Source organism: Ailuropoda melanoleuca, chromosome 5 (assembly GCF_002007445.2).
Source record: "Ailuropoda melanoleuca isolate Jingjing chromosome 5, ASM200744v2, whole genome shotgun sequence".
NCBI lineage: Eukaryota > Metazoa > Chordata > Mammalia > Carnivora > Ursidae > Ailuropoda > Ailuropoda melanoleuca.
The window spans coordinates 105,819,764-105,891,852 of NC_048222.1; the positions used below are offsets into that span (position 1 = coordinate 105,819,764).

Genomic DNA, 72,089 nt, shown 5'->3' on the forward strand with positions numbered 1-72,089 from the left:
TGACCAACTCAACCTAGTGTTAGAAAGCAGAAGATCAATTTTCCCCAGAAAAAATTTTCAGGAGTAAAGGAGGTTCTACCGCAATAACGGTTATTTGATTCATTAAACAGGTATTTAATATGCATTAAAGCATGCATGTTACCCATTTTGGTTTCACAGAGCTCTCTCCTCAGTTAGGGCTAAATTATACCCTGACTGTAGCAACCACTATGTCTCCTGTTCTTAAAGCTAATCAATAGCATCATCTTTGAGGAAGGGAGGGACAAGCCCTGACATCCGTTTCACAATTGCCCTGATATTCTGGGGAAATTTTTATTCACGGCAGTAGTGGACAAAGGGCTTGGGGGGGGATAGGGAAATATGGTGCTTCACAAGCTCTTGCAAATTAAAAATATCTGGTATCATTTTGGCACAATTTTGAAACATTTGTGATTCTGAAAATCTGAATACATTAGAATGTGGATTTAAAGCATTTATGCTATAGATTCTCTGCGATTAAGCTTAAAAAACAGTGTGGCAGGTTATACTTAAAAAAAAATCTAACTTGGGGTCATCTGGCTGGCTCAGTCAGTTAAGCGTCTACCTTCGGCTCAGCTCATGATCCCAGGGTTCTGGGATGAAGCCCCATGTCAGGCTCCCTGCTCAGTGGGGAGTCTGCTTCTCCCTCTTCCTCTGTCCCTCGCCCTGCTCATGCTCTTGGTCTCTCTCTAAAATAAAAAAATAAAATCTTTAAAAAAAATCAGAATTGAATTTGATACACTTTATATGCAATAAGAATATTTGAGGGCTAGATAAGAAATCCTGTTTATCTTTTCATTAAGTCCAGGTTCTCCATATTAACCATTTGTTGGCCTTCTGGGATTATTATTATTTTTTTTTAATGATTTTTTATTATTTTATGTTAGTCACCATACAGTACATCCCCGGATTCCGATGTAAAGTTCGATGCTCCATTTAGCTGCGTATAACACCCAGTGTACCATGCAATACGTGCCCTCCTTACCACCCATCATCAGTCTATCCCATTCCCCCACCCCCCTCCCCTCTGAAGTCCTCAGTTTGTTTCTCATAGTCCATAGTCTCTCATGTCTCATTCCCCCTTCTGATTACCCCCCTTTCTTTATCCCTTTCTTCCCCTACCGATCATCCTAGTTCTTATGTTCCACAGATGAGAGAAATCATATGATAATTGTCTTTCTCTGCTTATTTCACTTAGCATTATCTCCTCCAGTGCCGTCCATGTTGCAGCAAATGTTGAGAATTCGTTCTTTCTTATAGCTGAGTAATATTCCATTGTATATATGGACCACAGCTTCTTAATCCAGTCATCTGTTGAAGGGCATCTCGGTTCCTTCCACGATTTAGCTATCGTGGACAATGCTGCTATGAACATTGGGGTGCAGATGGCCTTCTCTTCACTATGTCTGTATCTTTGGGGTAAACACCCAATAGTGCAATGGCTGGGTCATAGGGTAGCTCAATTTTTAACTTTTTAAGGGACCTCCACACTGTTTTCCAGAGTGGCTGTACCAACTTGCATCATTCCCACCAACAATGTAGGAGGGATCCCCTTTCTCCACATCCTCTCCAACAATTGTTGTTTCTTGCCTTGTCTATTTTTGCCATTCTAACTGGTGTAAGGTGGTATCTCAGTGTGGTTTTGATTTGAATTTCCCTGATTGGCCTTCTGGGATTATTACACATATTTGAAAGTACTAACGTTTCATTAGGAATATCTATTTCTCTATTCCAGAGTAGACTTTCTAGCTGGCAGCCTGTCCAGGTTTCATTCCATTCTCAGCTGCAATAAGCTGAGGCACAGTTCGTCATGTTTGTCTGCCTACTTAATTCACATTTGGAGACTGAAGGAAGAAATGTGTCTTTCCTATGCTGTTGGGAAAATTTTATTCCCTTTGAACCATACTTTTATAATTTTTAGCCCTTGTTATTTTTAGCTTTTTGCCAAGTCCCTGCATGTTTTTCTTCTTCTTTTTTTTTCTTTGCTTAATGCTCTTTAAGCTCAGAAAGGGTAAAGGGGATTTTATTACTCAGTGAATCATTTACAAATATGCTACATGCATAGAGTCTCCACCTCAAGTGTAAGAACATGCAAGGTGTTATGTAGGTGAATGTGTAAGTACCTGTACATGTGTGTATGGGCAAGCATCTCTTCACTTCCTATGTAGAACAGGAGCCAGAAAAAATAGAACCTGGGTGTTCTGTTTGAGGTAGGTGCTACTTATAACTGAGAGACTGTATGTACAGTGATGACATCCATACTTACATATAAACAATGACCTAATAATGGACATTTTATAGTGACATTTAATTGGGGAACATTTGAAAATGTCATAAACACATGTATTAATCTCTAGAGTTGTCATTTTCAAAAATTCCAAGTGTTTTCTTGTTTTGAATGCCTTAGAACTCTTGCTTTTGATGTGATATTTGGCTGGTTCTGGAACAGATGAAGTGCCTCCAAATCTAACATGTACTTCAGGACCATGTTTAACTTGGAGGAGTCTTTAGAAATGGCTTTGTGTGCACATTTGTATCAATAGCTTATTCAGCTACTAGAGTTATGCCTCAAGAAATGGTTGCTGATGCTGAAGGCCCAATACTGCACTCTAATTGGCACTTTCTGGCTAAAACAGCTGTTGCTGAATGAATGAATGAGTGAATTAATGAGACTATAATCTTTAAAATGGTCTGTATGTTTTCATTGGAAGGAGAGTGTAAGATGAAGAAGTCCCCATTAATCCATCACTGAAATGAAGTTTTTGGCATGAGGATTGGATATTGCTGAAATATAAACAGGTGAAAGCAGTGATAGACAAGAAAATTCTTGCATGCTAAATAATGTTCTAGATTGCTAAGAGTCATGTAAGAGGGGTCCAGTAAACCCATTGTCTCTGGAACCTGTGGACGTTTTGGCATTGTTATCTACTCTGCGCCTATGCACATGCCTTTAGCCCTCCTTCTCTTGTCAGCCACCCACCTGCTCTGGCTGGTTGGTGCCTTTACTTTCATCGATTTTGTCCGCCTATCATCCATTCCTACTTCTTCTAATAGCTTAGTTTTTCTTTTGGGGAATGGTCCCTTCCCTGTTGAGTGCAGTTTCAGTGAGACTGTCAGGCAAGGTACCCATTTCAACTCCTGACTGATCAGGTCCTTTAGCCTTGATTTGAATTTTATCCTGAGTGGCACAGGGACAAGTGAATAGGACTAGAACACATTCCTCATCATAGTGGTGTGATTGTGGTGGTCAAGAAGGAATTGTCTGTTTAACTAAATTCCTAGAGCTGCTGGGATTCTAGCATTTTCTCAAAAAATCTTTTTTGCCCCCCTGCTTTTTCTTCAAATCTATGAGCAACCTCCTATTATGGTAAAACATTCCTTTCCCCTTAAGCTAGCTAGAATCAGTTTCTGTTGTTTGCATCTGACAAAATCTAAGTGATATAGGCTCTTTTTTCCTGAGTCCTGTACCCAGCATGGGCAGTTCTTCCTCAGGGGGGAAAGGGGAAGAAGACTTTTGGGGCTTCCTTGGTGGTGTCACTATTTTCTGTTCTACTTGAAGATGAAATTTAGTCTTGTTTTTTGACTCTTCAGGTTACAGAAGATAGATGAAATCCCATACTCACAGCATTGTCCTGTTTTCGTGTATTTTTAGTCTATGGCATCAGGATGCTCAGTGCCAACCCAATCTCAGTCTCTCCATAGCAATTCGAATGTATGTGTGCAGTGGTGACCTGCACTAGTTCTTTTAAGAGAGGAAGGGTTGGATCACACAGAGAGAGGCACCACCACCCCTTGTGCGCACACATATCCCTCTCCACTTTTCTCCTCTTTGCCACTCCACCCTAGGAGGGGAAGAGTTGAGTCCATTTGTCAGATAAAAGAGAGACACTAGAGAATACAGAAACACCAGCAATTACCGCATTGAATACACACATATTATTTATTCTGGGAATGCTCACGCTTCCAGCATGCGAACTCCTCAGAACTACATATGTGTTTTTGTTCAGTGTAATTTCAACAACTGTGTGATATTATAAACATCGATTAAGTATCTGTGCTTTCATGAAAGAAAGGTCCTGCTTCTATGCAAATATTAACAAAGTAGTTAAGAAAACACAAGGAAGTAACAAAGAAAATATGACTTGTGGGCAGATGGTTTCTGAAATTATATATTTTTTCTGTAAAGCATTAGTTGTTTTAAAAGCATTAATGCTGATCTTTCTTTTAGAATGTGGGTGTATAATTTAAGGTAAAACACCACTGCACAATGCACAGTTTACTTTGCTGAGTACTTATTTTATAATAACTTTTTTCTCTTGAAATATTTCCTCAAATAATTTTTAGTAATTTTTCATGGGGTGTGGGGGGTGCTATTTCTAGGAAGATTCTTATTTGAGGACTGAGAGCAATCTTGACGGTATTTTCCAAGGCAGAATAGAATACACGTTATTGAAGAATAACGTCCTTAAAAGGAAATTCTACAATTTCTCATATGGACTCTTTCTAAAGTTTATCAGCTGGTCTCTATCAGAAAGTTGTTTTTAATTGTGACCTAAATATCTCAGGCTGTAATCTAAATCCTTATTTTCTTTTTTCCTAAAATGAAGAACAGCCAGGAACAACATTCTGAGTAAGCCTAAATGTGACTAGCTAAAATTCTCTGATAATATGAATTTTAAAATAATTTTTCTCATTGGCATACTTGCTGATTTTCAAGAATCTCCTTGCCCATTTTATACCTTCATATTTCCTTTAAGTGGTGGAGACAGAAGTGGACACACTATGGAACAAAAGTGGAGAATAACTGGACTCACCCTCAGGGCAGGGCTCCTATTTCTGTATCCCATTATTAGAATTGATTTTTAGATCTCAGTGACATGTTGATGTTTATAAGTCAATTTGATGTCCAAGCTGACCTCTGAATTGATTTCTACTCTCAACTGATCAGTCCCAGCATGTGAGACCATCTGGTTGTTCGCCCACACGATTGGTCAGTAGCGTGGATTTGCCTCATCAGACAGCATGAAGACACAGCTGTGGGGAAGCCAGTCCCTCCCTTGCTATCCTGTGTCTCTCATCAAATTAATTGCTTGATGGAAAATCACCACTTTCCTTGCCAAAGTTGATTTTCATGTAAAGGACTGTGAACTGTGCTTCCTAGTTAGAGCTTCAGTTATTTTTTCATATTTTATATACAGAATGTTAATTTCTCTTCCTAAGATGTATTTTTTGGTATCCTCTCTTAAAACGTTAGATTGGTCTTGACCACTTTCTTAATTTAATAAATACATCTCCGTATGAAAGAACTCTCCTCACTCCCTCTTAGATAGATGTTAACTACACATTTAAGGCCTGTATGGTCTTTATTTTACCACTGAAGCCAAGAGACACATGAACTTAGGATTGCCTCTAGTTTTGCTCCCAAAGGTTGACAATGGTCTTTAAGGAAGAAAAATCATCCATCTTCTTGTGTGCTGTGTAATTTTATTCTATTGACTGGAGTCTAGCTCTAGACTATGCTATTCCCACTTTCTATATAAATTTTCTCTCTCCCCCTTTTTTGATGAGAATTCCATATGGCACAAGATAAGAATTCTTGCTAAAGTTGGGACATTGCATTAACCGCTTCCTCTTGACCCACCAGATCTATTATTCTGCCTTGTTACAAAATTAGGTGAGTCTGATGAGATCTGTTCCTTACAGGTCATATATTTTGATGCCTTCAAGGTGTTTGTGAATTTATTGTGTAATGATTTCTTCTAGCAATTTTTTAGCATGGTTCATAGATTTGAAATATCCAGCAGTATTTCCTTTTTCAAATATAACTACTTTATTTACCCTCTCTCTGCCTGTTTTTAAAAATAGAAATAATGCAAATATACAAAAAAAACCCCACACAAATATGGCAAAAATATTATTCTAGTTTAACCACACAACACTTTTTAAAGTCTATTCTTCTATTGGTTGACGTATGGGCTATTTTCACCATCTTGCTATCACAGGTAGCAGTACAAAGAAAATTGCATGCGAGTATCTTCCGCTACCTTGTAAGAGTTTCTTTAGGATATAAACCTAGGAGTGGAACTGCAGAAACAGAAATGTATGCTTATCTTCAATCCTTTTAGATATTGTCAAATTTTTCTCAAAGGGCATACCAATTGATAACTACCTCCACTGGTAGTTTATGAGAGTTCATTTCTCCATGCTCTTGCCACCACCTGGTACTTTCAAGTTATTGTTAACCTGATGGGTATGAAATAGTCGTACACTGTGGTTTTATTTATTTATTTAAAAAATATTTATTTTTCTACTTGAGAAAGGGAGAGGAGGGGCAGAGGGAGAAAAAGAGAAACCCAAGCAGACTCCACACTGAGCGTGGAGCCCCATGACCCTGAGATCACGACTTGAGCTGAAACCAAGAATCAGAGGCTCAACCAACTGCGCCACTAGGAACCCCCCCACACTCTGGTCTTAATTTGCGTTTTCCAGATTGCTGGTTAGGATGAGTATCGTTTCATTTCTTCCTTAGTCATTCATATTTCTTCCTCTTTGAAAAGCTTGCCTCTTTATATCCTTTGGCTATTTTTCTATTGAGCTTTTTTTTCCTTCTTATTTTTCAGAGTTCTTGGTAAATTCTGGATACCATCCATTGGTAGTTATTTTTGTTGTAAGTATCTTCTCCTGGTCTGTAGTTTGTCTTTTCTTTTTAAGTTGTCTTTTGCTGCGTCAAGTTTTTATTTTTAAAATGTAGTTGGTAGTATAAGTACTTTCTTTGTTTTTACTTTGGCATCTTGTTTCAGAAATCATTTTCTAAGACATAAAGATTATTGCCCCTTCTTATAAATGTTTTACTTTTTTGTTTTTCAATTGAGTTTATCTTTTAAACTACAAACAACCTTTGTAAATGGTAGCCCAATTTATTTATTTTCTGTTGGGCTAAGTTGCCAAGAACCCATTATCTTAACTATTAGTTTTGTAATGAGGGTTGATTACTTAATGGCTTTGTCAAGTTACCTCAGCTTGTTCTTTGTTTCCAAAATTGCCTCAGCTTTATTGTTCCATTGCTTTTCTAAACTTTAGGGTCAGTTTTTCAAGTTCTACAGAAATCTCTGTTGGTGTTTCTATTGGAATTATGTTAATTTATGTATGACTTTGAGCAAGATGAAATCTTTATAGTTTGATTCTTTCTATCTGTAGACATCACCTATTTCTTCTTTTATATTTGCCAGCCTTTTGTACTTCCAATAAGGTTTTGGAAATTTTCACCATATAAATGCTACCCAATTAAAAAAATTTATTCCTATGTATTTTGCAGTTTTTGTTTGTTGTTGTAGATGGGGTATTTTAAAAATTAATCTCTAACTGTTTCTGGTATGTGGGGATGCTATAGATTATATATAGTCCTTTTTCTCACCTTACAATTCTGAACTCTCTTATAATTTGTCTATAGATTCTTTTAGAGTTTTCTAGGCTGAAAATCCTATTATCTGTAAAGTAATGACACGTATGCTTATTTCTTTCCAAATCCTTAAATCTTTGTTTTATTTTCTTTACTGATTGGTTAGGACTTCCAGAACATAGCTAAGCAGAACCAGTGATAGAAATATCACTGTCCCATGTTTGACTTTAAAGGGAAAGCTTCAGCTTCCCGTTAGTGAGTGCAATGGTCATTCCAAGTTTTTGGTTTGTATCCTTTTTGGGTTAGCGAAGTTTCATTTTGTTTTGTTTTTTTTAAATAGCACTGTTTTGCTGAGGTTGGCTTTTTATTTTTTAATTTTTTTTTAACATGGGTAGGATGAATATTATCTAATGCTTCTTCCCTCTCTACCTATTGAGATGATCACATACCTTCTGTTTTTTAAAAAATTTTTTTATTTACTCTTTTTAAGTAGGCTCCACACCCGATATGGGGTTCAAACTCATGACCCCAAGATCAAGACTTGCATGCTTTACCAACTGAGCTGGCCAGGTGCCCCCACATAACTTCTTTTTTAGTTTAATAAAGTAGTCAATTACATAAATGCATTTTTATCACATTTAATCATCCTTACATTGCGTTGTCATCCTTGCATGACAATTATATTTTTTTAAAAATACACTGCTAGATTTGGATTGATATTTTGTTTAGGATTTTGTGTCCCTGCTTATAAGTGAAATTAATCTATAATTTTAGTTTTTTAAAATTTCTTGATTTTTGTATCAAAGTTACTGTTATCTTCATTAAATGAGTTAAGTACCAGCACCACCACTCCCCTCATCAATTAGCAAAACAATCTGTATAAAATTAGAATATCTGTTCTATGAATGTTTGGTGGTAACTTACCTCTCCCTTGTAAAGGCATCTGAGCCCAAGGTTGTATTTTTTTTGTGATTGAACATAACCTTTTAATAACAATTGTTATATTTACTAATGTCCTTTCATTTAAATTTATATGTATTACAGAGAATTATTTGTGTGATTATGAAAATGTACCAATCTCTTCAGGAAACAACTCTAACTTATATAAAAAAAATGTAATGCCGTACATATTATTTATGACAATTATCTAACCAGGGGCATAATTTTAAATTCTATGCACCTATGTAAATCTTGAACCCCTTAACTTTTGGAATACTTTATTATCGAAACATGTCAGATTTAGTATGTTGGTGGCATGATAACAACAACTAATATTTATTGGTACTTATTCTGTGTCAGAAAGCGCCTATAATAATCCTGTGAGAGTTGGCTAATCCCATTACACTTGAATAAAGCCTAGGGGCTAGATAACTTGTATAAAATCTTGTGAGTAGTGAGTGGCAGATTTGAGATTTAAACTGTCTGAGGGAAAGGTGGTAGTTTTTTCTTTTTTACCATCTTACTGGGAAATGTATAATAAGGACTGAGAATCTGTTTTGATAATAAGTAGTAAATTTTATTGATGTTATTTTTTGAAATTGAGATTCATGATACAAGCTCCTAAGAAAATTGACTATGGTAAATATAAATACTGCTAGAACTTTCACGTACTGTCTGATAGCCTAGCCTATACACTGCACAACTCCAGGGGGCACCATTTACATGGGCTCCAAAGTGAATGGTGCTTCTCTGGATTTATGTAGTATGATGGTGTTTAATGCTGCAAACGGGTATCTGCATTGTAACGTTCCGAGGAAAGAAAGAAGTCATTCCAGTGAAGATATGCTTTCTTTAAAATTAGTAAAACATTAATTGAATTATTGGGCTAAGTTTTGGGATTCCTGTTAGTACATATAGTAGGGCTTGTTAAGATTGTATTTTACAAAACTTGTACTTGATATTTGTTGTTCTCAGTATACTTTATAAAAAAGGAGAAACATGTTTCAGATGGGGGTAGCTAATTAACTTTTAAATTTTTCTTTGGACATCAGCTATAATATTAAAGAAGTTTAAAAAGGAAACTCATAAGGTTTGATGATTTGCTCATGAAATTATTCTTGCAGTGCAATGGAAAAAGGAAGCAAGTATGTTTTCTTAAAGAAGTCCAGACTTTGTTTCCTATTTAATTATTTTCCCTTAATGAAATGCAGCGTGGAGCTTTTAGTAACTAAGGATGAGTGATAAATACAGCAAATGTGACAATTCATTTAGCCATGATTCTAGATTTGGAAATATTTGGTACATTGATAAAACAGAATTTCATAATATGAACATATTTTATAGGCACTAGAAGTAATATAAGTTTTGGTGGAGTTTTTTTGAGACTTTATTTCTGGCCAATATTGTGCCCATTATATTTTACATTTTGAATGCAAAACTTTTGTAGTATTTCTGATTTCCCCTGACCCATCCATTCTTTTGTGCTTGTTTCTCCATTTTCCACTAGACTTTGACTCCTTTACTCAAGATATATTTTTTCCTTCCAACTCCTTTTTTCACAGCGGTATCCATTCTCCCTGCTGGCTGTTAGTTCTTTTTCTCCTCTCAAAGTCATTTCAGTCATTGTTCTTTATGCCTCTCAGAGGAATAAAAAAGGGCTGGTCTCTGAATTATTATTTCTCTTTGAAGCAAGGAGAATGCAGAGTGTGCTAAAAATCACTTTAATTTAATAGGCTCCCAAAAGTGAATTCAGTTTTTTCTCTGTTGCCATTAAAAAAATTTATTTACCCTGTCGTTTAAACTTTATAATAGATTACAAAAACTTTTAACATTTAAAATGACATGAACAGTTGGCACTTTTTATTTTGGACTCACCTTAAGGCAATGTATAAAGACCATGTTTCTCTGACTGTGGTAAAATCTTTGACTTCTCAAAACAAATGTGTTAATGCAATGTTTCTGAGTGAAGAAAAACTAAATATGTTAATGTTTTTCCCCTTTAAGTTTTTTAAAAGCTCTGCATATATTCCCTGGGAAAATTTTGGTCTTTCCTACATATTACACACATATGGCCATATGCATGCAGTCCCCAACTTGCACCTTTCAGAAGTTAAAATGTTGGCTCACTGACTAGGATATAGAATGCATTCTCCATAATAACAATAAAGTGGGTGGTAGTTATGTTCCATTAAAGCCTATTCAGTCCTAATGTCAGTGCTATATCACTGTGTCTAACAGCCACTGATAATGTTGCTTATATGAGCACTACATTTTGAGGTCTGGTAATAATGATGGTTATGTGGTAGGGTGGGCAAGACCTATCAGTGACATCTCCCTACTGAATGACCTTGGACTCCAATGTGAAGGGAGAGTGGTGAAGACCACCTAGAGTCAGAATCTGAATTAGTCATAACTAGCTACATATAACCTTGAGATGATTGTACTTGTTTTTCATATGGAGTGCAAAACATCACATGTCTTGGGGAAACAGAATAATCTTTGGAAAAAAACCAAAGCCACATGGAAAACTTCAGTTGTGAAAATTAGAAGAGAGAATAATATAGGTCAAGGATTCTTAGATATACAGTAAATATATAAGTGCCTTAACATAATTTAACAATGTAGTTAGGGTTTCCCGAGTAACGTGTTTCTATTTTCAACATTGACCATAAAAGCCCCTTTAATTTCTCTTTATAGCCAAATCCATTATAACATTGGGCTAAAGACCACAAACTTTTACTGATTATTCACAAAGAAGTCCGAGAGGCTAAAGATGAATGAAACAGTCTTCTCCTTTCTTCAGCCTGCCTTTTCTCTAGGTCTAACTAGAGTTTTCCTTGTGGAGCCTAAAATGTACTTGTAAATAGATTTTGGACCATAAATTTTAACCTATAGAATTTCTTCTTTCCATTGCTCTTTCTCCTCCTTCTCTCTCCTCTCTTGGCATTTGTGCTACATTTAGTTATCTTATTTATTTCTCAAATTTGGTAATTCAGATATTGTGCCTATATCCAATTTCATTAGATTTCTCTATTTTCATTTTGTATACTGGAATTAGGGATTTGTGAACTTAACATACAACTATGTATGAAACGATGCAAAATTATTTCTTCTTTTTCTGGGAATCTAAGACCAATGGTACCTGAATTTTTCAAAACAGTTTTAATAATAGTACCTGGCATTCCTCCCTTTGTGGAGTTGGCTTTGGTCTACATGGAGAGTTTAACCTTGATTCTCAGTCTACATTCTGTATTTCTGGATTCAATATGCCCTTCACAGAGAGTCTACATGCTACTTAAAATGAAATTCCCAAAAAACAGTAATAAAAACAAATGTTATTACTATTACTATACTAATCTTCTATGGAGGAAAGATCAATAGGTACTCTCAATAGATAAATTACAATCAGAGTATTATTCAAGGCAATTAAGAATGCCAAGGAAACAGTTGACAGTTTAATCTTTTTATTTTTGCATACTGATTTGATTGAAAAGATTTGAAAATCAATTTATATCAGGTAATTTGAGATGAGGTTAGGACACAAGCAAGATACGAGAATCAAAAATTTGGTTGGGTGCACCTGCCTTACCTTGCAGTGAGGTGGTGATACAGAAAAGGGCCTTCTCACAGAGTGTCATTGTCTCTGATGGCACTGTGTGTCTGTGGGTTCATCTTTCTTCCATGTTTACCTGGGTCTAGCTACTGAGGCTAGAGCCCACAGCAGAGTATAGGTGCCCTCCAGACCAGGGTACATGGTTCAGCACAGTCTCCTTTTGTCTCCTAATGATAGAGATCTACTTTTAAAGGGAATTATTCCCCAAAAGAAATTTGTTTTACCATGGTCCCTTAAAAAAAACCAAAGAATTAAAAAGAAACCAAAACTAGATGCAGCTTGGAATCCCAGGCAGTTTCAAGGATTTGGACAACAGAACTCTATGGATTTTGAGTCAAGGGTTCTACTATCAATGAGATTCAGTTATTTTTCATGTCTGCTCACTCTCTTGACTATATTCTTCACCCTCTATTCTCTGTATATATTTTCTCTACCTTCTGCCTTCTGCTTACTCATGATTTTCGTTTACTCATAAATTGGACTGTCAGTTTCCTACACCCTATATTTTTCCATGAGTCTTCACTGGCTTTCTCTGACAGCTATAATATATATTTTTTTACAAGTTTAAATTCCCTAAGATAGAGGCTGATTTTTTCATGTCAAAACACATAATAGATTGCTGGCTAGACTGTGGATTGGCTTCTTATGGATCAAATAAATGATCACTTTGGTTCAATGAGCAGGTGTTGCCTTAACTTTGAAACATAGGCTGCCTTAGGAAGAAGTCAAACTTTCACTATTTGCAGATGATATGATACTCTATGTAGAAAACCTGAAGAGTCCACCAAAATATTGCTACAACTCAAACATGAATCCAGCAAAGATGCAGAATATAATATCAATGTGCAGAAATCTGTTGCATTTCTATACACCAGTGATGAAGCAGCAGAAAAATAAGTTAAACAATCAATCCCATTTGCAATTGCATCAAAAAACAGTAAGATACCTAGGAATAAGTCTAGCTAAAGAAGTAAAAGATTTGTCCTCTGAAAACTACAGAACACTTATGAAAGAAATTGAAGAGAACACAAAGAAATGAAAAAGCATTCTATGCTCATGGACTGGAAGAACAAACATTGTTAAAATGTCTATACTACCCAAAGCAATCTACACATTTAATGCAATCCCTATCAAAATACCACTAGCGTTTTTCAAGGAGCTAGATAAACAATCCCAAAATTTGTATGGAACCACAAAAGACCCCAAATAGCCAAAGCAATTCTGAAAAAGGAAAACAAAACTGGAGGCATCACAATTCCAGATTTCAACTTATATTACAAAGCTGTGGCCATCAAGACAGTATGGTACTGGCATAACAACAGACACATAGATCAATGAAACAGAATAGAGAACCCAGAAATGGACCCACAACTCTATGGTCAACTAATCTTCGACAAAGCAGGAAAGAATATACAACGGAAAAAAGATAGGCTCTTCAACAAATTTTGTTGAGAAAACTGGACAGCAACAAACAGAATAATGAAATTGGACCACTTTCTTACGTCATACACAAAAATAAATTCAAAATGGATGAAAGACCTAAATGTGAGACAGGAATCCATCAAAATCCTAGTGCAGAACACAGGCAGAAATCTCTTTGATCTCGGCTGTAGCAACTTCTTATTAGACATATAGCTGGAGGCAAGGGAAACAAAAGCAAAAATGAACTACTGGACTTCATTAAGATAAAAAGCTTCTGCACAGCAAAGGAAATAATCAACAAAACTAAAAGGCAGTCTATGGAATGGAAGAAGATATTTGAAATGACGTATCTGATAAAGGGTTAGTATCTAAAATCTATAAAAAAACCTTGCCAAACTCAACACCCTAGTGAAGAAATGAGCAGAAGACATTAGACACTTTTCCAAAGAAGACATCCAGATGGCTAACAGACACATGAAAAGATGCTCAACATCATTCATCATCAGGGAAATACAAATCAAAACCGTGATGAGATACCACCTCCCACCTGTCAGAACAGCTAAAACTAACAACACAAGAAACAACAGGTATTGGCGAGGATGTGGAGAAAGGGGAACCCTCTTGCACTGTTGGTGCGAATGCAAACTGGTGCAGCCACTCTGGAGAAAAGTTTGGAGGTTCCTCAAAAAGTTAAAAATAGAACTTACCTACAGTCCAGCAATTGCACTACTAGGTATTTACCCAAAGGATACAACAATAAAGATTCAAAGGGGTACATGCACCCTGATGTATATAGCATTAGCATTATCAACAACAGCCAAAGTATGGTTGTCCATTGACTGAATAAAGATGTGGTATATATATATGTATATATATAAACACACACAATGAAATATTACAAATCCATCAAAAAGAATGAAATCTTGCCATTTGCAACGATGTGGATGGAGCTAGAGTGTATTATGCTAAGTGAAATAAGTCAGTCAGAGAAAGAAAAATACTATATGATCTCACTCATGTGGAATTTAAGAAAGAAAACAGACGAACATATGGGAAGGGGAAAAGAAAAAAAGGAGAGAGGTAAACAAGCCATTAGTGACTCTTAACGATAGAGAACAAACTGAGGGTTGATGGAGGGAGGTGGGTGGGGACGGGCTAGACGAGTGATGGGTATTAAGGAGGGCACTTGTTGTCATGAGCCCCGGGTGTTGTATATGAGTGATGAATCACTGAATTCTACTCCAGAAACCAATATTGCCCTATATGTAAACCATATGTTTAATTTAAATTAAAAAAAAAAGAAACATATCTGCCTTAGGCTGCCATTGTGCAGAGGCTGTGGGCATGGGCACTTTCCCTTTGAAGGGGCTGCTGGCATGGCAGGCACCATGATTAACAAATTGAATTACTATGGAATCTCTAATCCCTCTTTTATGTATAATCTAATGATTACTGCTTTCATAACAATGTCCGAGAAGCACAAGATCTAAAGCTCCTCAACATCCAGAAAAAAATTATGTTCAGTAGAGTTTTGGTGTTAAGTGTATTTTACTGTATTCTAATAGTTTAAAAGTTGGTAATTTCTCTATGTCATTATATGGTAAGTCTTAATTATCCCAAACTATTTCTATTAATTAGGGCACATCAATTCCCAACAAAAAATGATTATTGCTGTACTGAGAAATCTTGGAGGTTTGGAGACAAGTTTCCCCCCTCCACGCTCCCTTACTGTGAAATAATGGATGGCAAAAGCTGCTTCATATTGTCTTATGAATCTTTACTGTGCATGTATGTTTTTTTTCCCCTTTGAATTGCTGGTAATAGCCAGTAACAATTTCTGTTGATCTGTAAGCAATTGTCAAAATGTGTTCATCATTACATATTAGGAGGTAAAAGCTTCTCAGCAGAATGTTTGATCTATTAAGCAATGAGGAACTTCCCTTTAGAAATAAAGTCATATAAGGAAGGCTGCTCTCATAGGAAGAATATCTGGAATATTCTTACATCTTGATTCAGTAATGATTCATTACTGTGTAAATAATTTGATCATAATGCAAGTAAAGTCTAGAAGTAAATATTTTTCAATTCTTACTATAGTAAGACACACTTTCTTCACTTTATTTTATTTTTAAAAAGATTTTATTTATTTGAAAGAGAGAGTGAGAGAGAGAACATGAACAGAAGGAGAGGGAGAAGCAGACTCCCCACTGAGTAGGGAGTCTGACATGGGGCTTGATCCCAGGACCCTGGGATCATGACCCAAGCCGAAAGTAGTGTCTCAACCGACTGAGCCACCCAGGCGCCCCACCTTCTTCACTTTAACTAATATTTACTGACTATGGTCACCTGTAACATCACCATAAATCTAAATTGCACAGTAACTGGTCGCTGAAAGAGCAATGGAAACTATAGGACTGGAAACTATAGGACTTAGGACTGAACACTGACGAATTCAGATAATAATACAAAAACATTTTTTGAGTGGTTTAGGTACTTTGAGATGGTCAAAATGAATTTCTTAAGTCTGTTTGGGAAATACAGCTATTTTTTCTGATCTTTATTTTCATAATTTGAAAGATAAACTCTATGACAGAGATGTCCTTAAACACCAACAAATTATATCCGGTTGGAGGACCGGACTAGTGTGCTGGAGGGTGGTTAGAAGGGAATCACTATTAATCACCTACTGTGTACCATGCAGTGTGCTGTATGTGTGAAACATTTAGTATGTTCATTTTCAATGAGGAGGTTGCCTTAAATACTTATGCTTAATGTCACCCAATTCCTAAATGAAAGACCTAGAATTCAAAACCAGGCATGATCCTTTGATTCATGTCCAAAATTCATAATCTTTTGATGACATGATGCAGCTTTACTTTGACTCTTCTCTGATATTCTTCCCCTCCTCTATGTTTCTCAATTAATGATGATTTCTTCAGGTTTTTAAAGATAGTTTCAGTATTCCAGCAGGTGCAGTCAGTGTGGGCTGGTGAGGAAGGATGAGATGGAAAAGTAACTTAGCTATAGCCTTTTGGGCTGTTAAAGGACTCTCAAAGGTCTTGGCTTTGAATGTAAAAGAAGGAGCATAAGTACTTGCTATTGTAGGCCTTCCTGCCATGATTGGTGACTGTAGAACAGGGAGTAAATTAGTAGAACAGCTGAGTAAATCCGTGAACTTGAAATGAAAGTATTTTTCCAGTGGGATACCCAGATTAATTTTTGTATTATCTCAGAGAAGCCCACTAATTTCTAATCCTATTTACAATCTAGATTTTATGGCATATACTACGCAAGAAACTATAGCATAAATAAGGAAAGTAAAGATCAGTAGGCTTTAGGAAAATGAAGCAAAGCAACATAATAATCCACTGGTTTGGAGGCAAAGGCTCTTTAATTTTTTTTCATGGAACTTAGGTTAATTAGAATGAAGCCCATAAGGCTAAATGCACTGACCACTATATAAATTCAATTTTATTCTACTTTAATTATAGTTAAATTAGAATTATAGATACTTCTTATAAAATTACAACTAATTAAAATTATAAATAATTAAAAATTATAAAGTTAAAAATAATTCTTAGTTTTACCTTTTAGTTTTATTAATCTTGTATTTTATAACAAATTTCCAGTGTCATTCAATAAAGATATCTAATCCACATTTTCTAGTGTTAAGCTTAATCATAAAATTTCAGAACGATAAGGGACATTAGGAAATCATGTAGTCTCTAGCTTTCAAACTGATTTATTGCCTTAGGCAATGATATTTAGCTCTGATATGCTAACATTCCAGGATGAGTCCAGCAAACTAAAGATTATGAAAACAAAATTGAAAAAGTAAATATATCCTTGAGTATTGGGTTGGTTGTTATAAAAAATAAGTAAACCAACTTGACCTAAATGTCATTAACAGAATTCTTTAAACAATGGGAGAATGGATATGCCTTCTTTTCAAGTGCACATGGAACATCCTCTAAGAGAACATATGCTGGGCTATAAGACAATTTTCAACTGCTTTTAAAGGATTAAAATTATGTAGTTTGTTCTATGATGACAACTGAATTAAGTAAGTTATCAATAACAGAAATATCTGAAGAATCCTAAAATATTTGAAAATTAAGCCATATACTCTAAAAATCCCATGGGTCCAAGAAAAAAAAAAAGCAAGGGAAATCAGCAAAGACAACTGAAATGTTAATAAAAATACAATATATTAAAATTTGTGAAATGCAGCAAAAGCAGGGCTTAGACACATATTTACCTTTAAACACTAATATTTAAAGAGGTTTAAATTCAGTGATCTCTCTTTCCACCATTAGAAGCTAGAAAAAGAAAAACCGAAAGTAAGTAGAAGGAAGAAAACAATAAGGAGAAGAAATTAATAAAATAAAAATCAGACAAGCATTAGATAAAATGAATAAAACCTTAGTCTAAGTTTATGAAAAGACCAATACAATCAATAAACCTCTGACAGACTATAAAAAAGTGAGATAAATCACCAATAACAAGATTGAAAGAGAGGATATTACAACAGATTATATAGACTTTGAGAAGATAATAGAGGATACTTCTGAGCAATTTTAGCCAATAGATGTGACAACTTAGATGCAATGGCTGAATCCTTGAAAGATACGAATTACTAAAATGAACTAAAGAAGAAACAGAAAATCAGAATATATCTATATCTAAATCTATCAAAAAACTTGAATTCATAAATGGTTTAGAAACCTTGCTTCAGAAAAAACTTCAGACCCAGATAATTTCACTGGTGAATCCGATAAAACCTATGAAGGAAATATTCCAAACCTTGCAAAAACTCTTTCGGAAAACAGAAGAGGAGGCTAAACTTTTATGAGGCTAATGTTACTCTGATATCAAACCCAGACAACATTACAAGGAAAGAAAACTGATCAATATCCTTTCATGAACACAGATGCAAAAATCTTTAATAAAATATTAATAAATATGTAATTTGCTAGAGTCACTCAGGGGGGTTCATACTGGAAATGCTAATCCTGTTTACACCCATCCTAGCTAAATGAGACATTTAAGTTTGCACAAAACTTAAAAAAAAAATACCCTGCTAAATGAGAGTTTGTTAAATATAAAATTATCCACTTTTAAATATAAGTTTACCAACTTATAAAATATAACACAATTCTTGTTTAGTTATTTCAAAATTTATATATTTCCTGTCCCTTGTTTTTCTAGAACCTTTCCATCACATTGGAATTGTGCATTATTTGACAAAGTTTTCATAACTGAGAAGTGAAGGAAAGTAAAAGAGAAAAAAAATTTTTTAGTTATCACCTGCTTTCCTGGCTTAGAATAATTTTTCTATTTAAGGTCAGACACTGAAAAAAACCACAAAACTTTTAAAATTGAAAGCACAATGTTTGCTCATGGTACAAAATTTATGTCATATAAATTAAGCCAATCTCATGCTTGGAGAAGACCATTATTAAGGTCTTGATAAAACATCTCCACTCTGATTTAATGATAGATATGTCTATGCAAAGAGAACCAGAGAGAATCAATAATTTGTGAGTTCTAATTTGTGGAAATTGGTTGTAAGACTTCCTACTTTTGGGGCACAGTTCTCATCTGTAAAATGTGGGGACTCAATTAGATATTTTTTACGGTCTCTTTATAGTAAACTTTAAGTATATATGAACCTAAGGTAAATTTCACTACTCTAAGGCAGAGAAATAGAAGTAAAGTACACACTAAACAGAAGGTGGCAGTATTGTTGAAGAAAAGGGGTAGATTTTAATCCTAGTAAATGCAGGTGGATTGCTATACAAGGTGCTTGTACTTTGATAAAATTAGTGCTGTAGCAAATTAGTGACAAACCACTAATTTAGCAGGATTAAGATATCCTGTTACAATAGTTACGTTTTTCTGAGGTTGATAACATCATTATACGTGACACTGCTTTACTGTGAAATGCGACAGAATCAAATGTGATCACCTAACGCTCACACAAATATAGAAGTCATGCTAAGCTCAGAGCTTTCAAGTGAATAATAATTATTGTTATATTGGTTTCTGGTATTTTGAAAGCATTTTGCCTGGCTATTATTAAGTGACAACTTCCCCTTACATATTTGCAATTTGGCATGGATATTTTTAGTGAAGCAAAGTTTTTCATTTTTCTTGTTTTCCAACTTTTTGAAATGAAGGAGCATTCAAGCATATATATTTTAATGGGCTTTAGACAGATTATCTTTAACACTTGGTAATGGAATTTACTAATTCAGTCTTTGTTCTATCCTAAAATATTTAATAAGAGTTAAATGCTTATACTGGGCTTTAGATATGCAGTTAAATTTGTGATCTATTGTTTATTTATCAATATACTACACAAGAGTATTGTTCAAGAAATCGACCGATTGTAAGGGCATTTGTAAAGTCAAGATTTTGTTCACACTGTTTTAATATATTTCACTTGGGTCAGGTACAGTCTTCCCCCAGAGTCCCTCAGGTTCATGGATTAGGTATACTACCTTTTTCTGGCGGCCGGGGGGAAGGTACTCCTCTCCTGTCAGCATTTTTCGGAATATCTTCTATGTGGAACACACAATCTTCCAACTCAAATTGTTTTTCTGTCCTTCTGAAAGTTTTTGAAGAAGATTAAACTAAGAGAAAAAGGAACCAGCCATGCCAAAGATGAAACATGCAGATTACATGTTAATGCTAACACTCTTATAAAACCCCTTCCTCAGAGGGGTGTGTGCATGTGTGATTTCCACGAAGCTCACACGCAAAAGGTAGACCAGCGTGGGAGAGTAGGAAGGCCTCTCCAGGGGTGGAAGTCAAAGCCTCAGTCCTTGTACTGCTGAGCTGCTGCCCTCTATGCTTTTCAACCTGCTCCCCAATAACTGTGTCTTGTAGCAGGAAGGCTGTAATTTCAGTTTAGGTAACACTCTCCTCCTTCATGAGGCCAACTCCTCTCTTGGGTTATTATTTTATAGAAAGAGTCACTGCATACCATTATACCTTGGTTTTTCCATCCCCAATCCCATCAGTCTAAACTGTATATTTCTCTATCTGTGGTATCTTCCTATATTGTACCAGGAGCACCCCTTACTGCCTCAAATCCCCCGTAGCAGCAATAGTCATGGTGACCTTCTTGTCTTTCCTCCATTATCTGCTTCTGTCTCAGGATTTTTTAAAATTTGGGTATAACTGAGATAATATTAATTTCAGGTATACAACGTGATGATGCAGTATTTATATATATTACAAAATGATCACCATAACAAATCCAGTAACACCCATTCCCATTCATAGTTACAATTTTTTTCTTGTGATGAGAACTTTCAAGATACACTTTCTTAGCTACTTTCAAAAATGCAATATATACAGTATTAACTATGTCACCATGCTGTATATTACATCCTTATGACTTATTCATTTCATAACTGGATATGTTGGGATTTTTATAATTGTTGTTCCCTCTGTCTGGAATTTTTGCCCTCTGATAATCACATGCCTAATTTGCTTAGTGCTCCCTAATCTTTTCTGTTCTAATGTTACTCTCTCTGTGAGAACTTCCCTTGTCATCCTATTTGGAGTTGCTATTCCCTCCTCTTATTCCATTTTATTCTTCTCCATAGTGCTAACCACCTTTTAATAACTGCATAACTTACCTACTATTTTCTTTATTGCTTGTCTCTCTATACTAGAATGGAAACTCTATCAGGGCAGGAATTTTTGTCTGTTTTATTAATTGCTGTATTTTCAGTGCCTAGAAAAGAAGTTCCTGACGCAACGAAAGTATGCAATAAATATTTGTTGAATAAAGATATGATCGAATTTCCTCAATGGAATTTTCCAAACAGAACATTTTTCTTCTTTCTTTTTATTTGAAATGATAGAAGTAACACAAATGCAGTGAGGTAGCATACATGCTTCTAAAACGCGGTGGATGTTTTTAAAACTATTTCATGAAGACTCTTTGTGTTTCTAATGCAACCAAAGACAATTTACAGAAAAATATGTGGCAATATAAGACATGAGTTACTAACCTGCTGTACAGGCTTAGTAATTGAATCTCCAGATGCAGATTAAGGCCAGCCTCGATCTTTTTGCCTCTTCTCATTGATGAGTTTATTACTCTTTGTTCACTGTTTCTTCTAGTAGACTGCAAGGACTGTTTGTCTGGCAAGTCACTAGACAATGTTGCCAGAACGTGCTGACTATTCTCACTCCCTTCCTTTCCTTCTCCAGGCCAATCTTGAAAAGTGCGAGAGGCACAACATATTCTACACATCACTAGTCAAAGTGCTTCATCTGAGGTGTTTGTCTAGGTTATGTGTTTAAAAGCAATGCAAGTTAAAATTTTATACTTAAAAGTATTCTGATAGCACTTTATTTGGTGAACTAGAAAGCAAATTTTCATATACTCAGAGCTTTAACCAAATTGGACAACTCTCTTTTCTTTATAAGTATCACTAATAATTTAGCTTTATTTCAATATTCCTCCCCACCCCCACGGCCCTTCTCTTGAACAGACCTTTTCAGTCTTCATACATTCCAATTGTCCTCTTTCTTTAAAGATCAATTCAAAGGCTACCCCTTCTTTATTTTTGTCTCTGACTTCTCCAGATAGAAAGCATATCTATCTTCTTTCCACCACCAAAGCATTTCAACTCTATCTGCATTAAATGTTAGTCTTGCATTTCAAGGAGCTTAGGGGCCAGCAAAAAGATAAGACATATATGCTATAACTATGACACTAAGTAATGGTTGATTGGTGTATCCTTTAAATAATCACATAAAGTCCTGTGAGCATTTAGAGACAGAGCAGTGGCTTCTGACTGCTTCACAGTGGAAATGGTAGTGGGCCCTTTAGGAATGGGTACAGTTTGGTGGGGTGGTGGGTGGCAGAGAGGAGGAGGAAAGAAAGGCTCACAGGGTAAGGGATAGACTGAGGCATGTGAGCAGAAATTCCTGTAAGAAACAGAAATTGGCTCAATGAATACAGTGTAACAAAGTTTATCAAAGGGAAGTGAATGGGAGCTAGGACTGGAAAGACAGGCCTGGGCCACATCATGAAGGGTTCCAAGGGCCAGGCCATGGAATTTAGTTTGCTGTTGTAAACATTTCATCAGAGGAGTAACACCCAGAGAGATGCACTTAAGGAAGATTAAATAAAGATAAACTAAACCAGTATGTATGTAGGATGGTTAAGAGGGGAAGAGACTGTAAATGGGGAGATCAGTGCATCAGTTGAGCAAAGACATGATCACAAGAGTAGCAAGTGAGAAAAAAAGAGTGGGATGGTTAATTGACATGGCTGAGCTAGAACTGACAGGACCAGACAACTGACTGGTTGAGAAAAGGGCAGAGGTGTTGTTGTGTCTAGGATGGTGTTTATGAGCCAAAATACATACATACATATGCAGGTTTTTACGTATGCAGAAAGAGGAACTTTTACTGGAGAAGGGAGGAAATGTTGAGTCTGAGGTGGTTTTAGGAGTTTATCAAAGTCACTTTCTAGTAGGTTATATTGGTTGCCAACTTGTTTAATTCATGAATATTATTATGTGAGCAACTTAAAGTGAGAATACTGTCTGAAATCTTGCATTTTCACCTTTCATCTCTCCAGAGCGCTAGCACAGTGCTGAACACACTGTAGGTAGTCAAGATATATATATTGATTGATGCCACACTTTACTTTAGAAGCCAAGTTTAGGGGAAGAAGGTACTAGCCTAACTAACCTTTCTGATTAAAAAGCCTCCAAGCCTCTAACGTGTGGAGGGGATTATGCTAAGTGAAATGTGTCAAGCAGAGAAAGACAATTATCATATGGTTTCATTTATATGTGGAACATAAGGAATAGCATGGAGGACTTTAGGAGAAGGAAGGGAAAACTGAAGGGGGGGATATCAGAAGGGGAGAGGAACCATGAGAGACTATGGACTCCAGAAAACAAACTGAGGGTTTCAGAGGGGAGGGGGGTGGGGGGATGGGTTAGCTCCGTGATGAGTATTAAGGAGGGCACGTATTGCAAGGAGCACTGGGTTTTAGATGCAAATAATGAATCATGGAACACTACATTAAAAACTAATGAAGTACTGCATGGTGACTAACTTAACATAATAAAATAATAGTAATTAATAATAATAATAATAATAATAATAAAGTGACCTTCATTGGCTAGCCTGAGGCTTGAAATTCCCTACACTTGAATCCCTTGAGCTACTACAATGTAGCTGGATATTAACATGTAAGTGATGGCTGGGTGGTTACAATACATTAAAACATTAAGCCTTTATTAGTTAACATATTCCTTAAAGGAATGTATCAGTTCCTAAGAAGACACCTGGTCCTCAGGGAATAAGAGAAAGAACAAATAGTTTGAAAGGGGAGAAAATGAGAATGGAAACTCTCAAGTAAGGGTCAGTGAGTGGTCCAGTACAAAGGCGAATTTGGGGCAGACATGAAGCAGGGGCTGGAGAGAAGGTGGGAGAAGTAGGGTTGGGCAGGCAAAACCCAACAGATGTTCACATGCTGTATGAATTTAATTTACAGTGTCATTTGTTCTCATTTAAAAAAATGGAAATTGCAGTATTACACTGACTATGAGGCAGGGAGTCAGCAGACCTGACTGCCCTCCCTTAACTGGTTATATTGCCCAAGATGATCTTTTAATCTTTTAGTACCTCCATGTGGAAAGATGCTTTGGATCCAGAAAAATCTGAAATCTTGGCTCTTTTATTTACTAGCTGTGTGCCCTTAGAAAATGTACTTAACCTTGCTGATTCTGAATTTCCATCTTTGTAAAATGGAAATGTCATTATTTCATACTTTTTTAAAAGGATGAATGAAATGACAAATATATAAAATAATTGGCTAATACTGGGATTGCAGAAAATGTTATCCTCTTTCCATTTTCCTTTTCTTCATTGTCTGAATCTATGAAATGATAGAACTGGACCAGATGCAGTGTACATACCCCTCCTCATGCTTCTTTTTTCTTTTTTTAATGATTCTGTGAATTCTTTTTTTTAAAAAAGATTTTATTTATTTATTCGACAGAGATAGAGACAGCCAGCGAGAGAGGGAACACAAGCAGGGGGAGTGGGAGAGGAAGAAGCAGGCTCATAGTGGAAGAGCCTGATGTGGGGCTTGATCCCAGAATGCCGGGATCACGCCCTGAGCCGAAGGCAGACGCTTAACCGCTGTGCCACCCAGGCGCCCCTGATTCTGTGAATTCTTGAAATCCTTCCTCCCACTTTCCTGCCTAAAGTTTCCAAGAATCATAAATTAATGCTGCCAGGAAAGAGTCAAATAAATGACTTCCTTCTTTTCTCTCTCTCTGGCATGGTGGTGGTCCCTCTGTTAACCTTCCTTTCCTTTTCCTCTTTCTGTGGAAGGCTGTGTCTTAGGCCTTCTAAAGGGAGACTGCAACTGGGCCTTTTAAAATGGTACTAAATAATTATGTGTGAAAACAAGGCTACTTTTTTTTTTTAATTGGCCAATATGCTAACACAGATATTGGTAGGAGGAAATAAAACTGAAATTCCTTAGTTTTGGCGGTGGTGATTCAGGATTCATGTACTACTTGCTGGAAAGAAAAATACCCTTGATATCCCCTGAGGAGGCAAGGAAATGGGTCCTTATGGTAATCCACACAAATACCAATGGCCAGGAACTGCTAAGACCACTTGTGGGGATAGTGATTGAGCAGAGGTGTTCAGAGATTGCCTGGTACAGTGAATATGAGACAAGTGCTTCATGAAGTTTCCAAGGCCATACTTGATTCTTTTAGGCTACCTATCTGAAACAGGGATGGGGTCTTCCACTGCCTGATTCTGACTCTTGAATTCCAGCTGTTGAAATTTGGGTTGAAGTGCCCCAGCTCCCCCCTTGGAATTTTTTTCTATTGCTTACAACAGGTTTGCTTCTGCTTTGTCCCTGAAGTATTCTGTGGTGGGTGCTTGTTCTCTTTATTATTCCTCGTGCTTACTCCTTGGCTTTTTCTGTTCTTATTTGAACAGAATCACAAACATACTAACACTCTTTGACTTTTGGTTCACCTCAAGTAAGTCTCCAACCTGAATCCCCTCTCTGAGTAGAAAAGTTCTTTTCTGTGTTTTGCTATAAGACTTGCCCATTGACAATATTCAGGACCCTCACCTGGAACCCAGGTTGGCCTACTGCTGGGTAAAACTGTAATGGATGTTAATAAGATACCACCCACATAAAAGAAAGGAAGCCAGTCCTCTTTCTCTGTAAGTTAATTTGCTATTCAAATAATAATGTTTTTTATGTTCATACCAGAGAACCAAAAGAAGAATGTAACTTTCTGCTATTATTTAGTCACTCTCAGTTTTAATCAATTAGTCAGAAACTCATCTGAAAAGTTCTGTAAATATGATTTGATCTAATGAGACTTCCATATAGACTGGCTGGAAAGAAAGCCATAGGATGATGCTCAACTCACCTAAAATCCTGACTCTGGGCTAAAACTTTTCATTAAGACAAAGTTTCTCCTGGACAAAGAAATCATCTGTGCTTTTTTCCCCACCAAAAAGCTCAAACTCTTGTGGCAGCATCAGAGAATATTCTGAGTATCATCCATTTCATTAATTTCTCATGCAGTAGAATGACACCTATTGCTATTATAAGCTATTTCCATAAAATTTAATGGACTTATTTCTGAGGACAGAGCTGATGAAGGTGATTACCCCTAGAGAATAAGAGCAAAGAATTCATATATCTGGATTAATCCAGAGTTGGGTTTTATAGAATAAATAAGAAGACCAGGAGGGCAAGAGAGATGAGGAAATATTGAAGATCTAACTGCAGGCATATAGGGATGAGCTTTTAGCTCAAAAGGCAGCTAACAGATTGGAAATAAATGGGGAGGGGGTATCATGGAGGGACAAGATGTTTCAGTGATGTAAAGAATTAGATACACTATGCTAAAGTAGTGAATAATTTGGACAGTTAGGAGGTGTTGGTCATTTAGTGAAGGAATTTATTTAAGATTTCAGAGGGAGTAAATGAGAAGGCCTACGTGACTACCTGTAGATACTTTGCGAGAGAAGCATCAGCAGTTAAGACCAGAAAAGTAGGGGCGCCTGGGTGGCACAGCGGTTAAGCGTCTGCCTTTGGCTCAGGGCGTGATCCCAGTGTTATGGGATCGAGCCCCACGTCAGGCTCCTCCGCTGCGAGCCTGCTTCTTCCTCTCCCACTCCCCCTGCTTGTGTTCCCTCTCTCGCTGGCTGTCTCTATCTCTGTCTAAAAAAAAAAAAAAAAAAAAAAAAAAAGACCAGAAAAGTAGGTTGAGGCCATCTTGAGGGTCTTGTATGCCCCTTTAAGGAGTGTGAACTACATCTGAAGGAAGCTGAGATGCAGCAGTGAGGATCTTTATACTGGGGGGTGACAGGACCAATAGCTGCTTTTAGGATCAGGTATGTGAATGTTGGAGGATGGGGAGAAATTGCAGGCAGAAGACCAATTAAGAGGTTATTTCATCAATCCATTTGACAGACAAGGAGTGGTTGGTTTAAGGCACAGGCAGCGCTACAGGAGAGATTTGATTTGTGAAGCTTTTCTGTGATAGAACTAATGAGTTTTGGTGACTCATTAGTGTGTTAGGGGTGAGAGAAAGGGAGGAAGCACAGAATAGTCCCAGGATTTTATATTTGGAGTATCACCATTAATTGAGATAAAGAAAAACAGAATAGGTTTTGAAGAGGGGTGGGGTGGGACAAAACTAAAATAACTTTTAGTTACAGTATGTGAGAAGAACCTGTGAAACATAAAGCTGCACCTGTGTGTCTGGATCTTGAGAGAGACGGGGGCTGGAGATGAAGATTTGAAACTCACACCCTGTATAGACTGTAGCTGAGATCATAAAGGGAGAGGAGGTGGTGTGAATGGAGAAGAGGACTCAATATGTAAACATGAGAACTGCTAAGAGTAGAGGTAGAGGCCAATTAGGAGAGAAAATGATCAGAGTGGGAGGAGGAGAAGCAGGAGTAAATGGGGTTCTGGAGAGTAATAAAAGAGACAATCAACATCATAAATGCTGCAGAAGAGCAGGAAAGGCAAAGACAAATAGAATTGGTTTTAGCAATTGGAAGGTGACTGGTTATTTTAATTAGAGCAGTTTCAGGGGGGTGGTGAGGCAATGAATTGAGGAATATACTTATACTGAGAAAAAGTAGATAGTGAAGATAGAACTTGCCTCTGAGAAGTTTGATGATAAAATAGGTACACAGCAATAGAAAAGGAGGACCTCTAGTGAAAGGAGTTGGTGGACTCCAATACCAAAAGCCTTAACCTTGCAAAGGTTACGAGAGAGTCTGGAAGATGTGGTCATAGTGAAAACCCACCTCATAGCTGTGTCTTCCTGGGCTTGAACTAATCTAACAGTTATGACTTGGGGGACAGGAATTTGATCTTCGGAATGTCTAAATCTGTTTGCCAGCAAGCTGTGTTATAGGCAACTCTGCTGGATATTATTTTAAAGAATTTAAAGCTGTTCCTTTTGTTTTCCTTATCCAACTGCAAATATTTCTTCTTTTAAATGCAGAGTCAGTTTGTGAGGACAGTTCACAGCCTGTGGCAGGCACAGGCTCTGAGACTGGGGTTCTCTGTGCACGAAGAGAGACATCTTTAGTCCCTCTGGCTGTTCATTTCCTTGACACAGATGGACCCACAGCCTTCTGTGGAATTCCTGCCCTAATCTCTTTGATGAGTGACACGTTAACTATGGAGACTATTTTCAAGTTATTGTTTTAATAGACCTTTTCCATCAGGCTCAAATAAACCACTGGTTGGAAGACAGATTTAGAGTTAATGGGAGAGCACTACTAAATCAGAGTATAATACATGGAAAATTTACCTCCTTTCTAAATGGCTCTGATGAGTGGTTTTTTAGAAGGCTCATGAAAGTAGCAGAGTATTTAAAAAAAGTTAAGACTTTATGACAGGTTTCAAAAATATCTGAAAGTCAGTATATATGTTCAAACTTAATAGTTCCATATCATAATACCCATAATAGATTTTAAAAACTTTTCTTGGCAATTAAAAAATTAACTATTGCTAAAGAGATATAAAAAAAACCCCTAAAACCAAATGAAATGTGTCAAGATTATTAGATAGAAACTGAAAATGAGTATGTGGGTTGGAGAATACGGGTAGACTTTTTATTTAAAGCTATCTAGAATTTAGACAATGTGAAATCACTAATCAGTGTTATTCTCTCCTTTGGCAACCAGGGGAAAGAATTCTCCCAGTGGTTAGGAATCTGTGTCTTTGTGCTTATGACAATGTGACCTCTAAAACCATGGAAGACAGGGATAGCCCTAAATACAATTTTGGACGAGGTAGAATTTGTTTTCATCAGTACCTTTAGGTCTTCCTTTCTGTCCTCTCTCTCAGGGCTCTCAGATTCTTCCTGGCTCCTTGCCCTGCCCAAACCTTCTCTTAGAGAAAGGTCAGCAAAGGTGATGTTCAGCTTAAATTGAAATTTTCCCATGTTTTACCTTTTATAAAGGAATTTATAAATTTTGTTTCTAATTAATATATGAAAGAAAGGCTTTGTGTTCTATCAGATTCTTAGGCATTAGTCAATGGATGAAAAGGTCTTTGCAGGGGAAAAGGGGCTTCTTGGCATACCACATAGATAGCAGCTTACCATAAACATCTATGCAAGACCAGCATGGTTTTAACAAGTAGGCTGAAAGTGTGACTGTGTATTTGTCATGTGCATAAGATAAGCCACATGTGTGTTCATCTAGAGAGAGCTGGGTCTGCCTACTCTTTTTGCTCACATCCTACTTAATCCTCAACCCACACAACCCAGCTTCTCTACCTCCTCACTCCCCTTAAAGTCACTAATGGCTCCTTAGTTATTCAATCCAGTAGACTTTTCTTTTTCCTGTGCTTTTTCATGTCCCAGCAGGAACATTTGGTAGCAACCACCAATTGCTACCCCTCTGTGTGGTCTCCATGACTTCCAGTCTCTCCTTTGGAATTCTGCTGACTTAGCTCACCTCTCATATGACAGACTTCTGGGTCCTTTCTTCTCTCATCTACCCTCTAGCTGGGCAAACTCATTCATGTCTATCACTTAAACTGCGCATTCTGTCCTCTTCATATCCAAATCTCTATCTTTAGCCCAAGTCTCTCTTCTGACCTCCAGATCCAACATCTGCACCTACAAATTTCACAGACACCTCATGTGTCCTAATCCGAAGTCAAACCTCCTCTTTCTGCCCTGACATTTCATCTGTTTTAATCAAGATAGATACTTTGGCATTATTCTTGTTTCCTGACTCTTTCTCATGCTTTATCCTATCAATTACCAAATTCTGTAAGTCTGTGCTCCTAAATATGTATTCGAGCACACTCGCAATTCTATTTATTGTGACTACTGATTTATGTTAGGCACTTACCATCTCCAGCCTGAGGTTCTTACTCTGCTTTTCCTCTGCTCCAGGCTTTGTTTTGTGCCTAGAGTGACCTTTCCAAACTTGAAATTAGTATTGGTCCCTTTATCCTGGTTGTGTATCAACTATAGAATAAAGACTGAATTCTGTAGCCAGACATGACCGATCTGTTTCCCCACCAACTGCCCCAGTTTTCTCTCCGAGCTCTCTGACTCTCCACTCACATTTCACCCGTTAGCAACACCAATCTCTTTGAAGCACATCAAGCAGGCATTTTCATGCTTCTGGATTTGGGCAGATGCCATTCCATTTGCCCAGAATGCCCTCTCATCCTTCCCAGGCTAAGAAAAATCTCTTTTCCATTTATTTTTTTCCTTTGTGAATTTTTGTCTAACATCTCCAGGCAGACATTAAGTCCTGTTTCTTTTATGTTTCCATTGTATCTTGTACATGCTTTTAATACTTCTGTTGTCATATTTTACTGTAATTGTTGGTTTACCAGACTGTCTTTCCACTAAACTATAAGATCCTTAAGGGCAGGGATTGCATATTTATACATGTACCTGTGGTTTCTAGAATAGTGTGTAGCATTTTCAAAAGATATTTACTCAATTAATGAATGTGTGGATTAATTTGAAATGGATGAAAATGTTTCTCTCTCTCTTTTTTTTCCCCCTACAAATGTTGGGGCCTTTAAAAGAGGATAATCTGCTAGGTTCTTTACCCTACTTCTATGCAAGTACTCAAGAAGAGTAATCATTTATAGGATGTTCCCATATTATACTCTTGAATCACTCTAGTAGTTCCAATTATGGAAACTCAGAAAAGAGATACAAACCACAAAAGGTAGTGATAAGGGAGAAAGGTAAACTCCAAATATGGTTCTACTTTTTCTTCTAATGGAAATAACACTTGAGCTTATTTTAAGAATACAATTGCGTTGAAAGAGACTATGGACTATGAGAAACAAACTGAAGACTTCAGAGGGGAGGGGGGTGGGGGAATGGGATAGACTGGTGATGGGTAGTAAGGAGGGCACGTATTGCATGGTGCACTGGGTGTTATACGCAACTAATGAAGCATCGAACTTTGCATCGGAATCCGGGGATGTACTGTATGGTGACTAACATAATATAATAAAAAAAATCATTAAAAAAAAAAAAGAATGGGGCTGAGTCCTCGAAATTCCAAAAAAAAAAAAAAAAAAAAAAAAAAGAATACAATTGCGATCACAAGGCTCTGATTTAAAAATACCAGATAAATATTCTAGTTTATTTGCTCTTTCCAATAGGTTGGCACTAAGTATTTAGAAAGTGGTATTTCATCAGAATGATTTCCTTTTTGGCCCTAATATTTAATTCTTCAGTAAAGGCAACACAACACATTGGCACACATTTCATGCAATTACAGGTCTGGGAGCTGGGAGCTGCTCTATAGTATTCTCTTGATCAACACAGAACACGTTACAGAGAACAGTTATTGAGCAGTTACTACCAGACAGGTACTGCTTTAATTGCTTTCATATTTTAATTCATTCCATGAGGTACACACTATTGCTATTCCTCATTTTACAGATGAGGAAACTGAGGCATAGAAAAATTAAGTAATTTTTTTAAAAGCATAGAAAATTTTTTAAAAGTATAGAAATTACGTGGTAGAACCAGACTTTGAACCTATCTAGTTCAGTCTGCTCATATGATATATGAGAAAGGCCTTAATTACAAGGGACCCAGTCCTACATTTTTGGCTTCTGGTAGTACATCAGCACTTCTTGATTTATTCAGGGTATGTGTTGCAAACCGGTAGACCATTGGAAATAGTCCTTTCCCATAGCCAGAATTAGCCTTACTCAGTGGCTGTTCATATCAGGAGAAATTTTCTCTTGAAAATTCTTTTTAATTCAGAATCAGAAAAAAAAATCTCAAATAAAACACACATACCCACACATAACCACACACACACACACACACACACGCAATGACCATTCTCAATCAAAGTGAGTCCCTTTGATCATTGTGGGGATATAGAACAGGCCAGAAAATCTAACTACACCCATATAAACAGTATAACAAAATGCAAGAATATACATGATTACTTGAGATTTGCTTTTAGAATTTCTAAAATTTCACTTCAATACAAAACCATTTAATGTCCAGTTTTTCTCTAGTTCTGATGTAAAAGTTTGAATTCCCTAGTTCTTGGCCTCATTTTGGGAAGCAGTGGACCCATATGGGACTGCACATGTTAAGTTGCTACGGTGGTGATTTGCAAGGCTCATGAAGAAAGCTATTTCACTGTTTTCTGTGGAGATTACAGAAATAATTGTCAAACTGGTTTTTGTATCTTTAAATTAGAAGTTCTCAGTGGTGGTGGGCTATTCTTTTAGCAGCATGTTTCTGCTTATTGAAAAGCTTTGCTGAACACAATATACCCACTTTGCTATGTAAATAAAGACATTCTTGTTGGAATAATGAAGTTCATGGGATGCCTCTTCTGGTAGGCCTATCTGTCAATCTGTGTTTGGTTGACTTTCTCAGCCCACCCATTCTAATTATTGCTTTTCAGTCTCCTGGAATGGGGATCTAGCAAGGGGATTTGTTACAATTGGGTTATTTAAAAGGAATTTTCCAAATATACAGTATCTCCTCCTCATATCACAAATTCACTCCCCCATTCCTTCCTACTTGCTTTAGAAGCTCTTGGCAGGCTATTATTAAGAACTGAAGGGCAGGTTTCATGCACCCTCTATTTATGAAATGGTGAGGGCCAGTCGGTAAACTGCATGTGTTGCACTTTATTCTATTTTCTTATTCACTTTATTATTTTATTACACTTTATTCTAATTTCATTTGACTGCTGCTGAGTTTAAGAGTGTGAATTCTTTTTTTGGAGATAACCTCATGAATGCTGAATGGCAGGTATGCTGTCAGTCATCTGGCCATGTTGGTGACTAAAGTTTGGCTGACTTTTGATTTAATATAGGTCATATTCTAAATCTTTTGTATCATCCAATAACTTCATATAGAATCTATTTTTTTGAGAAACATGTTAAAATGTTAAATTGAAAGTGTGGAAGAAAATATTACCTTGAAAGGTAGCAGACCTGTGACATTACTTGTGTTGTTTAGTAAGGCCATAGATATCTTTGCAATATCCCTGCCCTTGCCCTCTTGGCCAGTGACTCAAAGAGGGCTTTTCAAAAGCTAAGAATATGGTCTATGTCACGTTAGTGCAGAGATCTCTACATATCTTCTTGGATATAAAAGCCTGCTGTCTTCTGTTGTGACTTAATTATAAAGGAAACACTGGAGGCAAAATTTCTTGCTTTGTAAAATGAATGGTTCTTTTCTATTCTCTCTTCTAAATGGTTGCAAACTTTACATGGCTCATAATCCCTTTAAGCAGTCATTTTATCCTAATATTTTCCTTTCCCAATCTTCCTTTCACTGCTGTCTTTTATTTTCTTTTTTTTTTTAAAGATTTTATTTATTTGTTTGACAGAGATAGAGACAGCCAGCGAGAGAGGGAACACAAGCAGGGGGAGTGGGAGAGGAAGAAGCAGGCTCATAGCAGAGGAGCCTGATGTGGGGCTCGATCCCATAACGCCGGGATCACGCCCTGAGTCGAAGGCAGATGCTTAACCGCTGTGCCACCCAGGCTCCCCTCACTGCCGTCTTTCTTGAATCTATTACTGCCTGCATTTCTCATCACCCACTCATGTCAGTTCCTGGTAGACTGGCTTCCATTCCTACTCCCCTCTCTGGGGTCACTGATGGTCTCCTCATTAGCAAATCTAGTACACATCTCTCTGTATTCATGTCTTTCTAATGTCTCCATCATTTCATGTTATTGATTATTTTCCCATGGCCCTTGTGTTTCTTTGTACGAATAATAGTAATAATTATTAAAATTATTATTGATGATAAACATAATTACAAATTATATAATATATACTTTTAACAATACTTACTGCTATTTTAATTCTTAGCACTGTGAAATTCTGGTTCTCCTTCTATTTTCAAGTCAATTTCCTGTATCTTCTTTAATGACTCTACTTTCTTCTGTAATCTACTCTCTGTAGGCATTTTCCAATTTACTTAATCTAGAAATTTTAGAGTGACTCTGCCTCCTTGTTCTCTCTCTTCCCCTAATAATTACTCAGTAAACAAATCTTTTGGATCTTCCTATGTGGTATCTTTCACACTCAGCCCTTCCTTCTCATTTCTACCCTCTGATCTAAGACTTCAGCACCTCAGGTCTGGACTGCTGCCTCCCAGGACAGCCTATGTATCACTGCTGAAGTGAATTCTCTATTCCACTAATACACACAGAAATAATCTGGACCTGAAGTAAAGGAGTGGTGGTAGGATTGAAGTAGAGCAAGAGATATTTAGGATCCATAGGACTTTCTAACTGGTACTGGGGATAATGAATTGGGATAGTGATCTGGGCATCATCGTATAAAGGACAGTTGAAGTTATTGGAGGACATGGGATCACCCTGGAAAGAGAAAGCCTGGGACAGATTTTCACTTCTGAAGGACAGAGCTGATCTTCTTTTTCTCCTAGTAGTGCAATCAGAACCCTTTATTCAAACAAACTCTTAACTGGATGTTAGTATGTGAAGCAGATAAAAACAAAACTGCTTATGCCAAAGGCCACCCTTCTTGACCTCTCCTGATCTTTCTCTGTCACTGGCTGGGGCTCCTGAAGCACCACAGGGAAACCACTGCATAGCAGGTGGTATGGAAGGAATAGGGGTGAAGGAAAGGGGGAAAACATATTTATTGAGTATCTCTTTTGGCCTAGGCACTGTTCCAGGTACTTTCCATGTGAATTGCTTATGATTACGATGATCCTGGGGAAGGTAAGTGGAATCAGTAATTAAGCTTTTCCAAGATGTTAAAATTATCGCCAGGCAAACTCTAACAAAAGCATTAAAAAAATCCTCCATTCCACTTGGAACAGGACTGTGTGCTTTTCAAATCACAAACAAACATGGAGAGGTTAAACCTGTTATACAAAATTGGTTGCTAGAAGCTGTTTGACTCCGGAAATGTAATGTATTCACGTTTGTTTTTCAGAAAATCTCTCCTGAAAATACAGATGTTTCAGGTAACTATTGGGGATAACCCCTATGAATTATTATTAGGATAATTAGTATTATCGTACCAGATTCTTTTAGCACAACTGGCAAATTCATTCTATACTCTCTTTTATTTTTAAGGGCCATAACTGACACATCACAAATGGTTCTTAGCTGTGTGTTGTGTTTAATTTTAAAAGATTTTCTCTGCTTGATGTCTCTAGAGGTTTTTGAAAACTAACACTATAGAGAAATTTGTTTGGCAGCTTTCACAAGTAAGCTGTTATCATCCTGGTATATATTTAAAAAGTTTTTCTTAACTTTTGTCAGTGTATACTGGTAAAAATTTGTGTTATGTTCATAGTGATACTGTAATTTCTTTGGCTTTGTATTATTTTATTTCATCAGAATGTAGTAGCAAAGTTTTAAAATGAAATTTCTCAAAAGAATTAGTTTTCCATGTGTTAAATTTTAAATAATGATTTAAAGTCCTCCCTTTAAATGTATTAATTCACTTTAATTTTGTCTCTCCTTTGTGAATACTTGATCAGACTTTTATAGATTTCCTTAAGAAAACTGTGTTTGTAACTTTTAACAGAATAATATGTCTTTTAACTTCTTATGATATAAAATAAGTCATGAACCAAACTCTTTTGTATATATACTTCATGCTTAGAGACTATAAGCATGTAAGTTGATGTCCATGTACATACTTAAAGATTTAGGTCTTAAGTTTCTAAATCAATATTTTAAAACAGGGCTTTCAGAATTTCCATATCTGAGGAAATGTCCCCTCTATTATGATAGGCAACAAAAACTATTTTCAAATGAATTTTTCAGGTGGAAATTTAATTATTCACATTTTTATGGGTTGTTTTGGAAGTAGAATCTTTTCCATAGTAAGAAGTAAAAATTGTAAACCCACAATAATATTCTAAGGGCTTTAGAGCTATCTCATCAAAGCAGCCAAGGACCTAAGGTTTGGCTTTTTTTTTTTTTCTGGTAAAATAGTTAATGGACTGCCATTGCTCTTTTCATTGCTGGGATTATTGTCACCTGAATTAGGAAGGCTTTTGTGCTTTCACCCTTTAATTTAATTAGATAATGATTTTGTAGTCAGGAGTTCCCTGGAGATAACAAATTTACTGACACTGTAAATCAACCTCTGGATGCAATTTCATGCTGCTCATTTCACTGCTGGTGGACAGAGAGTCCACACGGAGTATGGGAGAAATGTTAATTCTGCCAAAGATTAAGTCCTTAGTGATCTAGGCCTATCTGGAAACAAAATGGTGGAAAGACCGGGATAGGAGGCTAAATGCATGAAGTCCTGCAGAGATGCCCTGCATTTCATATAATTAAATATGTTAAGATATTGGGTAGCTGGAATATTGCAATAAAGTGAGTCAAATGAATTTTCTGTTTTCTTAGTGCATAAGTAAGTTATGTTTACACTATACGGTAGTCTATTAAGTGTGTAATAGCATTATGTTTTACAAAAAACAATGTACATTCCTTAATTAAAAATACTTAATTGCTAAAAATGCTAACCATCATCTGAGCTTTCAGTGAGTCATAATCTCTTCACTGGTGGAGGGTCTGGCCTCAAGGTTGATGGCTGCTGATTGATTGGGGTGGTGGCTACTGAAGGTCAAGGTGGCTGTGGCAATTTCTTAAAATAAGACAACAATGAGGTCTGCCACATCAGTTGACTTCCGTTCATGAACAATATCTTTGGAACACGTGATACTATTTCATAGCATTTTACTCACAGGAGAACTTCCACAATTGGAGTTGAAGCTTTCAAACGCTACTACTGCTTTATCAGCTAAATCCGTATAATATTCTGAATCTTTAGTTGTCATTTAAACAATCCTCAAAGCATCCTCACCAGGGGTAGATTCCATCTCAACAACCACTTTCTTTGCTCAACCAAATAAGAAAATCCTCATCTGTTAAAGTTTTTTACCATGAGATTGCCGCAGTTCAGTCCCATCTTCAGGCTCCACTTCTAATTCTAGTTCTCTTGCTATTCCCACCACATCTGCAATTACTTCCTCCACTGAAGTCTTGAGCTTTTCAAAGTCATCCATGGGGGTTTGGGACCAGCTTCTACCAAACTACTGTTAATGTTGGTATTCTGACTGCTTCCCACGAATCACGAATGTTCATAATGGGATCTAGAATGGTGAATCTTTTCCAAAAGGTTTTACTTTGCCCAGATCCATGAGAAGAATCACTATCTGTGGCAGCTATAACTTTATGAAATGTATTTCTTTTCTTTTTTTTTTTTAAAGATTTTATTTATTTATTCGGCAGAGATAGAGACAGCTAGCCAGAGAGGGAACACAAAGCAGGGGGAGTGGGAGAGGAAGAAGCAGGCTCATAGCGGAGGAGCCTGATGCGAGGCTCAATCCCATAACACTGGGATCACACCCTGAGCCGAAGGCAGATGCTTAACCGCTGTGCCACCCAGGCACCCCATGAAATGTATTTCTTAATTAATAAGATTTGAAAGTCAGAATTACTCTTTGATCCATGGGCTGCTGAATGGATGTTATATTAGTAGACCTGGAAACAACATCATCTCATTGTCCATCTCCATTAGAGCTCTTGGTGCATTGTCAACAAGCAGTCATATTTTGAAAGGAATCTTTATTTCTGAGCAGCAGGTCTCAACAGTGGGCTTAAAATATTCAGTAAACCATGTTGTATATGAATGTGCTGTCATCCAAGATTCATTGCTTCATTTACAGAGCACAGGCAGACTAGATTTTGCATAATTCTTTGCATAAGTTTCAAGAGCCCTAACAATGGTAAATGAGCATTGGCTTCAACTTAAAATCACCAGCTTCACTAGCTCCTTACAAGAAACTCAGCCTGACCTTTGAAATGTTGAAGCCAGGCATTGATTTCTCTTCTCTAGCTACGAAAGTACTAGGTGGCATCTTCTTTCTGGTAGAAGGCTGTTTCATCGACATTGAAAATCTGTCGTTCATTGTAGCTACCGTCCTCATTATCTTAGCTGGATCTTCTGGAGAACTTGCTGCAGCTTCTACATCAGCACTTGTTGCTTCATCTTCTTTTATGTGACGGAGATACCTTCTTTCCTTAAACCCCATGAGTAAACCTCTGATAGCTTCCTCACCTCTCTTAGCCCTCAAAGAATTGAAGAGAGTTGGGGCCTTAGTCTGGATTAGGCTTTGGCTTAAGAGAATGTTGTGGCTGGTTTGATCTTCTATGCAGACCACTCAAACTTTCTCCCTATCAGCAATAAGTCTGTTTTTCTTTTTTGTCATTTGTGTGTTCATTGGAGTAGCACTTTCAATCTCCTTCAAGAACTTTTCCTTTGCACTCACAACTTGGCTAACTGGTGGAAGAGGCCTAGCTTTTCACCTGTGTTGGCTTTTGACATGCCTTCCTCACTATGCTTAATCATTTCTAGCTTTTGATTGACAATGAGAGATGTGTGACTCCTTCTTTCACTTGAATGCTTAGATGCCATTGCAGAGTTATTAATTGGCCTAATTTCAGTATTGCTGTGTCTCAGGGAATAGGGAGGCTTGAGGAGAGGGAAAGAGATAAGGAGGAATGGTTGGTTGCTAGAGCAGTCAGAACACAAACAACATTTATCAATTAAGTTCACCATCTTACATGGGTGTGATTTATGGTGCCCCAAAACAACTACAATAGTAACATCAGAGATCACTGCTCACAGATCACTGTAACGAATATAAGAACAAGGGAAAAGTTTGAAATGTTATGAGAATTACCAAAATGTGAGACAGAGACACAAAGTGGGTGAATGCTGTTGGAAGAATGGTGCCGATAGACTTGCTCAATGCAAAGTTACCAAAAACTTCAATTTGTAAAAAATGTAGTATCTGTGAATCTCAATAAAACAAAGTATTTCTTTTTCTTTTTTAATATTTTATTTATTTATTTGTCAGAGAGAGAGAGCGAGAGAGAAAGAACAAGCAGGGGGAGCGGCAGGCAGAGGGAGAAGCAGACTCCCCGCTGATCAAGGAGCCTGAGGTGGTACTTGATCCCAGGGTCCTGGGATCATGACCTGAGCTGAAGGCAGACGTTTAACCAACTGAGCCACCCAGGTGTCCCTAAAACAAGGTATTTCTATAAATTGTTTAACTGGCAGAAAGTCTAGTGTGCCAAAGTGAGGAGTGATGAGTTTAGAAAGCTAGGCAGGGGACAAATCATAAAGGGCCTTTCAGGCCACATTAGTAATTTGGATTTTTTTCTGACTTTGATGGGAAGCAGTCTTTGCAAAGCTCATGTTGGTTATTACCTAGAAGCTTTAACCAAAGGGGGCTTATCTATTAAGAATGTATTCAGCTCTTAACCATAGGAAACAAACAGGGTTGCTGGAGGGGAGGTGGGTGAGGGGATGGGGTAACTGGGGGATGGACATTAAGGAGAGTACGTGATGTAATGAGCACTCACTGTTATATACGACTGATGAATCACTGAATTCTACCTCTGAAACTAATAATACACTATATGCTAATTAATTGAATTTAAATAAAACAAGTGTTTAAAAAAGAAGATAATTTATAGCTTTAGATGCTTAACTTAGAAAAGAGGATGGGTAAAGGAAGTCAACTGTATGGTGACAATGGTAACTAGACTTACTGTGGTGATCACTTTGTATTGTATGCAAATGTAGAATTATTATGTTGTATACCTGAAAGTAATATAATGTTATATACAAACTTTTCCTCACTATAAATCAATCAATCAATCATAGAATAAAATAAAATAAAATCTTTTTTGATCCTAGGAGTTTTGGAATAATATCAAAGTGTCTCTGCATGACATATTTTTTTTAAAGATTTTATTTATTTATTTGACAGAGATAGAGACAGCCAGCGAGAGAGGGAACACAAGCAGGGGGAGTGGGAGAGGAAGAAGCAGGCTCACAGAGGAGGAGCCCGACGTGGGGCTCGATCCCACAACACCGGGATCACGCCCTGAGCCGAAGGCAGACGCCCAACCGCTGTGCCACACAGGCACCCCTGCATGACATATTTTTAAAAAATAAATAAGATATTTTGTCATCATAAAAAAAAAAGAATGCATTCAGATGAAAACAACAGAGAACCCTACAAACAGTGCCTAAAATAAGCCAGGGTTTTATCTGTCTCACGCAATAAGAACACTGTACATTGTCAGTCCAAATCTGGTTCAGTGATATCAGCAAGGATCTAGGCTTCTTCCACTTTCCTGTGCCCCATCCTTGGCATGTAGCTTTTAGATCTTGGTTGCAATATGGGTGTTTCACATTTGGATATCATGACCACAGTCTTGGTAGGAAAAGGAAGCAAAGGGCTGAAAGCGTGTGGTTATTAGTCCGCCCTTTCTGAAAGCTCCTTTGGAAATTCTACTCAAGATTATTCTGACTACTTCTTTTTGACCAGAACTGGGTCAAATGGCTACCTTTTAGTATGAGAACAGCTCAGGAGGTGAGTACTAAGCTGCTTACTCTGTATTTCCAAACAAAATCAAGGCTCCATTAGTAAGAAAGAAGAGGGAAATGGATACTGCATAGACAACTAGCAGTGTATACTACCATAGGGGTCATATTTGCAGGTATTTCGGGAATCATGGAGAGACGATGGAACTTAGACTAGGGTAGTAGAGACAGTGGTAGTAAGAAGTCGCCAGATTTGTGATATTAAAAGGAAAGAGCCAACAAGACCTTGATAATAGATTTATTGTGAGACGACAGAGGTGACAAATAGAGATGGTTTCCACATTTTTGTACTGCTTAACAGGTGAAAAATGGTATTATTTACTATGATAGTGAAGACTTGGGGAGGAACAGATTTGGGAGGAAAAGAGATCTAAAATTCTAAGGCACGAATGTCACCATTGCTGATGTCAGAGGCAGAAGTACTTTACTGAGTAGTCAGCAGATCTACTGTGGCAGATATTTAGAGATTAGGCTGGTGATGGACATAACCTGAACTTTTCAAGCTCCTTAATACATCGCCTCATACAAAGCAGCAGCCAGCTGTAGCAAAGAGGTCAGTCTGGGGACTTGAATCAAATGAATTCTCTGATGTCATTATGGTTTTGGTGTAATTGGCCTATTGAAGAAATACCTTCTTGGATTCGGGAGTTGGGTGATTTTTATCTTAATTAGGTAGGCAACTGTGCTTCTAAAGAAACACAGAACAAAAAAGGAATATGGTGGGGGAATATGCGTGGGTGTGATAGCTAAGGGAATGGGTATTTTCACCTAAGAAGCACTTAAGAGTGGATAATTAAAACGTGAAATAGTGGAATGAAACTCTGAAATTAATCCTGTTGGATGCTGCTTCCATCATATTGTTATGGTACCATAGTGCTGTTAGGATTACTAACATATAATGGCTTATTAACATATAATGACTCTTTAATCCTGAGTCAAGCCAGAGCTTCTTGGCCTACTTTTCTAAATCCTCCAGGATATGGCCCCATCTAACCATATTTCTCACTTAGTGCTACTAGTGCATGGAAGGTGGTTCTCCTGTTTCCCTTTTGTTCAGCCCCTGTAGATGTATCTGCCAGTGGGATGAAGGCTATTCACATATTATACAGACCTGATGTGGCCTATAGTTCTGCCAGCAGTTTTAGCACTATCATCAGATGGGGTTTGGGATTAAGTCTTATTGTGTATAGCAACTCACCATGATGTACATTTTAAATACCTTACAATTTTATTTGTCAATTATACCTCAATAAAAAGCTAAAATTAAAAAAAGAATTAAGTCCTATTGCCTACCAGATGCCAAGACCTGGGGCACCTAGACAAGCCCTCCAAACTTCCTTAATTATCCCTTGCATCACAGCATTGCACCTTGGACTGGGTTTCTACCTCCACCCCATGTCGTACACCAGCCAATTATTTTGCATGATATCACTGTTTCCTTTGAGGATTGAGGATGCTGCTCTGATCTCCAATCCACATAGTTCTTCCTACTCTCGTTACCTTGGAGGGTGGTATTAGTCTTAGGTACAGGCTTTTTTCCCCACTTTGATAAATGGATAGGTCTCCAAGAACCACATACAATTCCCATTGACTCTTACGGAACTACCGGAGACTGTTGCCACCATGTCTTGTCCTGTGGATTAATTTTAGTTCTGAGGTCTGCCTGAACAATATGTAAGTTTGTTTTGTTCTTGCATTCTGTGCTGCAAACTCATTTTTAGGTTTTTAGTATCTCTTTTCTTCCACCTCCTGTTCCAACCTGGCTGATCTCACCTGATATGACCATTCTCTCCTCTGTGATTTTTCCTTTTCTTGCTATTCACCTAATTTGGATGGGCTTCTTTTTTTCTCTATATTATAGATCCTACATACCTCACAAGATTCAGCTCAAGTTCTAGTTTTTAAATCTAGTGCCAGTGTATTGCCTCTTCTATCTGACCTCTTCTAATAGTTGAGCACTTTAATTATGGACCCATTTTTAAAATGTTTCATGAGTATGTATGTATCTCTATTACTTAATAATGAGCCCTTGTGACCATAAAATAAAATGCATGTTTAAATGGTTTGACTTAAGGTAAAACTTCCCAAGTGGAATTTTGGATTTTCTCTATCCAGACTGCATCTTACCCTCTAGCTATACTTTCCCTCTCTACCAGTTTATACCTCTGTTTAAAAAGGTGCTATTGTAATCTTCGTGCTCTTTAGTTAGGTAATGGTTTCTTAGATATGACACCGAAACACAAGGAACAAAAGAAAAAATAAGTCAACTGGACATCAGCAAAATTAAAAACCTGCAAGCTTCAAAGGACACCATCAAAAAGTGAGGCAATCCACAGAATGGGAGAATTTTTTTGCAAATCATATCTGATAAGGACTTGTATCTAAAACACATAAAAGATGCTTACAATTCAATAATAAAAAGACAATTAACACAACTGAAAAGATTTGACTAAACATTTCTCCAAAGATGATATACAAATGGCATATGAAGAGATGCTCAATATCATTGTCATCAGGGAAGTGCAAATCAAAACCACAATGAGATACGACTTCACACCTGCTTACCCGCTGAAATGACTACATGTAATAAAAAGAGATAATAACAAGTGTTGGCAAAAATGTGGAGAAACTGGAACCCTCACACACTGTTGGTGGGAATGTAACATGGTGCAGCTCCTTTGAAAACAGTTTGGCAGTTTCTCAAATGTTTAAACATAGAGTTACCATATGATCCAGAAATTCCCCTCCTAGCTATGTATTCATGAGAAATATTTTCATAGAAACAATTGTTCTTAGCAGCATTAATCATAATAGCCAAAAGTAGAAAGAGCCCCACTGTCCATCAACTGATGAATGGACAAATAAAATGTGATATATCTATATAGTAGATTATTGTAGATTATTTGACAATAAGAAGAATTGAAATACTGATACATGCTAAACCATAGATTAACATTGAAAACATTATGCTAAGTGAAAGAAGCCATTCACAAAGGACCAAATATTGTATGTTTCATTTATATGAAATGTTTAGAATAGGCAAATCTATAGCGGCAGGAAGTAGTGGTTGCCTAGCACTAGGGGAGACAGTGGGTGACTGGAAGGGTGATGGCTCAGGAGTATGGGCTTTCTTTGTGGGGTAATAAAAACATTCTAAAATTGACTGTGGTGATGGCTGCACAACTGTTAATGAATCAAAAGCCACTGAAATGTACACTTTAAAATGGTGAATTGTATGGCATGTGAATTATATTTCAATAATGCTGTTTTAAAAGAACAAAAACAAAACCTCCACTCTACTGTTAAAGGGATTCAGTTGTTCCCCACCAAGAAAGAAAAGATGCCATTAAATATTCTCTGTGGTGGATGCCGAGATGCACTACTCAGAACCATACCTGAAAGACTGAAGGATTTATTCTCCTAGGTGCTCAGGGTGTTGACTGCTGATGGCTCACAGCAAAAGTCTCTCTCTGGGATGCCTTCAGTTGATGACACTGCTCCTTTAAGGTTACATCTCATCCCAACCACAGTCCACATCCCATGATGGAGCAATGTGGGGGTCCAAAGGTCGGATCCCCCTTCCTCCACTGAGGACACCTCTGAAGGGTCATCTCAGCTCCAGAGCCACTCGTGGGATCAACTGGAAGTGTATCACAGCTCAGATTCCCTGATTCTTTTACAGGTACCATTCTAAGTAACACTCCCCAGTACACCTTTTCCATACATCTCCATCTCAGAGTCTGTTTCCCTAGGAGCTCAACTTAAAAACACCCAATATCGAATGACTATGACTTATTCTTAACTTCTTTAATATAGGCAGTCCTCATCAGTTACATAGTAGGGACTCAAAATGTTTGACGAATTGAATTCTTTTCCAGAGACTGACTTGTTTGCTATCTACGTAGACAATGAATTTATAGACAATGGCTGTCTATCTTCTACTTGATCCCTGAAAAGTAGTTATTTCCGAAGGTTGAGTTGTCTGACCTCTGGTTTTGTTCTGTACTTCTGGCAAACTCAGCCCTTTCCACAATTTCAGTTACCAAATAAATCTTTCTGCTGGTGAATGTCATATCTTTGCCAGGCTGCTAGACATCTCCACTTGCCTGTCCTGTGCCTTCCTAATTAAGACTGAATGCTAGTCTGTGCTGTGCCCACAGGTTGGAAGAATTAAGAGTGGTAGTGAGGGGTGGAGGTGAAACATTCTGACTGATCCCCTTAGGACTCTAAGAACAGAGAAGAATGTAAGTAAAATGTGAAATGTTATCTGGAAGCTTGTGAGGTTGAAAAAGAGTGGGAATGAAAGCATGCTGAATGAATTACGGAAGAGCTAGCGAGGACTTGCAATTAGGACTGAGATGAAGGCACACTGTAATCAGAGCAGTTAGAAATTGTGGCTTGCAGCTTGAGCACTTCCTTAGAAGCAGCCAGGGGTATTTATCTCTGAAAGTGTCAGCTGTGGTAGATGTCACCACAACATCTAACTCAACAAACTAAAACTCATTTTCTTATTTTAATTTGATATCCCCAAATATCCATTTATCAATTACTGACCCCATTCTTTTTCTGGTCACTTATCCTTGAAAAATTCAAGAAATCTTTGACTCTTTCAGAGACATGCTCTTCCTATCCAGAAAAATCTCACTATTTTTGTGAATCCCATTCTTTCTCCAATTCAGTAGAACTGAAGTATAGTGACTGCTGCTTTATTGTGTATAACTGATTTCCAGGACTCATTAAAAATTATTTATTTATTTATAAATTACGTTTTTAAAAAAGATTATTTATTTATTTACTTGAGAGAGAGAGAGAGAGAGAGCAAGCACATGAGCAGGGGGAGGGTCTCTGGGATCATGACCTAAGCCAAAGGCAGAGGACTGACTGACTGAACCACTCAGGTGCCCCAAATAAAATATTTTTAAACTGTTTCAGAGGAGGGTAAGATACAAAACTCATACACATTACCTTATAAAATTAGCTTTAAATTTTTAACACAACAAAAATAATTTCTCAGAAGCCTAACCCTAACCCTATCTTACAGATATGCACATCTGTGTTTGCAAAGATATAAACAAGGGTATTTACTGCAAAATTGTTTACAGTTTTAAGAAAAAGGTTTGGAGGGGCACCTAGGTGGCATGTTGGTTAAGCATCCTACTCTTGATTTTGGCTCAGGTCATGATCTCAGCGTCCTGAGATTGAGCCCACGTCAGGGTCGGCACTCCGTGGGGAATTTGCTGGAGATTCTCCCTTTCCCTGTCCCTCTACTCCTCTCAGGCACATGCATGTGCTCTCTCTCTCTCACTCTCTTTCTAAAAATAAATAAATAAATCTTAAAAAAAAGGAAAACGTTTGGAAACATTCTAAATGTCCACCCAGCCAGACATACATGCATATACAAGTTCATATACAAATGGTAATATCTATAATAGAATTCTGCAAATTACTGTTTTTCTGAAAAAGTTATCTTGGAAATTGCTTCCATTTAGTATATACAGATTTGCTATATTCATTTTATTCATTTATTCATTTTAACAACTACATAAACCATCCTTCATATTTCAGATACCTTACTTTGTATTTCTCAAACTGTTCCATGCTATGTCCAAACCCTCTCCCTCATTAAAAAAAAAAGAAAGAAAAAAAATCTCTCATTCACCCTTCATTGCTGTTCATTGGAGGCCCTATCTCTCCCTTCTCATACATGCATAAACTACTCAAGAAAGTTCACATACTTCCTCAACCAGAACCCATTCTTCAACCCTCTCATCTGTTTTTGTTCTCATCCTTTCAACAAAACAGCCCTCAATAAAATCATCAATATCATTCATATGACTGGATACACATGAAGTTTTTTCTCCAACCAGTAATCTTCTTTGTTTGTCTTGTTCACCACACAACATGCTCTCCCTGAGTTCTGTGATGGAGGGCATTCCTGGTTTTTATTCTATTTTGATAGCCTTTTATTTTCTGTCTTTTGCTTGGCCATTAGGTCTTAGACTTCCTCAAGTCTCAGTTTTTAGCCATGTCCTGTCCTCACTCTACTCTCTGAAAATACACTAGAGTGTCAGTTATCCCCCATAGCCTGACGAGCCTCCTACATGCCTGGCCCATCCAGCTGCCTACTTGACCAAGCACCTCTTGGACCACCATCTTTTGGAAGTTTTACAAGCACTTCAAGGGCGCCTGGGTAGCACAGTCCTTAAGCATCTGCCTTGGGCGTGATCCCGGCATTCCAGGATAGAGTCCCACATCGGGCTCCTCTGCTGGGAGCCTGCTTCTTCCTCTCCCACTCCCCTGCTGTGTTCCCTCTCTCGCTGGCTGTCTCTCTGTCACATAAATAAATTAAAAAAAATCTTTAAAAAAAATCTTTAAAAGCACTTGAAATTCAGCATGTCCAAAATTACCTCATAATCTTTCCCAAAAATCTAGGCTTCATTTCCAGGGTTCCCTATGTCACTAAATGCTACCATATTTTATCCATGGCAAAAGCCAGGTATATCAGAATCATCTTTGATTCTTTCCTCTCCCTCCCTGAATCCATCACAAAATCAGGTCTACTTAACCTCTTAAATGTCTTTCAAATATGTCCACTCCTTCCTATCTCCACCGCAGCCAAAGAATGCCATAACACTCTTGTCTCTCCTATGGATGATTACAGGAGCCTGCTAAGTGGTCTATCTCCATCCACTCTCACCAGCCTCCCCAATCCAGTCTCACGTAGCAGCTAGTGATCTCTTCAGTATAAACACCAGGCATGCCACATCGCAATGGAAGAACATTAGTGGTGCTCCTAGAATAAAGACAAATGCCTTATGTGGCTTATGTGCCCCTATACCCCTATTGTCTAGCAACAGCTCATACACATTTTATACCCTGGTCATGCTTTCCTCCTTTACTTCCTTCATTGTGCCATGTTCCCCCCCACCAAAAGTCTTTTCACAATTGTCCCTCTGATAAGATATCCTCCCCTCTCTTCCTTGTCTAATTAATGCTTATTTATCATATGTCATACAGATCTTCATATCCCCAAGAACCTCTTTCTGCCATCCGTGACTGGATCAAAATCTCTCTATTAAGACATATCTCTGCTACCTAGTACTTGTCACAGTTGCAATTTTACATTGATTTATATAATTATTTTATTAACATCTATCTCTTCTTTAGACTACAAACTGAGAGTGATACATGTTATTTTTCATTGCAAAGAATGTTTCCCAGTGGAGTAGTTCCCAGTATATGGCAAATACTCAATAAATAACTATTTAATCCAGGCCCCTGGGTGGCTCAGTCAGTTACGCTTCTGCTTTCTGCTCAGGTCATGATCCCAGAGTCCCAGGATTGAGCCCTGCAGAGGACTCCCTGTGGGGAGTCTGCTTCTCCCTCTGCCTCTCACCCTGCTCATGCTCTCTCTTTCTCAAATAAATAAATAAATAATCTTTTAAAAAATATTTTTTCTTCTGCTAAGTGCATGGTTTTTACTTTACTATTATGCTTCAACAGTTGACCTACTATAATATATTACAGCATAAAGAGTGAGGTAAAGATACAGTATTCTTTTTCAGATGACTATCCAGTTTTTTCAACACCATTTATTAAATAATCCCTCTTTTCCTACTAATTTAAAATGCCACTTTATTGAATAATAAACAACTGATATATCTGGGTCTATTTCTGGACTGTCTATACGTTCCATTATCAAACCATTCTATTCAATTTGCTTTATGTTTTCATACCTTGTGCTTTAAGTTCTATGATTTTTTTCTTTCCCATTTCTTTTCTGAGTTATTTTAGATTAAGAAAAAAATCTCCTTTTGTCTTATTTCTCCCTTGAATCCTTCTATATGCTTTGAACTCTTATTTCATAGAGGCCATTTCTAATATTTATATTTGCTAAATAATGGTTTGGCAGGATGTTCACCTGTTTCATGGAAAATTTTTCTAGTGTGCATTCTTAGTCTACATTCTATTTATACATGTTTCCTCCTTTTTCTTTCAATATTTTCATAGAGATTTTATGTGTCCTTTCTCAGCATCCTTTTGTATATTGATCCAGTTTTACTGTGACACTTATTCATATATGCTGTGGTATTTCCCATCTATTTCTGTTTCTCATTCTTTGTTGTTTGCAAGTGGTTTCAGAGGAAAACAGTCTCAATGATGTTTTTGTTCTGCTATCTTAAAGCTGGGAGTTCTCTGACTTTTGTCTTTTGAGGCTACTTTTGATTCCTCTTAAGCTTTATAGATTCAGAGTTACCTGGAAAGGTTTTCAGGAATTTATGCTGATTAACAGGACCCTGTCACTGCAAGTATTAGAGTAGCTGTAAGATTATGGAGTAAGTCAGAGGAAAAAAATAATACGCAAGGATTTGTAAGTGGAAAAAATAAATCTTAGTGAAATAGTAAAATGAAAGTAAATAGTTAATTTTTCCCCCTGAGGAATTGGTTCTATGATGCAATGGTAAAAATTTTAAGTATAAAGTAGATTCACTGTTTATATTTTAAGAGTTTTAAATGGTTCATGAAAATCTACTTTTTTTTAGAGGGGGAGAGGGAAAGAGAGAATCTCAAGCAGACTCTGTGACGAGTGAGAATCCCAATGTGGGGCTTGATCTTCAAACCCCGAGATCACGACCTGAGCTGAAATCAAGAGTTGGATGCTTAACTGACTGAGTCACCCAGGTGCCCCGAAAATCTACTTGTTACTGAAATGCTAAATTATTTTTAAAAATGCAAAGATTTAGGGGCGCCTGAGTGGCGCAGTCGTTAAGTGTCTGCCTTCAGCTCAGGGCGTGATCCTGGCGTTCTGGGATTGAGCCCCACATCAGGCTTCTCTGCTAGGAGCCTGCTTCTTCCTCTCCCACTCCCCCTGCTTGTGTTCACTCTCTTGCTAGCTGTCTCTGTCAAATAAATAAAATCTTAAAAAAATGCAAAGATTTAGTTTATAGACAGTTTGTAGGTATTATTGCTTACTGTTCAAGTCAATGTATTAAAAGTGGTACAAAAATAAAGATGACAATATTCAGACCAAGAAAACATATACATGTGCCTCAACACACGAGTAAATACAAGAATCTTTTACTCTGTTGCAAAATGCATTAAGAACCTGTTTTCCACACAGCATGTTTTACAGAACCAAAAGTTTTCACTTTGGATTTTCTTTTCACCTTGTGTAGTAAAACAGTGAATTTACTACATCCAAAAGCAGGTGTAAGAAGTGTTTTTTTTTTTCCTGGCTGTTAAAAATGTGTGGCTTGTTCATTTTTCTTTAATTTTTGTTTTATAATCACTGTAGAGAGTGTAATTTTTTTGATGTTAACTTATGGTAATAGGCAAATTGTACAGTTTAACAGAAATTTTCCATTTTTCCACCTCTTCATGATCATTTTAATTCATTTTCTTTAAAAAGGGTTCTGCAAGTTCATCAAGTTCATATAAAAGAAGTAGATCTAAGATGTTTATGTCCAGGACTTTTCTAGAACTTATGTGCTGTTTTCTCTAAGATGACTTGATCTCCCTTTTTGTCTTTTCTTTTTTATTGAAGTATAGTTGATGCAATATTATATTAGTTTCAGGTATACGACACAGTGATTTAACAATTCTGTACATTATGAAATGCTCAGGTGACTTGATTTTTCTTTCTCTCTCTTTTTTTTTAAGATTTATTTATTTATTTGAGAGAGAGAGAGTTAGAGAGAGTGGGGGAGGGTCAGAGGCAGAGAGAAAAAGAGAAGGGAAGCAGACTTCTCATTGAGCAGGGAGCCTGATGATGTGGGGTTTGATCTCAGGACTCTGGGATCATGACCTGAGCCTAAACCAAAAGTCGGACTCTCAAACGACTGAGCCACCCAGGTGTCCCAGTGACTTGATTTTTCTAATAACCTGAAAAAAGGCAGTCTCTTCAATAAATGGTGCTGGGAAAATTGGACAGCTATATGCAAAAGAATGAAACTTGACCACTCTCTCACACCATACACAAAGATAAACTCCAAATGGATGAAAGGCCTCAATGTGAGACAGGAATCCATCAAAATCATAGAGGAGAACATAGGCTGTAACCTCTTTGATATCGGCCACAGCAACTTCTTTCATGACACGTCTCAAAAGGCAAGAGAAACAAAAGAAAAAATGAACTCGTGGGACTTCATCAAGATAAAAAGATTCTGCACAGCAAAAGAAACAGTCATCGAAACAAAGAGGCAACCCACAGAATGGGAGAAGATACTTGCAAATGACACTACAGATAAAAGGCTGGTATCCAAGATCTATAAAGAACTTTTCAAATTCAATACATGAGAAACACATAATCAAATCAAAAAATGGGCAGAAGATAGGAACAGACACTTTTCCAATTTAGACATACAAATGGCTAACAGGCACATGAAAAAATGTTCGAAATCATTAGGCATCACAGAAATTCAAATCAAAACCACATCAAGATACCATCTTATGCGAGTTAGAATAGCAAAAATTGACAAGGCAAGAAACAACAAATGTTGGGAGGATGTGGAGAAAGGGGAACCCTCTTAGACTGTTGGTGGGAATTGCAAGTTGGTACAGCCACTTTGGAAAACAGTGTGGACGTCTCTCAAAATTTAAAAATAGAGCTACCATATGACCCAGCAATTGCACTACTGGGTATTTACCCCAAAGATACAGATGTAGTGAAGAGAAGGGCCATATGCACCCCAATGTTCATAGCAGCATTGTCCATAATAGCCAAATTGTGGAAGGAGCCGAGATGCCCTTCAACAGACGAATGGATAAGGAAGATGTGGTCCATATATACAATGGAATATGACACAGCCATCAGAAAGAGTGATTATCCAAGTTTTGCAAACATGGACGGGACTGGAGGAGATTATGCTAAATGAAATAAGTCAAGCAGAGAAAGACAATTATCATATGGTTTCATTCATATGTGGAACATAGGGAATAGCACGGAGGACATTAGGGGAAGGAAGGGAAGAATGAAGGGGGGGAACAGAAGGGGGAATGAACAACAAGAGACTATGGACTCTGGGAAACAAACTGAGGGCTTCAAAGGGGAGAGGAGTGGGGGATTGGGATAGACAGGTGATGGGTATTAAGGAGGGCACGTATTGCATGGAGCACTGGGTATTATACGGAAACAATGCATCATGGAACGCTACATCAAAAAAAAAATGATGTACTGTATGGTGACTAACATAACACAATAAAAAATTAAAAGAAAAAAAAAAAGAGTGACCAAGCACTATAAACTACTTGCCATTTCACCATAAATGACACTGTTGAATTTTTGGCTCTAGTCAAAGCACTAAAAACGAAGCAGCATTATAATTTGGTTTTCTCTGATTCAGAACTGGTGATTCACTGCTGATTACTGTTCTTACCTTGACACACATTATATTAAATGGTTCTAAGTTTTAATTACCATATTGATTCCACTGTACTAACCATCAGTGATCATACTATATGGAGCATTCAGTCTAGTGTAAAGGAGACTCAGGACATTTTATTATATTTTCTCTAATTAGCTATTTTATTATTGGAAATGGGAATGAGATAGAGTCCTAGCTAATCTAAATCTGAGATCCATCCAAAAGTGACTTAAATTGGTATTAGTAAGTTTGTCATTTTGTGGTTGGAAGTAAATTCATGTCTCATTCTATTTTCCTGTATTGAAAATATCCACATTTTTCTTCCCCTGCTGAGAAAGATTTGCAGATTTTTCTCTAAATCCCACCCAGGAGTCAGCAAAGTGACCAAGAGTGAAGGTTCCAGAGGAGAAAATAAATGTCAGGGTATAGATATAAGATAATCCATCTACAGAGACAAGACTGAATAAAAAAATGGTCAGGCTCCACTAGTAATATTATATGTCTGGGGATGGGGAGGCATGAGGAGATGGTATGAGGTAGAGTAATTTCCTTGTTTCTTCCTGCTTTCTTTCACAGCAGTCAAACCTATATCAGTATCTGAGGCTCTCCTGGCCTCTTTCAAGACCCTGCCCATTTTTCCTCACCAGTGTTTCCCCCAATAAATCTCTTGCATATCTAGATGTGTCTTGATATGTGCTTCTGAAGGTTTTGTCCACATGTGGTTTTGCCAACATGTGGGCCAGGGTATTTTCAGGGGGAGTTAATATCCCTGGACTCTGTGGTGACAGGAGCACTAACAGAAGTATAAGTGATAGAATTTGAACATAAAGAAGAAACCCCAGGAGTTATTTGGTTAGCTGTCTCTTCACATCTGGACATTCTTCCCTCTTCAAGCCTAAAATACTTGGACACAATTGCTTTTATTTTGTTGTTACTATATATTGTAATAGTTTAATTTATCCAAAACCAGGATTTAAATTGTGCTCCTTAATACCTTCGTAACAGGGCACACATCTATTTACCTTACTCCTTGAACCTTATATTTATTTACATCCATTCACATGAATGCAGGTTTTACTTTATAAGAGACATGAGGGGTTAAAATGAATGGATTGGGCCATGTGGTATGGTGTCTGCTCCTATTTTAATGTGTGGCATTGGGTTTTGAGTTCTTTGGTCAGAGAAAAGAGGTTCAGAAATTTGCAGAACAATGCAAGAGAGACTTTTTTGAGATTCAGGGCATAAACAGAGCTGTTGGGTTATGCAAGAGACAAAATGGGACAAAAAGTTGGACAGGATACCACTGTCTTGTCTTTTACAAGGATCTCAGAATAAATCTGAGGTCCCAAAGGTTAGAAGTGTTAGAAGTCTCTGTAGTCAGCACTGTTGGCTTGGACCTTGAAGTTCCAAAGACAGACAATGTGAACAGTGGAGCCTCTCTTCCTGGCTTTATGGGTAGTGGACATTGTTGTCCAGTTGGAGACAGAATGGTAATCCCAGTGACAAATGGATTTGTGGGCATATATGAGGCAATCTCTTTGTGAACTCCCGAAAAACTGAAGGACATTTTGGGAAAAACTAGTTTCCACTAGTTTATTGAGAAATAACATTACCAAAATATGGTCTTTAAGAATGTACAGAGCTTTAAGGATGCTTTCATTAATTTTGGGATCTCATCCAGGATTTTTATAATCCTTATGCAATACATATCTACAACCAGTACTCCCACTAAGAAAAATAGAACTATTGTTCTTTAGCAGAATTATCCTTAAAGCTGGGCAACCAGGCCCCTGCTCAAGGAGGCCCCATTCTGTTCCTCCTCTGTGGGCCCTCCGCATAGGGTGAGGAGCTGCAGGACCAGGACATGTGCCTAAGCAGAGCCTGCCGCTCAACACTACCCTTGAGTTATCCTGGAACTCCTTGCCCAAATGACCCCAAGCCTGCTTCCAGAGCCAGTATGGTCTTCTTTGTCCTGGGTGTCCTAAGGGCAGGCCATGCTACTGCCTGTGCACCCCTAGGCCCAAGGGGTGACCATATAAGATGGTTGTCTAAAGAGGTATGGATGAAGGTTGGCTTTGTGGGTTGGAGCATGTATATGGATATATTTGAGGCTCCATACACTGCAAGAAAAAGCTGTAAGGGGGAAGAGAAGGGCAGTGGGCCATGGAACTAGCATCTTCAAATATCCTTTTACCTCAGGCCCTGAAAACATTGGGAGAAGGCATAAAATTGGGACAATGTCAATGTCTTTGTTAGAGAACTGGCTCATGAAATATGGATGGGGATTTTTATAGATCATGTCTGGCTTGATAAATACCAATAAATTGAGATAAGAGCTGGATTTGGAGAGATTTTTGCAGGTGGGCTTCAAGCTTCTGGGAAGCAACTAGTCAAGAGGGAAGAGCCTCTTGATCAAGTCTCCCTCTTGAGCATTTACAGGCAGAACACCTCGTTTGTTTTTTTTTTTTTAAAGATTTTATTTATTTATTTGACAGAGATAGAGACAGCCAGTGAGAGAGGGAACACAAGCAGGGGGAGAGGGAGAGGGAAGAAGCAGGCTCATAGCGGAAGACTGATGTGGGGCTCGATCCCATAACACCAGGATCACGCCCTGAACCGAAGGCAGACGCTTAACCGCTGTGCCACCCAGGCACCCCTGTTTTGTTTTGTTTTTGATTTGTTTTTTTGTTGTTGTTCTTGCTCTGTACTTTTTTTTTTAATTTAAGAAAGGGAATGTGCTTGGGGAATCTTCCCAATTCATTTTGCACTTCTGATTTTATGTTAGAAATAAAATAGAATTGAGCTGAATACCCACTGCCATTCTTTTGTAGCACAGTCTCTGAGATGCCTCCAGTTCCTGACCAGTATGAGACAGACAAGCTCAAATGCAGTAGTTTTGGAGGCAAAAATAAGAGCTCAGAATGAAATCTCAAAGAGCTTAAAGATGGTTACAGCAAGGAGGATCATATTAGTAAACATTCCTTCACCCGTCTCCTATAAAATGCTTAAAAATATAGATTCTACTGATGTCAGATTTCATAACCACAAACAGTAGGACAAATTAAATTTTATCATATTTTTCTACATATAGAAAACTGATACTTACATAATTGGATTATTTACTTGTTCAAAGAGTTAGTACCAGTGAGCTAGAGTAATATGGTAAACAGAAAAATAATCATGTTCAAGCCTGAACCAAAGTGAAATTACAAATAAATTTTTTGCTATATCAACCAGCAAATGCTTCAAAAGATCATTTGGAAGAATGAGAAGAAATACAAGTCTTATAGCACAGTCATGTAAAGTCTTATTTATTAAAATATAGTTGTGATTGTTTGGATCAACTCAGAGACAAGAAACTTAGACCCACTTTGAATTACTTATGACTTAGCTTTATATTTACCACAAATGATCCAGTCATAATATGGACATGTTTAATTTAAATATACTTGGTGTCTCTGAAAAGGAGTAATGCATTTTTTGAGTATGTGAATGATCACAGCATGAAGAACTACTACATGTTATCCTCTGAGGTACAGTTTAAAAGATCTTTCCTTTTTATGCATAAGACATTCAAACTGACATAATTGCAACACATCTGGGATGTATATAATTCAGAATTAGTAAATATGTTCATATATTTATTCTACTTTCATGGTTCTCTTAAAAATAAACTGTAATAGAATTCTAAAATCAGCTTTTGACATCATAACATTGTTTTAATTTGATAATTCAGATTGATTGGCACAAATGACAAAACAATCCCACATTCTAGGTATATGCAAGTATCTAATAATTAATAATATCTTTCCTTGATATTCTTCTCCTTAAGTAAACTGCCAGAGGTAGAAAATGAAACCTGGGACCTAGCAAATGTGCCTGCCAGGAGGAATAAAAAATCTTAGATCTAAAACATGTATGCATTGTAGTGGCATGATGGACATTTTACTCTGAGAGTGTCAACTTATTACAAGGTTGTAAGAATTGCTCCCATAATCACATGGCCCCCAAAGATGTAAACATAAATGTAACTGCAAACAGTCTTAGGCACACATACTCTCCTGCTCCATAAATTGGTTCACAGTGTCATGATATTATGCTTCATTACACAGAATTTAAACCCATGGCTCTCAAGCATACCCTGAAGCACTGGAAGGAACTCACAAGGTCACCACAGGATATTTAAAATATCCAAGGAAACACAGTGATACTTATCATCTATCAGAAATTTCAGACTATTAGCTTGAAGTAGCTCACTTTCAATATTAGTGCTACATTCCTTTCAGTGATGCCATATCTTTACAACACTGGGTTTTTGGTGGTTCCTTTCAGAAAAAAAAAATTACCACGTAAAAATCAATATGGAATAGGAAAGGAAGGTGTGATATATAATTTGATTTTAAGATCTGAGAATCTTGTGTGCATAAAAGGCTCACACATCCCATTAGCAATTGTTGTAATTTAAGAATGAAATAATATTTTCTTTCAATTAATGTTCATTATTTTTTCAGAGGCTAAGTCCTTAGTATATAAGTGCCTGTTAAGTTGTTCAGACCTAACTACTTAATAAACGAAATTGTTAGGTCATTTTTTGGGAGAAAGCATTGTGCTGACAGCCCCAGCGGAGAATGACACACATATAAGAAGAGTTAGTGCTATACACGACTGGTTATTGTGGAGTGAGGCTATAGCGGAAATGTTGATGTCTGTAGGTTGCAGGCGGGATGTGGGAGGGGGGACTGAGAATATACTCTGAAAAAATGGAACATGGAGTACCCAGAGCAATGAGAAAAGGGGTCTGTTCTCCCAACTCTACTATCACTGAGGAGTTGGTCACTGAGGCATGTCCACTAAAACCGCAGCAGGTGAGTGATGTCAGCCTCCTGTGATTGTATGAAATGACCTCAAGGAGAAATAAAAAATGGGAAGAACCAAAACCAGTTAAGCAGAGACATGCAAGATATTTTTAAACAATGTGATGGGATAGAAACATAATGTATTAAGATGACCTAATGAAATGTTTATAGCACAATGTGCACAATAGCCAAACTATGGAAAGAGCCCAGATGTCCACTGACAGATAAATGGATAAAGAAGATGTGGTATATATATACACAATGGAATATTATTCATTCATCAAAAAAAAAAAAAAAGAAATCTTACCATTTGCAATGACATGGATGGAACTAGAGGGCATTATGCTGAGCAAAATAAGTCAACCAGAGAAAGACAACAATCATATGGCTTTACTCATATGAGGAATTTAAGAAACAAAACAGAGGATCATAGGGGAAGGAAGGGAAAAATAAAATAAGAGGAAAACAGAGAGGGAGACAAACAGTAAAAGACTCTTAACTACAGGAAACAAACTGAGGGTTGCTGGAGGGGAGGTGGGTAGGGGGATGCAATAACTGGGTGATGGGCATGAAGGAGGACACATGATGTAATGAGCACTGGGTGCTGTGTGCAACTGATGAATCAATGAACTCTACCTCTGAATCTAGCAATACACTCTATGTTGATTAATTGAATTTAATTTTTTAAAAAAAGGACTAATGAAACGAGCATCCATCTTATTATTTCAAATGGAAGAATGAACACTTGAGGTCATATCATCCCCAGGCATAGCTGGACTGCCAGGGAATATGTAGACCCAGGCCCAGGAGGTAGGAATGCTTGTTTATCATTCAAAGGAACATAAAGAAATGCAATCCCACTAGTTTACACACATACAAGTAGTTAGTCTGAACATGTCCAGGCAGTTGGTCAGCAGGATCCTGAACATACAGGTGCCAGATGCACCTAATGAAATCTCTAACATAAGGACATAGATAGTTTTCAGATTCCAAGTCTTTTGAGATGGAACCAACCTCTGTGGGACCAGACAGAGAGACACCAGAAACAAGTATCTGTTAACATGACTTCACGGACCTCTAATTAAGTGTCCACCTTCTCAGAAGACTCCTGCCCCCAAGTTTGCGCTTAAAAACCCTCACTTTTAAGGCATCTCCGAGTTAGGAACTTTTGAGCCTTAGCTCCCAGTTCCCCTGGGTGGTACCACACCAGTACATGGCCTGTCCTTCTTCACCGCAAAAGCTCTGGGTCAAAAACTGGCTTTTTGTTGTGTTGTGTTGTTTTTCTTTTATTGCTAAGGGGGCATGGGGTGGATGAACTCTCCTTTGGTTCGATTACATTAAGGGTCTTTCTCCTGTCCCTATGGAAATCAGAAAATCTTAATTTTTGCAAGGGTAACAAATTACACCTTGTGATGCACAAGTATCTGGAGAACTGCTTGCAAGCGCATATATCCCCGATCCCCTTTTAATATCTATAATCCCTTGTAGTGAACAAGCTTCGGAGCAGTTCTTGCGAGCAATCTGAAAGACTGTCTCCTGGGCTAGGGTTCTTAGTAAGACAAGGAATAAAGCATTTACTAACCTACTTTGAGTTGGCTTTCTTTATGACCACAGGTGGAGAACAAAGCATCACAGAGCTGGAAGGCACCAGAATGTTCCTGCAGCAGCTTCTCTGGTCATCTCTTCCTACATGGCCCCCCGGGGGGGGGGTAGCAAATCCAATCGTGCCTGAGGGAGTCGGCGCGGGGAAGCTGCCCTCGAGTGTGTAGCCAGAAGAGGGAATCCAGAGGTGGAGCTGTGACGTATCCAGACATACAGCTCTGTGGTTTCCAGCGGGTTACCTAGATTCTATGCAACCATTTTCTAGTGGTCCTTGGGCCACAGAATAAGAGGCTACAGACCTGCAAAACCTTCGGAGCTAACCGGCCTACTTCGTAAATTGGTGACGAGATCTCTGAAATCTCCGTAAACCAAGGCTACATCCGGGGTTTGGCAATGGCCACAGTTTTAGGTGCAGCTGTGTCCCTTTTTAAAGGCTTGGGGACGCTTCTTTGCCTCGAGAGGAACTGATTTATGCCCTGAGAGCACTGTCCCGTGTTTGCAGGAACTCTGTCAAGGCCTTGAAGCCTCAGCCGCGGGTGCTGGCCTGAGTGAGCTCTGGGAAGCGCCATCACACGCCCCGCCCCACCCCGGGGAGAGAGCCGCTGGAGTGGAGGTCCACGGTGGGGGAGGGAGGGAAGGAAGGAAGGGAGGAGGCCCCTGCTGGGGGCGGGGCTTGGTCAGACCGGAAGCTGAAGGCACCCAACGCCCAGGAGGTCCAGGGCGCTGTCTAGCTGAGCGTCAGGACTCTCCGGGGAGCGCACCCAGGTTGCAGGAGGGCTTGGGAGAGGGTTGGGGGCGTGGGGTGGTTTGAGATCGTATGGTTTGGTTTTTAATACTTAAACCTGGTGGAGTGGTATACTTCTCAGGCAGTGTTTATATGGGAAAACGTTATATTTACAAAACTCACATTTTAAACAAAAGAATGTGCAGAAAAAGTCTGGAGTTAATCCAAAGTGATGGAAAATCAGTTTTGAGCAGACGTCTTGAACAGCCAAAATGTTGGGCATCTAGGATGCTGCAGGTTCCAGGAGGGGCCTCACCGCCTCGTGCACAGTGTGACCCTGTCATTGTGTTCTGGTCCTGAACAAATTTTCCACAGTGCCTTTTGTATCGAGGCCTTGTTTTACCTAAAACTGTGCAATGAGAGAGTGTTGAAGAAAATAGTGAAATAGAGCAACCGAGAAAAGCAATTAAATGGAAAAGAAGATGTTATTTCGTACAAAGCCAACTGTTCTTAAAAACAACTTATTGATGTTTAGTGATCAGAAAGATGTTTTAAACATCTAAATTCTAAAATGATACTTTGATAATTATGAATGGGCAGTTTTACCACTTTAGTTGCTTTTTAGGAAGGTGACAGCATTGTGCCAGAAGCCCTAGTTAGGACTGGGATGCCCAGAGAAAGGTTAGTGTTGTATATAACTGGATATTGTGGAGTCAGGACATAGTTGTTGTGTAGGTGTGTATAATGCGTGGGGTGTGTGAGATGGGACACACATAGGGATTTTCTCATTTAAAAATAATGCAGTCTGGTAAGCACTTGTGCAATACAGCGTTCAATTTTAGGAATGGACTATGGATGTTAAGTAGGAGGTGCTTTTAGTAATTTATTTAATCCTTAACGGCAGAGAGGTTGATTAATTTGCCGAGGTCACGCAGCTAGTTAATGGTAGAACCAGAATTTGAACCCAAGTAACCTGGCTCCAGTGTTTGTGCTCTTAACCACAACTCTATGTAGTTTCTAAAGGACACTTTCAAAATGGTCTTATTTTAAATCCTTAAAAGAGACAACAGCCATGACAATGGCTTTCAATATCAAGAATCCAGTATTAGAAGAAGAAAACCTTTTTGCCCTTTTCTGTGTAGGATGTCCTTGTTCTGTCTTCCTCACCAGTCCCATTCCTGCTTCCCCTTTCAAATCAAAACCCTTTAGCGGTAGAACTTCCAAAAAGCTTTGGGCTTGTGTAAGCAGAGGGGACTTGTGTGCAGTTTCTTGATGATTATCAGCATGTTCATTGTCATTTTTTTTTAGAGCAATAGATCCTTAGACATAGTAAGGTCTAAAGAATAAATATTTTAGACTTTGCAGGCCATTTGGTCTCTGTCACAAGGATTCAACTTTGCTGTAGTTGGGTAAAAGCAGCCCTAGACAATACATAAATGAATGGGGCATGGCTGTGTTCCAAGAAAACTGTTTACAAAATCAGGTGGCAAGCTGGACTTGGCTTGTGAGCAAGGCTGTAGTTTGCCAACCCCTGATCTAGATCTTTGAGTAATTTCTGTATCATTTTCCTGAATAATGTTAATGTATATCAACTGCATGCTCTGTGTCAGGCACTGGGCAAACACATTAACATGTGGACTCATTCAATACTTACACTAACTCTATGATGTAAGTACTTTTAGAATCCTGTTTTACAGATAAGGAAATCAAAATGTGCAGAGTTTAAGTTACGTATCTCATAGGCTAGGCAGAGCTGGGGCGTCAGAGACTTTGCTGTAAAATACATTCTGTTAATAGGTCAAAACAAGGTTATTGTTTTGTAAGTATCTCAGTATTATTTTATTTGGATTTCATTACTCATTCTGATACACTTGGAAACTTATCTGTTACTGTTCCAGTTATCCACATTGCGTTTTGAGATCTAGTCTGCGGTTTTTGCTTATTGGCTTGACATTTCTAGCCTGCACCTTTAAATTTAAATAAAAATCCTGATTGCCCATTTTGCATTTGATGCTTAGCATGTAGTCATTAATATTTATATAAGGCTTACAAAACCCTATCTGTTTATGGCTGTGAATATAAAAGATCTAATGACTTTGAAGAACACTTAAGAGCAGTATCCAAGTATTTAGGGATAAGTGCTTTTGGAAACACTCAACAAAACTATAGTGAGAGCTGCAGAGACAAGATTACTTCTCTCTGCAAAAAAGGACTAAAGACAAAAGACCATCCTGGGAACTTGAGGTTTCTTTTTTTTTTTTTTTTCTCTTTTCAAGTATGCACGTGCCAGCTGAGAAAGCTGGAACAGATCAAATAGAAGGGTGTAATTCCAGGGGCACGACTGACATCCTTTGTGAGAATCTTTGGTCTTTCACCAAAGCATAGTGGCTCTAAATCTGACGTCTGGTGAATCTTACAGACGCAATGATATCATTAAGCAAGCAGGCACTAGAAATCATCAGGAAATAATTTTTATATGCAAGAAGATATATGTTCTTTTGAACATAGTGTTTAAACTTAATAAAAAAGGAAAATTTACCATACACTATAAAATATATCTAAAAGGAATAGTCATTCTATTTAGAGTGCAGGGTATTCATAAGAATGTCAGAGTAAAACTTACTTATGGTAGTTATTTTTTTGACTATGGAAAAGTTTAAACAAAGGCCTCAAGGAATATGACAAACCATGTTATTTTTGTGCCAAACATTCTTGGTTTTAACCTTTAAGTAGTATCTCTGTTTTCCAGTAAAAACAAAAACTAAAGCCTGGAGTGTAGAACCCTGCTTAAGGCTTTGTAATAGATCAGGACAGAGGTGCTGACTGAATCTAGGTTTCTTAATGTTTTTCAGCTTCTTATATAGCTGGATTAAACAAATAGCTGATAGAGAAAATTAAGTCATTTTAGGCAGAAGTTTCTGGCAGTTTTCCCCTTTGTTATTTTTTTTTATTCATTAGAATAAATAGCATTATGGAAGTTTGCTAAGCATTATAACTATTTCAGTTTTTGAATGTATACTGAAGTTATATTATCCTATTCTCTTTATAGCCTAAATATATTTCACTGCAGAAACTGACATTAGATGAAGAAGTCACTTTTGCCCGCTGTCATTAGGTCACTAATACAATACAATTCTTGCGAACATCAAAATAAAGAATCAGAGAATGTGAGAGATGAAGGGGAGTTTAGAGACTTTCTAGTGTGCAAAGTTTCTTAGCTTCAACAATAGTAGCATTTTGGACTGGATGGTTTTTTGTTTGGTGAAGTACAGTGTTGTGCTTTGTATGGCATTTACCCCTGGTCTCTATCCACTTAAATGCTAATAGTCCATCAACCAACAATCCCCCCAACCCCGGCCCAGTTTCAGTTGTGACAATAAAAAATTCTCAGTATTTCCAAAGCTACCTGGGGATGGTGGAGTGGTAAAATAATGTCTTACTGATATTTTCTGAATTAAGAAACTTTTCCTCATTTACCTAGTTAGTATCGTAGCTAGGTCTAGTGTGTCAGAGGTAAGAGTAAACAAGGAATGCAGTTATGGATGTAATTTAAAGCCTGGCATTAAGTAGAATTGACAGACATAAAACTTTTATTTAGTAAGTTTATTCATGCTTTTATGGTTCTTTCTATTATGTTTAGTTCTTCTTTCTAGGACCTTCAGATTTTGCTATAGTCAGGGGTTGCAAAGTCACTAAACACACTGTTTAATTCAGCTTTTTTTTTTTTTGGCAGCAAGACTTTCTCAATGAAGGAAGCAATGTGTTGATTTACATTCTAGTGCAAGCTCCTATCTCCTCACTATCCTATAGCAAAAAGTTCACAGACAAGCACCAGTCTGTGGTCCTCTGTTTGATAGTGCTAATATAGATGATCAAGGCTCTAAGGGGGCTCCCTATCCAGGCCCCATTTCTTACCTTGGAGCTTTATTTTCTGCCTGACATATTTACAAAGCACATCATATTATTAACTGTACTAAATTGATTAGCTGCAAATAATTCTTCGTTAATTCTCTGAAAATTTGTATTTACATCCTTACAACAATGTTTAGGAAGAGAGATGTTTTGAGACAGGTTAGTCTTGTGATGGCATCACTGATTCTTTCAGAAATTGATTAATTCCATAAATATATATAAATTCCATATATATGTATATACATACACACACACACACACACACACACACACACACACACACACATATCAGAGAGAGAGAGAGAACTAGGCTGAGAAGGGAGGTAGGCAGCCAAAAGGGGTGGGGGTACTTCCAGCAAGAGTGTTTAGTGGAGAGAAGAGTATGTGCAGATTCCAAGGAAGGAAGGAATATGGTGGGAATGGGAAGAAGTTTCCTGAAGCTGAGGCTAGAGTTCAAGGGGAAAATGAGGCCTTGGAAGAGTAACAGAAGGCAGATGGTGGAGAGCTTGTAAGATAAATTAAGTAGTTTTGATTTTATCACAAGGACAGTGGAAAGCCAGGGATGATTTAACAGAGATTTAACAAAGAATATCTATCAGAAAGCTGTTTCCATGATCCAAAAGTTTGCAGTTTTTTTGTTGCTTTCATCTTAGAACTGGTCTTAAAAGTGACCTAGGAGAGAAGAACTAAATCATAATTATGAGGATATCAAAGAAGTTATTTTCTAACTATATGAGTGTTGTGGAACGATGCCAAGCTAAACACTGATCAACATCAGATCGCAATTTTGCACAAATACAAGAGGATATTTGGTTCAGAACCTAACCGCCAGGAAAAAGATCTAGGAATGTAACCAGATCTTTTAGGCAGGAGAGAAAAGCAATGGTTTCTAAATTCAACTTAGAAAGCTAGTGGCCACAGTAATTTCTATTAGCATTTGAATAAATAACCTTAGCCCTAACTAGAGCGTGCACATTTGGAAAACAGTCACAGTTTTGGAGAAAGCTGCTGTCAGTTCAGTTTTTGTTCTGCTGATGGAGCAATCTGTTCCTGTTATGGTGCCCTGCTACCTCGATGAAATGGAGAGATTGCAAGCTGTACAATTGGGAAACCAACAAAGTCAAGCTGTCCTGACTTTTCTGGTTTAGCCTTTGAATTGTCAACTGAGCTATTAACTGGGACATGTTTCACACGGGAGGAGGCCCATATTGCTAACCCCCTAACGTAGAATGCTTATTACTTTTCCCCGATTTAATTAAACATATGATTGTTCTATGCAATATGAAGAGAGTATGGCCATTGAGTCAGAGGATGACTACAATAATATCTTGGTGCTCTTTGATGAAAAACCAGAGTGTATGTGACAGAGTGGGGGCTGGCAATAACTCCTGTCATTTTTCAACTTTAAAGAGTAAATCTGACTGCTTCCTTTTGTACTTCATGTAGATGACCAAGACAATGAGAACATTATTAATAGTAAATTCTAGTTAGTAATTTTCCCTGAAGCTATTGGACAAAATTCTTTTTATATCATGAGCTAATAAATAGGAATCTAGTATATTATGCATGCTGCCTCTCAGACTTTGAAAGCCAGGAAGTTTTTTATTATATGTTAGAAAAAATACCATTTTCAGGATTATTTTGGGACATGTATATGGTAAAAGTACCATTCAAAATGTTTTAAAATAAATGTTAAATATTTGGCACAATCTTTTGAGATGCTTAGTTAAACACAAGGACTTCTGTGAGTTTTTGCACTAAAATATCAAATTCTTTTCAAATGAAGGTTTGAGGACAATTATTTTGGTCATATTGGCTTTGGTAGTAATTCTATTCATTCAATGTGCTTTATTTCCTGGCTATTTATTTATTTATCTGTGTGAGAGAGAGGGAGCGTGTGCGTGTGGGGGGGGAGGGGCAGAGGGAGAGAGAGAATCTTAGGCAGGCTCCATGCCCACTGTGGGGCCCCACGTGGAGCTCGATCTGAGGACCCTGAGATCATGACCCGAGCCAAAATCAAGAGTTGGACGTTTAACTGACTAAGCCAGCCAGGTGCCCCTATTTCCTGCCTTTTGAAATACCTTTAAATGCCTTTTATTTTTTATTTTTTATTTTTTTAAAGATTTTTTATTATTTATTTGACAGAGATAGAGACAGCCAGCGAGAGAGGGAACACAAGCAGGGGGAGTGGGAGAGGAAGAAGCAGGCTCACAGCAGAGGAGCCTGATGTGGGGCTCGATCCCACAACGCCGGGATCACGCCCTGAGCCGAAGGCAGACGCTTAACCGCTGTGCCACCCAGGCGCCCCTAAATGCCTTTTAAATTTGATTCTGAGAAAATTAAAAATGTATGTGATAGAGATTTTTTCTTTTATTCAAAAAATAAAAAATCTTAGTAATTTTCAACTTAGTTGCATTCCAGGTATGGGTTTACATTAAAAAAGATCTTTCAAAACCTGTATGTTTTGTTTTTCTTTTTTTGTGGGGGTTAGCAGGTAATTGTTAGGCTATGACTGGAACTTTAAGCAGTAATTGTCATTCTGTCTACATGATTCTTGAAGATAATAGGGGAAATTTCTTCACTGGGAATGGAGCAAAGATGTTGTAAGTATAAAAGTTGCAGGGTGAAAATATTTTAATGCCATACTTAAAAACTATGTTAAAATAGGAGTGGAGGAATTGGCTATGGTAGGGACATGTCTTTCAAGATTGACAGAGGGCTTAGAAGAGAGCACTGAGGATATCAAAGACTTTTTTTTTTTTTTTTTGGTGGATAGTGGGTGTCTAGAACTAGCTACATTTTTGGAGGAAAGAGGAATAAGAGTTGGATATGAAGGGGATTTGATTTACCGTTCATGTTTTTTCACTCTCACCTCAGTGGATATTCTCCATATCTTTCCAGCTGTTTCCTTTTAAGAGGAAAATTTCTAATTATTATTTTTTGGCTCCATAACAGTTATGCACACTAAATATGAATAGTTCAGGCAGACTGATAATAGTTAGGGAATTCGGTAAATAGTTTTCCCCAAACTGAGATATTGGGCAGTCTTCTTTTGATTTCTGTTATTGCGGTGAATTAGTAATATTGATTCTCAGACTCTATCATTATTAAGCATTTCTCCATATAGTTAAATCTAAGTATTTTTTTTAAAGATTTATTTATTTAGAGAGAGAGTGTGTAGGGGTGGGGAGGGCAGAGGGAGAGAGAAAGACTCTCAAGCAGACTCCCTGCTGAAAACTGAGCCCAAAGTGGGGCTCAGTCTCAGGACCCTGAGATCATGACCTGAGCTGAAATCAAGAGTTGGATGCTTAACCAACTGAGCCCCTCCATATAGTTAAATCTAATTGCTTTTTAAAATTCTTGTTTAAGATTTCCCACAATAAAGATTTTTTTTAGATTAAAAACATTTTTTTAAGTAATCTGTACACTCATCGTGGGGCTCGAACTCATGACCCTGAGATCAAGAGTCACACACTCTTCTGACTGAGCCAGCCAGGTGCCCCACCCACAGTAAAGATTTTAACATATTTTTTCCTTCTCTTTCTGTTCTCTCCCAATTTCTCAAGTTTCTCAGTTTTCAATGTGTAGTATGTGCAGTGAGTGCTGAGCTAGCCACTTCTGTGCTTTGAACATGATTTTTACCCTTTCTAGACCCTTCTTTACTCATCCAGAAAATAAGGAGATGAACTAAAGCAGTGTATCTCAGTGGGGATTATCATAAATCAGGTTTTGTGCAGGCAGACTCTGAGAGGGAGACTTCAGTGCACAAGATTTACTGGTAGATGTTTGCAAAAGACACTCCTGGGAAGAAGTTAGGATGGCAGGATGGGGCAGAAGGAGAAGCCGAATTGCGGTAGGATGGCCCTGAGGTCTCAGCCACTCCTACAGGGAGCCACAGAGAAAGAAAGGCCCAGTGGAATTGTCCCAAGTGTTAGCAGGCCTTTGCATGCCTTTATCTGCCAGATATTACCTACGGGTTCCTCCTGGGAGGTGCAGTAACTTTGAGCAATGCCCAGTGAGGAGCATAGCTGTGAACCATAAGCAGACAGTATTCCCAGCCACGGGGGGATTGGGCTTGAAGAGAGGTTCTGGGCAGAATACCAGCTTCTACTACTACGAGCACTTTGGGCAGGACAATTCTTTGTTATGTGGAATTAGCCCAGGCATTGCAGCCCTGTAGTATCCCTGGCCCCACCCACCAGGACCATGAAGCATTCTCCACATTTCCAAACAACCCCTGACACTCTGATTTGAGGATCATAGGAGATCACTAGGCTGAAGCATTGCTCAGTCTACTGTGGATCTAACATTGTTGTTTCTGGATGAGTAAGTATATTTGGGATGAGAGTACCACCTGATCAAAGAAAAGATATGGCAAAAGAATGAGTGTATTATGCCTCAAATAATGCTGTGCTGGGCCTAGTTGAATATAAATAGTTCTGGGGAATTACCAGCTCAAAGGGCATGAAGATTTTAAAGAGTGCTGCTGTGTGTTGCTGTGTGGAGTGGTTGGGCCAATTGATATTCTCCCTAGCTTTCTAGCAATCATAAACTTTTACTATTTTCTCTCTATTAAGTTGAATCTCTGTAAATTTCATTGTAGACGGAGTCCAGCAAGATAGGTAAGAAGTGGCAAGATAAGTAAGGAAGCTCGTGTACGGCAAGCTAGGCTACTACGTCTGTTTTTATCCAGGTTTCACTAATGCTTCCAAGAACCCCTCTGATAACAGGAGGAGAGCCAGGCAGAAGGGAGCGGGAGATTGCTGGGCCCCTTATCTACAATTAATGTTTAAGAAAAACCAGAACTCTTAAAAGAGATAAGGATTTATGGAGAAGAAAACGGAAATTTTTAAATACTCACTGTACAATTCAAACTCTCTTGATGGTAAACCTTTATTAGATTAATTTAGATTAGTTTAGATTAACAGGTTTGATTAGTTCAACGCTGTCTTTTTAATATCTATTTTGAGTTTAAAAAGAAATATCTGTGGTTAGCCTCATTTTGTTCCCAAGGGGCCAGCTGGTGCTGGGTTTGGCAGCTTCTTTGGAGAAAGACTCAATGAGTGTGGAGACTAAAATAACAAATTTGTTTTGATATTGAGTGATTCCAGAACACGATTTGGGACTTTAAAAATTGATTGCAGAGGTATCCAGCTATTATCTGTGAACAGAAAAACCTATTGTTTTCCACATTTATACACAATTCTTGATATGGTCAATTTTAGGATCCTTTATTTTCCCCCTGTTTATTTTTATTTTCTGTAATTATAGTTCATCCAGTAAATAATTAATTTGCCCTCATATTTTAGTGTGTCAGCAGATAATGATGCTTTTCTACATTGGTAGAACACGAGTCAGCCAGTCAACAGCATATGGTGGACACCAACACTGAGTGACCCATGTCACTTGAAAAACAAGTTGCTGTGTGAAGAAACTTATAATTCTACTTTGGAAAAAACCTAAAATTATAAGGGCTAGGTTAAGTATTTTGTATTAACTGCGTCCCTTGATTTTATATTTTTATAAGTGACTAATCAATTATTCTAAATGTAAAAAATACTAGGAAGGTAGGTGTATTTTGCTATAATAGCAATCCCCTCCCCCCCCCCAGTATTCTGCTATAAAAACAGATTGGTTTTCTGTAATTAATGTTTCTGGGTCTATTAAAATAGGTTGGTATTTTAATCTAGGTTCTTTCATTGTAAGAAACTTAAATAATTATTACAAGGTCAAAACACATTTATTAAAGACAAATTAGGAATTATGGAAACAAAAGGAAGAAAACAAAATATATTCATAATCCAATCATTTATAGACAACCATGCTTACATAAACCTTGGTTTATATTCTTCCAAGCTCTTTTCTTCTTCTTGGTTACACAGTTCCAGACTTTAAAAAAATGCATTTAGTTACATATAAAATGTATTATATTATTAATAATTATTTCCTAGCCTACTTTAATCAAGTCTGTCATGAACAAATTTCTAAATTTGGATCCACTTTATTTTCTAAACAAATGAATGACATTTCATACTATGGAAACACTATAATTTGACCAATGAATTGAGGGACATTTATGTTGTGTTAAATATGCCATTTTTGGTAGAGCATGATGATGATAATTAACAATACTGTATTATATACTTGAAAATTTTTAAAGGAATAGATCTTAATGTTGTCACCACACACACACACACACACACACACACACACGAGAATTATAATTATGTAAAGGAATAAAGAGGGACATGTTAACTAATCTTATTGTGGTAATCATTTTGCAATATATACATGTATCCAATCATCATACTGAACGATCAACATACTCAAACTTATGTATGTGATATGTCAATATCTCAGGAAAGCTGGGAACAAATTAAATTTAAAAAGCCATTGTTTTAAGTAATTCTTCAGAAATACCTTTGTATATAATTCATTGAATGCTTGTTAGATTAGTTCCTTAGAAACAGTCCTAGCAGAATTGCCACTTTTTTTTTTTTAAAGATTTTATTTATTTATTTGAGAGATAGAGACAGCCAGTGAGAGAGGGAATACAAGCAGGGGGAGTGGGAGAGGAAGAAGCAGCCTCCCAGCGGAAGAGCCTGACGTGGGGCTTGATCCCAGAACTCCGGGATCACGCCCTGAGCCGAAGGCAGACACTTAACGACTGAGCCACCCAGGTGCCCCTGCCACGTTTGAAGGCATGCACATTTTTGTATTTAATACAGATTGCCAGATTTCTTTCCAGAAAGGTTGTACAAATTTACATGCCCATTATCAGCCTATAACCTTCCCCATCAACACTGTGCATTGACTATCGTATTGACTTTTTACAGATAGGTGATTATCAGCTTATTGTTTTATTTACTTATTTTTATTATTTATTTATTTATTTATTTAAAGATTTTATTTATTTATTTGACAGACAGAGAGACAGCCAGTGAGAGAGGGAACACAGGCAGAGGGAGGGGGAGAGGAAGAAGCAGGCTCCCAGCAGGGGAGCCTGATGTGGGGCTGGGTCTCAGAACTCTGGGATCACGCCCTGAGCCGAAGGCAGACGCTTAATGACTGAGCCACCCAGGCACCCCCGCTTATTGTTTTAATCATTATGTTTTGATCATTAATGAGATCGAATATCTTTTCTTTTACTTATTGTTCATTTGCTTTTCTTGCATGAATTGTCTCTTTATGTCTTTAAGTTTAAACTATAGTGTTCATCTTTTTAAATTTAAAGTACTTTATTGGTTAAAGATATTAATCCTTTATCATGTGTACTACAAATATTTTCCCCAATAATTTCTGTTTGTTTTTAAATTTTGTTTATGGTGTATTTTCTTGAACAGAAGTTGTAATTTTTACATGTAAAAAAAATTTTTTTTTAGAGAGGGAGAAGGAGAGGGAATAGGGAGGTGCAGGGGGAGAGAGAGAGAGAGAGAATCTTAAGCAGGCTCCATGCCCAGTGTAGAGCCTGATGCAGGGCTGGATCTAACAACCCTGAAATCATGACCTGAGCTGAAATCAGCAGTTGGGCGCTTAACCTACTGAGCCACCCATGCACCCCTGCATGTAAAATCTTTTAATATTTTCCTTTATGATTTCTCAATTTCAGTGCACGCTAGAAAGAACAGTCTCAAGATAAAAATATTGTAGTTTTTATTATTTAAAATTTTTTTCCTAAGATTTTATTTTTAAGGAATTTCTATACTCAACATGGGGCCCAGACTCACAACCCAGAGGTTGAGTTGCAGGCTCCACTGACTGAGCCAGCCAGGCACTCCAATATTGTAGTTTTTAAAATATGCTATTGGATTTAACACATAAAACTTTCTTGCTTCTGGAATTTATTTTTGTGTATTATGGTGTGAGGTAGTATTTCTTTTTTTTTCTAAATAGAGGGTAATTGTCACAGTTATATTTGTTTTATAATTCATTCTTTCCCACTTATTTGAAATTGTCTTTTTATCTTCCACTTAGTTCCCCACTATGTGTAAATATACCTAGATTTTCTGTTCTCCTCCATTTTATATGTTTACAATAGAATAAGAGAAGATTTGATCACTTCCATCTCTTACGAGAATGAGTCTAGTGCTTCATTATTAAGGATATTTGTTTTTGTGTTTATTTGAAAATGTTTTGATCATGTTGAAGGAATTTCTATCTTTAATAAAAGCTTAAACAGTGTATCATTGTATATGTCAATTTTTTTTGAAATGCATTTTTCAGGATCTATTGGAATGACCCAATTGTTATTCTTATTTAGTCTTGTACTAAAATGATTTTTATTGATAATAGCCTACTGTTTCACATTTTTTGCACTCTTAGTATAAAGACTACATGTTTTTGATGCTATTTGTAAGTAAGTTGCTGGATATAATTTTTTTTCTTTTTTTAAAATATTTTATATATTTACTTGAGAGGGAGAGAAAGAGAGCATGAGCAGGGGGTGGGGCAGAGGGAAAGGGAGAAGCAGGCTCCCTGCTGAGCAGACCCATGTGGGACTGGATCCCAGGACCTGAGATCATGACCTGAGCTGAGGGCAGATGCTTAACCAACTGAGCCATCCAGGTGCCCCTGGATATGAATTTTTAATATTTTACATAAGAGGCCTGTGTTTATATTTCTTTTCTTTTCTTTTCTCTTTTTTTCTTTTCTTTTTTCTTTTCTTTTCTTTTCTTTTCTTTTCTTTTTTTTTCTTTCTTTTCTTTTCTTTTCTTTTCTTTTCTTTTCTTTTCTTTTCTTTTCTTTTAGATTTTATTTATTTATTTGACAGAGAGAGAAACACAGAGAGAGAGAGGGAACACAGGCAGGGGGAGTGGGATAGGAAGAAGCAGGCTCCCAGCGATGAGCCTGATGTGGGGCTCAATCCCAGGACTCTGGGATCACGCCCTGAGCAGAAGGCAGACGCTTAACGACTGAGCCACCCAGGTGCTCCCTGTGTTTATATTTCTAAGCAAAACTGACACACTGTTTTCTGCCTTTGTCATCTTTTTGTTAGGTTTTGATACCAAGGTTTTTTTTTTTTAAGATTTTATTTATTTGAGAGAGAGAGAGCAGGAGCAGGTGGAAGGATAGAGGGAGAGGGAGATGCAGACTCCCTGCTGAGCAGGGAGCCCGATGCTGGACTCCATCCCAGGACCCTGGGATCATGACCTGAGCCAAAGGCAGATGCTTAACTGACTGAGCCACCCAGGTGCCCCCCAAGTTTATCCCTGATTCAGAAAATAAATTTACATACCTTTTTTCTTTTTTCTATAA

General features: G+C 37.6%; 1 protein-coding gene and 1 pseudogene across 1 annotated transcript in view; one reads left to right on the plus strand and one right to left on the minus strand.

Annotated features, from left to right (window-relative positions):
* Positions 1-34,094: 34,094 nt before the first annotated feature.
* On the minus strand, positions 34,095-38,394 carry LOC117802470 (annotated as a pseudogene).
* A 21,600-nt stretch (positions 38,395-59,994) lies between these two features.
* IQCM (IQ motif containing M) overlaps positions 59,995-72,089 on the plus strand; it is a 452,018-nt gene continuing 439,923 nt past the window's right edge. Inside the window, 1 exon segment of the mRNA XM_034661734.1 lies at positions 59,995-60,162. Coding sequence (XP_034517625.1) covers positions 59,995-60,162 — 168 coding nt within the window.